The following is a 72,089-nucleotide window of genomic DNA, read 5'->3' as shown; positions in this document are numbered from 1 at the left end:
TTTCATCGCTATAAATTTCTTGAGATGTGCGACAGTCACCAGAGCCGGACATTGCAGATATCTTCTGTTGTTAGTAACATTACCGTTGTAATTACTGTCATTATCGCTAGTACTGTTCGTACTGTTTGAGTTGTTTGTATCCATGTCGTTGGTGCTCAATATAGTCAACGGATCTACTCCTGGCGATAAGTACTCCAAGCTCAAACTCACTACATCCTCTGGATTAAATATTAAACGTCCGCTTACATCCTCGCCACGTTGCTCCGGCGTTGTTGAGTTTGCTAATTGTTTGAAAATTAAGATTTTAATAAAATTTAATCTCTAAAATGTCGTTTATTAATATTAACGGATATTAGTAGTCTAAATACAATTTGAACTTGAAACAATTACCATGTTCAGGATGCTTCTTATAAAATTCTCTTCTCTTTGACATTTCCCTATGGTATAATCCGGGCACCAATTTATATACAATTTCTTGTAATGCCTTGTCAGCTCTGCAAAAAGATTGAGATTTCAAAAAATATCCAGAAATAATAATCTAATTGTCAATTATTACTACAAAATAAGTGACAATAAATTACATAAATCGTTGAATAAATTATCAAAAAAACTATCATCATACTTGATATTTGGCTTCGCCTTGTTGATCGCATGTTTGCACGATGGACAGTACGCTGCAGTGCTAAGATACTTCAAGATGCAGCTTCTACAAACTAAACGACAAAAATACAGTATATTAATTATCGATAAAGATTATTATTAATAAAGAAATCTAAGCTTAAATCTCGATTGTACTTACAAGAGTGTAAACACTCTACTACGGTTGTGGCGTCTATAAGATAGCCTCGGCATAGTGGACAGATTAGATGTGGATTGACATCACGTAAAAGTGTTCTTTTGCCGATACTAGCCATTTCTTCGTTGTGCAAATAAGTCACAAAATACGAAATCTGTAAAGAGAAACACAATCATTGTTAATTGCAGGCTTTAATATGGTGTTTAATTAGTTACAAATTATTTGGATGTTTTTGTACGTAACGATATGTTTTAATATTTAATTGTAAACTGTAACTCTTAATAATTTTTAACAAAACATCTTTGGACATGTTCACACAGCAGTTTTCTTCATTTAATTATCTTCTCTGATTTATTATTTATTTAATTTATCTTATCTATTATTTAATTTATAGAATTAGTAAAATTTTCGTTGTCACATTTCACGAACATATATATATTATATTCTATGTTGAAAAAAAATAATACATCGATAACGTCAATAAAAAATATAATTGCAGAATTCAAATTTTTTTACACTGAGAAAAAAAGGTGTTGGTGTAACTAAATGTGTTTTATTGACAATTTTTCTTTAATTCAATTATGTTTTTGAGTTAAACATACATTAACAACATTAATACATTTTAGCGAATTAACGAGTATTATTTGTTAAATTAACAAATAATTGTTTGATAACCCTAAACCCCATGTATAGTTAAATAAAAAAAAAATGTTTTTTAACTTTTTCTCTCAGTGTATATCTATAGCATAATTATACGTTAAGAAAAAAAACTCAAATATTAAATAAACACGAAACATACATAGGTCAATATTAAATTGAGAAATATCATCGATAAAGTGCAGCATTGTTATATCGCTTCTAACTGAAAACGATGAAAAACATAATCCCCCATTGCGATATATTTTCTCAGCGCTCTTCTTTCTCTCAAAATGCTCAAAATCTTTCCAACACAACTGTACTTGCAATTCAAATTTTGATACGGAAGTGCCAGCGATCCATCATTATGTCTAGCTAAATTTTCCAAAGGTGTTTCCCCTCAGGTAGCTACTATTCCCTGTATTACATGCCCGCTACCAATCTCTCCTCTTCTCCCTCTCGCAAACCCGCTCTAGCCGTCTGTATCGTGTATATGGGTTCCCTATTCTCGTCTCTGTTTAGAATCGTCCTTTCCATTTTTCCGCTCACCCGGCGGCGTGGTTAAACCGCCAAACGTCCCTTGCAACGTGGTGTACATGTGTGCACGCCCGTCGAATATACCTGACGGTATTGATCGAATATCGCGGTATTTTGCGACCCGACGATAAGCTCGACTCACCTAGTTATCGCATAACATTCGTTGGTTACGCGAAGAATTTCGAATTTTACAATTTTTCTTGCCCTTTCTTCTCTTTCAACGGTATATACAAGTTTGAAGTTGCATATTGCCGAATTGACTGTAACACACACAGGTCGTCGTAAACGCGAACACGTGTTTCGCCGAAGAGAATCAGATCGCATTTACAGTGAGACGCGTCTTTCTGTTGTAGTGTGGCGTCCATATGAGCTTCATCTTTTTCCCGTTTCCATTTTATGATGAAAAATAAAGTGCTGAACTAATCTAAAAGGAAATTTCTCGCAAAATCAAAATAAAAAGACGTGAGACTTTTTGTAAGATGCATTTGCATCGCGGATAATAGAGTACGATCGAAGCGTGCACATAATTTACGTATGGAACTAGAAGTAAAGGCTGCATGTGAATAGCATCCTGAGGAGAAGGCGTGAAAGAGATCTTCGGGACGTGGAATAAAACTCGCTCGACCATCGATTTATCTTTATACGACGTTTTATCCCTAAATCGTTAGTTACTCGAATTACTGCGCCCTCGAAGCGTATCTTACGTATATATTGCGCGCGCGGTGTCTAGTACTACGTCTATTTATATCGAATGGCTCCAAGAGAAGAGGAGCAAAATTCTCACCACGACAAATGAAACGCAAGAATGCGAAAATGCAGCACGGACTCCGAAACTGTGAGAAGATGCGTATATCTCAAATAATATCTCACAATCAGATATGAATAATATTTTATAATAGCTAATGCATTAGATAACGATGATAATAATAATAATAATATAGAGATCGTATTTTTACACGGAGAATTTTCTTTTAAAATTTACCCTGAAAATCATGTTAATCATGGGACAACATAGTATTTCAGCAAATTTTATGTAATTTTCTGTTTTTTTCACTGTGCACTACAATAAATTTGTTGTACATATTTAAAGTACATATGTAGTACATATGTAGTACATATTTAAAAAAAAACAGTAAAAATCACTCAAATTTGTTGAAATGCTATGTTGTCCTACAATTAACATGATTTTCAGGATAAATTTTAAAATAAAATTCTCTCCGTGTAGTTTTCATATTAATCTACAAGTGTTGTAAATATAATAAGAGATATGACATGCGATTATCTTTACAAATTAATTTTATAAATATTATAAAAACTGAAAAGCATATAGTTTAAGGATTGAAGAATGTTTCGCATCTTTTACTCATCATCTTATTCGTTGTAATCTTTTCGATATCAATATTATATTTCAAATTTTGTAATCAAAATTAAAAATGTACATGTGTACAATTATGACACTTTGCATCGATGCCTCGAAAGTAGAATTGTGCCATATCAAAATTTTCAAAATTAGAACTTACAAGCCAAAAACTCTGGACGCATTATATAAAAAAAAGCGTATTAGGCATATTTCTGAATAATTACGCGGCAGGAGTCAAAGTATTTAGAAGATTCCCTGAAAATTGTAAAATCCCGGACGCCATAAAAAAAAAGAGGTCCAGGGAAAAAAGGATGAAGGCAATCCTACAGTGCTCCGTGTCGTAATAAACCATGATAATTCTCGACAAAAGAATCACTTCAAAATTGCGCCGCGTCCACATAACGCGAAGAGAATCGCTGATACAAAAAGACACGTGTACTTTATTAAGAATTAGCACGTGCTACGAGCATCTTCGTGTCATCTCGGCGCGTGCGGCGCAGCGTGTCATATAAAAAATGAACGTAAAAGAGAAACGCTGAAGGCGGCCTTTGTGTTGGAATTCTCGGAGCATTGGCTAATGCTCAAAGTAACGATGTGCTTGTTTTTTTTTTCTATCTGTTCTATCGTGTGACATTACCCTAATCCGAGATGTGTGAATCTGTCGACGCGATAAGAATGAGTGAGTAAGAGTGAGAGAAAGAGAGAGAGAGAGAGAGAGAGAGAGAGAGATCCGCGGCTTCCTCTTTATTTCTTGCGATTTCTTATATCAAATTCTTATCATAATAAGCATTTCATGTTTTATTTTCAATGATATTTTATTATAATAAAATCTCATACGTAAGTATACTTACGTCTACGCAAGTATACTAACGTCAACGTAAGTTCGCTACATAACAATGCATTCTGAATTAATTTACAACAAAGGAAAACAATCAGATTCATGAGAAACGTTAATATTTATTACTTTGACACACTCTATAAAAAAATGTGTCAAACGCTTAACGCCTGCCGAACGTAACGAGCGATTCTCAGTTTTAATTCTTGTAATAAAAGAAACGATTGCAAATCGCTCGTCGGCAACATCGTCTCGGTTTTAGGCATTAACACTTGTGGAAAATACGAGGCATCCTCTTACAAAGCCCTACCAGGAGCCAGAAGCCCTGCCAAACTACCGTTCGCTAACGACACGCACGGAGAAAACACAAAGAGACCACGAAAAACGAAAGTCGGGAAAGCAATTTAGCTTTTTTCGTTATTAAGAGGGAAAAAGAAAAAGATTTTTCGTAACATTAATTCGTAGTCATGAACAGAAGATCAGTCAAATACATTCAAGCATCGTCTTCGGGACAAGAGTTGTAGATCCACCGAGCGAGTGCTCGATGTTTTGTACTGATTGTAAGACATGAGATACAGCAATTAAGTAACTGTAATTAAGCAAATTGCTTGTCGACATAGCGAAAGAATCGTATTCTCTTGTGCTGATACAAACATGTTTAAAGCTTTGTCTATATAAATTGCCTCCTAAGATTTTGAACAAAATTGAGGTTTCTACGATAAATTTAGGTCCAAATAATTTCACTTTTGTAAATTTAAATCAATGTGCTTAAACATTAATTAAATTTACAAAAATTAATGTTTAAACATTCAACAATTTCTCTGCGAGAATGTTTTTTTTTAAACTCTCTTAAACTCGACTAATTAACAAGCAATTTTAAAAGCTCCATGAAATCACTTTATTTTTTAAAAAATACAAATCTTTATATGGTCCTTTAAGAGCTAGGTACATTACTTTGTTGAATTATATAAGAAACAAATCATTGTGAAGTTAAATTTTCTACATTTTCGTAGAAAAATAATTCGTGTATTAATATTATGTTCTCAAAATAAAAAAAACAGCTTTTACATTACTTTCTGCAGTTATTCAAATACAGTATACAAATTTGCAATTCCATATAAAAACAGAATTTTAGACAAAGCTTCTAAAATCTGTTTACTAGATACAGAATCTTAATTAAATTCGTTACTTTACTTGCTTCACACAATAATAGAAAACCAGCGAGAAGTTTGTGTTGAATATATTCAATTTGGGAAAAACGTTCCTATCGCGACATTTCTCAATCAAATTAGAATTAGATTAGCAAACGATCGACAGTCGGCTGCTGACAAACGCATCGCACCGCGATGATGCTTAATTTCCAAGTTTGTCTACCGACGAGCGTGTCTTGTACAATTTCGCCGAAGAAGAAGTAATGCGGAATGAGAAGAAGCGCATAAATATACAAGTACGTACCGTGCGGTGGAGAGAAAAGGGTGGAAGAGAAATCGTACGTGTATGTGTGAAAAAAAGAGAGAAGGGAAGCGAGAGATACAGAGGGAGAGAATACGCGGGATAGGTAAAAGAGAAAAAACAGACGAAGAAAACACCATATCCATGCGTCCGTGCGTCCGTCCGCTCGTCCCGTCGCGTCGCTCCATCTCCCGGCACACAGACGTAAATGCTCTCTATATGTACCGTCAACCGGCGCGTCGTGCATGTGTGTGAGTACCGTAAGTGTGGTGTACGATTCTCTACCTTGCGTGTGCGCGCGTGTACGTATGTCGTGCATGTGTGAACTCTATTCTATATATCGATGTACATACTTACGTGCGAGCATGCGAGCTTGCTAGCGGGGAAGCAAGGAAGAAGAACGCTACGTGCTCCTAGCGCGCAATTCAGGAACACGCGAATGTATCTGTACGCGCGCGCAGATCAGCGGCACGACGCGTTCCTCACGCGACGCGATACAACAACGGCACAACACCACGACGTACGTACGATACGCGTAGGTACGTACGAAGAGCGCTACAGTCAACGGCCAGAGACGTCTCGGATCTTCCTACGTTCTCTTTCTCTCGTTCAGTCGCTCTCCCTCTCCCGCCCCCCCTCCCCCTCTCGCCTCCCTGCCCCCTTCGGCGGTCCCTCTTTGTGCAGGGTGGCCAGCCTAGGATGTCGCGTGGTACGGCGCGATCTTGCCATTCGCTATGCGCGTCATTCCCGAGCCGATCGACCGCGATCCGGACGATGTCCCATGCTCGCGTCGGTCTGCACCTCGCAGCGAGACAGCCGTTTCGGAAATGGGGATAAAAAACGACGCAAACGTGGACGTTGGCTTCTCGAGAACGACGAGGAAACCGCACGCGAGAACAGGGCGGTCACAAAGTTACGGGTGCCGATGGACAGCGCCGCGCGGCGCGCTCGCGAACCAACACGGCAACACGACTGCAGCGGCCAAGACTCTCTCTCAAACGCGGGACGACGACGGGACAAGCCAAGGTGGGAGCAGCCGCGCGCAACAATACGTTCCACCGGCGACGTCTCATACCCAACTAAATGGGAGAGTCAGGCAGAGGCAGGGAGAGTGGAGCGGGAGATGCCCTTTCCCCTCCCGCGGGCCGCGGGGATGCTCTCTCCCCTCCCGTCCTTACCGACCCTTCTGATCCACTCTCTCCCCCTACCCTTCCACTCATCCGTTCGCTCTCTCGTTACGGCCTGCCCCCCTCCCTCCCCTCGCTACCGCCGTCATCGTCCGTCTCTCTTTCCTGTCCTTCGCAGCGCAGTTTCGCATCCGAGGCGACTAGCTCTGCCCGCTCTGCCGGTTTCGTTTGGCTCGTCTCTCCTCATCGTCCCTCGCGTCATCGTCGTCTCGTCGTAGTCGTATGTATATGTGCTCACTAGTTCCCCCTTCATTTTTCTCCCACCACTTCTGACTGTACCTCCTTGCTTGCTTGCTTCCTTGCTTGCCCTCCCTTTTCCCTGTCTCTCTCTCTCTCTCTCTTTCTCTCTGGCCGGATAGTACCTCGCGGCTCGCACTAACACAGCGACATTGAATTGCCCCTCTCACGGCGGCATCGAGTCTCCTTTCCGCGCTGGTCGTTACCAGCTGGGGTTACACGACTACAACCAGCTCCCCTTCGTCCCCCCTCCCCTGTTCCCGTGCGCCTCGCCCGTCTCGCGTTATCCCTCTGTCGCACAGTCCCCTCCCTTTTGCCAGCTCTCTTTCCCTCTTCCCTGTAACGGGCCAAGAGCGGAGGGTAGCCCTTGTCTCTCTCTCTTCTTTATTTTCGCTTTTCTTCTCTCCCCCGCATGGCATTCTCCCTTCTTCTCTTCATAAAAGCTTCTCTCAACCTCTCCTTCCTGAACCCTCTCTCTCGATTATCCTTTATCTCACAACTCCGGCTGTCTCTCTCACTATTTCTCTCCCCATTTTGTTCGTCCCTTTACATCGGACGGTCTTTTCATATTTCTCTCTCTCTCTCTCGCTCCATGCGTCTCTTTCGTTCCGCTGTTCCCTTTTTTCCACGAAAAAGGTTTTCCCACTCTCAATCTTTCTTTTCTTTTTATGCTCATTCCCTGCCTATTCTGTAATAGCATCTTCCTTGCTCGTTTTCTTCTCTCTTTCGTTTCCCTTTCCACTATAATCTCTCCCTCCACTTCTTTTTGCCAGTCCCCCTCTTAACGGATACAGGGAGAGTCGAGGAAGCTTCGCGGTGTATATAATACGTACGATCATCGTCTGTAATCTTTACCAGTCTACCTGGCATCCACAAGTTAAAGACAAAGCTATGTTCGAATGCTGGTGTCCGAACGCAATGACATTTCGGATGAATCGTGTTATATTACATTCTAGAACGTAGAATCATTTACTCTGGGGTGTGTAACGTGTCGAGAGCTTAAATCGACGAATTGTAACATATACCAATCGTAATAAAAAGTCTCATATTTATATTTATTTAATGCAAGTAATGATAAATGCAGATAAACCATTATATTCGAGCAAGAAGTATTTAACGCAGTGTAAAAACTAGAATGTATATTATGGGCATGGCACAAAAAGTACATAAACTATATTCTATAATATATATGTAGAACTAAGGTTGCAAATTGTGGAACGCACTGCAGCGTACTTAGAAAGAAAAGATAGTTTTATTACAGAGAATTTGAAAATTTCTTTGTCGGTATATTATTCCAAATTATACCAAAGTCTTTTATTGCACCTAAAATATATATCTATTTAATACAAAATTATAAAACGATATGGGTTAAATATTAAAGTGATAATTTTACGGTAGCCTTTACTTTTTGCCATTTTACATGCTTCAATATATTTATTCAAAAACGTGCATACAAATGTCTCTCACGTTTCTCAGACATTTAAAAGTAATTTTAGTAAATGAGAATCACTGACTCGTACTTTCCATCGCAGGTAGAGGTCGAATTAAGAAAGATGGCGGCAGTTTAAATGGAGAGGCGGCGATGGTGAACAGTGACGCAACACTAAAATCGGACATTTATCTTAAGGTAAATCTAGCTTCAAAAGTCTAATTCGAAGTGAAATATAAATAGGAAAACCTTGACTTTCACTTTATTTGAACGCTTTCATATGATTGCATTAAACACTGCCATATTATTACATGTTCATTAATATATGAATATGTACATGTAGACAAGTGACGCAAAATTAAAATAAAAATTTCTTCCGTACTCTTTAATAAGTTACCAATATAAAAATGGGTAAGATCCTTAGGTGTTAAGTATTTTGAATTATAAAACAAAAAAAATGAAATATTTATTCAATGTATGTATATGATGAAAAATTGGGAATAAAACGCAATTTATTGATAAATTCAATAGCTATGTAACAGTTGATGAAAATATTCTACTTGCAATTTCATCGTATTATTACATTAAGAACATATAGTCTAAAGCCTTAGATCCGATGCTAGGAGTCGGTTCGTGATCTTGAACGGAGAGAGAATTGATCAATCGCATTGTCCGAAATTGGCCGAATTGTTGAAATGCGATTGGTCAATTCTCTCTTTATCCGAGATCTCGGACCGATTTCTAGTATTGTGAACACAAGGCTTAACATATGTTAAATATAGGCAAACGTAAATTTGGAAATAGGTACAGCGTGCCAATATTCGCGGCGCGTGTTAATTGAGGTATAAAGGAATTAATCAGGAGCATGAGAATACGAATGCGCGATAAACGAATATGTTTGTGGACTAATGGCATTGTAAGATCCGACGTCTAGGATCGCCAATGCGAGTCTTCGTGTGCAAGTGAACGGTAGAGATCTCTATGCACGTGAGACCGCCGCCGCCGCGCCGTTCTCGGCGCCGTTATTTGCGCGTACGCCGCGCCTGCGTCGTCCGAATATTCCCTCGCGTATATTTCGCCCAAACGGTTCCTCTTCTTCCTCTCGAGGAAGATCTCGTGAATCTTGTAGCACATGATACAATCAAGATTGCATCAATGATCAACAATCGGTTTGCGATCCTTTGCAGGTCGCAAGATAATTATATACTTACACTTCTTTGTCCGTGTCACGAAAATGATTTTAAAATATAATAACGCGTTTATTTAGCTGACACAGCTGTTTTAGGAACAAGATCAAATGAAACGCACACGCGAATTCAATATTTTCTTGTTGCTGATATCGTCGTTTTATTATTGATTCCAATTCTTTCTGGTTAAAGCCAAAAATTGTGCTCGAGCTTACAAGAAAAGGCTCCTAAGTGTCCCTCTCCGATTTCAATAAAATTTGATGGAATTTTAATAAAATTCTAGAGAGATTAAAAATATTTGATATATATATTTTTTTTTATTGACAACTAAACATATGTTTAAAGAGTGAAATCAATCAAAATCAAAAATTGACAAAATTTTCATTTTTCGGCTATAACTTTGAATGAAACATGATAATGTAATTTCGTATAAAATGTATAGAATTTCAAAGTCCGATATTGTAAGCCGGATCGCGCGATTTTTGCGTGAGCCGTTGCCGAGCGCAAATCTTTTCCGGTCCCTGGCATCTCGTCCGCCGAGCTCATGCTGCTCACAAGCGACTTCGAAATCTAGAGTGTTTAGAAACCTTAGAAGAAATATAGATCAAGTTAATGTTACAAATACTTTAAAGCAGGCGAATTTACGTTTGCTAATGCCCCATGATATAGCATGATCGGCGGCTTGTCATTTTGCTAGTCGCGTGCCAGTTAAATTTTCTGATCCTTCCCATATATACGGAACAAAACTGCATTATTACACATTTTCTTATATATAAATAAAACTTTTTCTTATAAATAAAATCTCGAATAAAAAAGATTTCAGTGTCTACTATAATAAAAAAAAAAATGGAAGAAGTTGAATTTCATAATTCATATTTTTAATGCAAAAAATTAATTTTTTTAACAACCGATAGCTTTTGAAATTCTGCAGTGTATATTTTGTACATTTACGAAATTATGCTTTGTTCGCAATAGCCGAAAAACGAAAGTTTGACCGATTTTTTATTTTGACTGATTTCTGCATCCCTTAAATATATATGTTTGATCGCCGATAAAAAATATACGTATCGAATATGTTTAACCCTTCTGCAAATCTACCAAAATTAAATCGGACAGGGACTCCTGATGGAAACCTTTTCTTGTTAGTGCAGAAACAAAAAAAAATAACAAGCATATATCTATTCTCTTAAGTATTGTTTTATGTTACTAATCGGTAACTATAACTCTGTTTTCAAATTTGCTGCTCCATCTGAATTCTGAAAAACTTTTGAAATCACTCAATCGAAACTCACATCAACGCAATATCATGAAAATGATACTTCGTCAAATATCTTCATAACTCTTTGATATCTTGTCGCTTTATATTTTATCCCAGCTTTTATTTCATTAAATTTAATTTTTAAAGTCTATTAAATTCAGTATTTGATATTGAAAGCGTATAATTTATTTAACATTATTGTTATTTTGCGAATAGTTGGTGCAGTAAATCTTTTGTTCGAGACACGATTTAATATTATCACAAATCTAAGAAAGTAGAGTATTGAGAGAGAGAGAGAGAGAGAGAGAGAGAGAGAGAGAGAGAGAGAGAGCAAATAAACGAGAGAAATAAAATAGTAATAGAATCGGAATAAATAACATAAATAGCAAAAATGAGAAAATCGATTTAGCAAATAGTAAGAGAACATATTTTAAATAGAATGGCAAGGCAAGCGGTTACGACCGGCATAATGGAGATACTGAACAGGAGCAAAATGCGTAAGCAAACTAATTCGTAAAATATAGTGAAATGAAATAGTTATTTCAATGTTTAACATTTGTTTTTCATCGCGCTGTAGCCAGAATCGATGTTAGAAGAGAGATATCCAAGATATCGATTTGGACAAATGCAAACATCGCAACACTTTCTTAAAATCCTACATATATTTGTACCTATATATTTTGATAATCTCAATCTTTGGTTGGAGATTTTTTGATCTCAACTTTTAAAAATCGTCTGAAAAAATTTGCTCATTCAATTTCGTTATATTTTCAATCATTTCAGCTGCAACTGCTATTCAAAAGTGACTCTCATTATTTTCTTTAGAATATATAGTAACATGAATAACGAGTCTTTATTGGTCGTTCTCACTTTCTTGAGATGCCATCACAGATGTACTGTATATTTATGGCAATAAAATACTATTGTCAACTCATCTATAGAAACTGTTGAGTATTATACTTGACAGTCTTCTTCTTATTCTTAAGAAAAGGAGAACGCCTTTTAATTCTTTGTCGAGGTATTATTTTATATTCATCACATAACGGGAGACTTTTATATATTTTAATTTTTTACAAAAGACATTAACATGATACACAATCACGAAAATCCCGCCCCACTACAAATCCCGAATCACATCTATAAGATCGATGTTTGAAGACCGGCTCATCCCTACCTCTTCCCCATTCCGATCGCAGAAAGTGGACGAAAATATTCGTGGTATGGTGCTCTGTCTCGTTCTTTTTTTCTCTCTCTCTCTTTCTCTATATATCTCTTTGTCGTTCCCTGGAGGCTAATCGTTTCCCGAGCTTTCGGGGCTCGGGAAGCTGCCTTCGAGCCGCTTCTTGTTCTCTCTCCCTACCACAGACCTACACGGACGGTCGGTCGTCGCCGAGGCCGAGGAGCGAGGAACGACGCAGCGAATGAGACGCTACCTAGACGGGGGCACATGATCTCTCTTCGTCTTGTGGCCCTTTCTCTAAGCACGGCCCGTTCCGCGAATCATCGTTCCCTTCATCGCGTGTGTAACCTGTATAGGTGATGATGCGTGGGCGGCTCCATCCGGCCGGCTATATCGGTGCCTTCCTGCACGTGTGTGTACGTCGTATCCGTGCGCGCGCGCGCTCGCACGTGTATATACATTAACATATGCGGGTGTATGCGTGCGCGGACGCCGGCATTCGCAGTGAGCCTGCGCCGCGCGATATCGGTCGATAGAGAAACGCTTTTGGGAAACGCTCCACGTGTTTCGCGCGGCGGCAAAGAAAGCGGGGAAGTCGACTCGACTCACGCTCGTGCGAGCCTTCTAACAGTCCCTTCTTCCGTATCGCGAAAATTTTACACGGTCTAGAAAACGATAAAAATTAAATGAACGGATTTTATTGTATTTCCGAATCGACAAATTATCACGATGATACGCCGCAAATGAGCGGTGCGATCTCGCCGAGCGATCACAGCGATCTGTGCCCGAGGGCGGTGGCATCGATGGCAAGGACGCGAGAGCGTATCGATTCATCGTCCTGCGTCTTGCCACCGATTTTAGAACAGTCGCACTGCGACTCCGCCTCACTCAACTCTCCTATCCCTCGGATCGAGAGACGATACTAGAGCGCGTGGTGGAGGGAAGATACGCTTGTGCGGGAGTCGTACTCCGAATTACGATACAAAGTACTTAGAAATATGTGTAATATGTATACACACATATATATATATATACACTTAGAAAAAATATAACGCTTTTTATTTTATCAATCTCTTTCTCGTACTCGAAATATTCAATATCTTTTTCTGTTGTTAGGTATGATGTTATTGATTGAATCAAATGACAATAAGTCGTATTAATTTATTCTCTTTTATATTAATTCATCTTTATTTATCTGATAAGACTCTCAACGCAAATGTTCAATTGGTCTGACAGAATCGATAATTATTTTCATTCAATTTCGAGCAAGAATTATCAGAACACGTAAATGTTGCTCTACATCGCAAATAAATTTCATCGATTTATCGATTTCGTGGTTTAATTTCTTGCGACTGCCTTGCATTTTCTGCACGATACGATTACGCGACGATCGGATTAGCTAGATCTAACGATCAAATTAATCGTCAGTGAGCCGTTCACGTCACGTGAGCGACGAGGAACGAGATCGAATATCGGGATCGTTTCATCGTCGTCCTTCGTCGGTCGTATCAAAGCCCAGTTCGCCTACGCGCAAACCGTTTGCAGTCGTCGCCCGCCGCGCGCCGCTTCGATAAGAGAGCTAAGAGCGTGGCAGTGGCCTGTGCGTCTTCCGAGAGGGGAAGAGAAAGCGAACGGGGCTCTCGCATTCCCCGGAGCCCCTCCTGTTGCGAGAGTACATTATTCATTCTCCACTACATCCGCAGGCAGTACGAGGGGTGCACCGTGTGCGTGCGCACATACACGCGTGTGCGTGCGTGCGTGCGTGCGTACGTGCGATCCAGTGGCGTGGACGGGATAGAGGGGAAGATCGAGATGGAAGAAGACCTCCACATCGTGGAGAGTGGTGGCGAAAAGGGTGGCGGCATTACGGCCGTGCCGTTCGTCCCCGTGGCGGGGGAGAGATAGAAAAAAACGAAATCCCGAGGATTGCCCGCCAATGGGATGAAACGAGACGGAACGCGAGCGAACGAGAAAGAGGAATAGTTTACGCGTGAATGTCCATTACACACGATGAGGATGTTTTCGTCGTTTGTAAATTTAGATTTGTCGTAAAGTTCGTTTGGCGAAAGATCTTGGACATTAGGAGAGCAGTAGTAGAACACTTTTATTCTGGAACAACTCTATTATTCTGTAAATTCCTCTCTGTAGCTACAAATTCGTTAAGTGATTTCCAAAATAGATCGATTCCAAAATATAGAATTAAGGGCCTATACTGTATTAAAATTCTTCAAAATATAAGACATAAAGTTAATGTCACAAAGCATCCGTTCGATCCGCAGGATTCTACTTTTTCGAAGTTAAAATTTTCAAAATATTCTGCGAAAAAAGAAGTTGAAATTATAAAATTAACAACCAAATCTTCATAGAAAGATTTTACTTGGATTTTTTTTATATCTTTCGAGAAAAAATTTCAGTTGCTTAGGTTTTGATTTCTTTTTCATCATACATCTATTATCGAATATCTAAGATAATAACCGCGATAAAAATTAAGAAGTGGCATATATAAATGACTTCAGATTAAGATTGAATTATTTACTAACGCGATATAAAAATATTCTTATAACTGCAGATAAATAAACATTTCGAGCATTACAGCACTGAGAAAAGTTTCACATGTATATATATATACATATATGTACCTAAATGTATAAAATCTCTTTAGATTTGGTTATGTCAGGTGATTGGATAGACGTCACTGACGTCACTCGCTGATCCGACGCTGATCTGACCGCGGCCGTAGTCTGCAGTCGAAGAGCCGGGGGTGCGAATCGCGTTGTGTAACCGTGTCTCGTTTGCGCCCCGAGTGCGCTCAGCCCTCTTCACTTCCGACGCACTTCCCCGGGGAGGCCACAGCCAATCAGCGGCCGCGGCTTGTGGCTGCAGGCTGACTCTCTCGCGTCTAATGTAGGTTGCCGAAGGTGAGCGTCGGTGTACCTTCCTTCTTGATAGCACAGGTCTTCCGTTCCAAGCGTACAATATCATCCTCCTATAGCTGTGCCGATCGCCCCGGCGAAGGGGCGAGAAGGGGAGTAGGATTAACTAGGTGTATCGTCTGAAGCTCCACGATTCCGATTCTTTAATAAACTCCATGATTTTTTATACAATTCTCAAATGTCTGCGATTGGTCGGCGATAATGACATATAGACTCATACAGTCATAACAATATTTGTTAATCAGTCAGGAGAACAATCACTTTTGTTATACATTAGTAATGGATTTAATAATATTTTCAAAGATCATAAAATGCCCATTATTAGAGCTTTACAATCACATCGTTCATGATTTATTGATCAGCCGAGAGATTACCAGCTATTTTACTTATCATATTTGTCATATAAATAAACATAGTTGTTTGTTAGGAAACATATAATATTAACGCGATTAATTTTATAAAGATATCTTTTTGCAAATAATAATAAATGGATAAAAAATCATTAAATGAATCAATAAATAAATTGTTACCGCTCTGATGGAGATAAGCCTAAAAAGAAAAGTAAATTGAGTTACACGAATGCCAAAACTTAAAACAATCCCGCGCGTATATTCTTATTAAGGAAACCATTAGAGACGACAAAAATCTACAGAATAATATTTTTATTAATTAACAATACGAGTACACGTATTTATTGATGAATTCTAACAAGCCATGGTTTTAAAATTTCTCAATTATGTAGTATATAAGTTGAAACTTGTAACAATTCCAAGCTTGGTCCGCCATTTTCACGCTCGGTCCTACACGCATACACACACATCAAATCAAGTTTCTACGAAGCGAATTTCTATTCTTACAGTACGAACTTTGCCAAAGATTTGAAGAAAAATTGAAGCTAAGAGATTTAATTTTCTGCAGAATATTCGATGCGTGATACAAATTCGATTATGCTATTGCTATGAAACGAAAGGCTATTAAAACACGAAGACGAGTGAAAGCTCGTTATTCCACAATTTCTGTTTTATTGTTTTACGCCGAAAAAAAATATCAACACAGTTTTACTAAGAAAATGATTTTCTATCTAAATGATAAGAGGTTTATTCTACTCGCGATATTCGACATCATATTCGGTGTCGCCGTCATAAAAATGTTCCATATTGCTGACGAATATAATAGAAATATGTAAAAATTAATTAATTATATGAAAATGTACGGAAATTATCGAAAACAATTTGATTTTTTTTTTAAATAAAAAATTATAATATAATATTCCTAACTTATATGATGACAGAGCACGGTCATCAGTTGACTTACCGTAAATTTGTATCTGCGAGAGAAATATATATTATGTATCATTAATAATAAAGTAAGGATGAGTAAATTGGTATCATATGTGCAAGATATTATATATTTTATTTCGTTTACCAGCAAATTCTACAACGTACAATACGATATGATTTCAGAACAGCTCTTCTGAAACAGATGGGTAAATGGGGTAGCTAATAAATACGCGCAACAATTACCGTCTTCATCCATTCGGTACCTAATTTTTCGCTTTCGTTAAATAAAATTCGACAATTTCTCTCTTGTTAACCTTGAAGATCGTATCGCACGGTATAATTCGTTTTGTCAAACACTCGAACGATCGCAACAATATTAAAGATGCATATTATACTATTCTATACGCATATACATTCACTCTCACATCATAAAAACAGATTTTCGTGCGACAATCATTTTTGTCACCAATTTTGATTTTAAGAGTTGTTAGTACCGTTTTCGGATTTTTTTTTTTTTTTTTTTGGGAATGCTTGGCCGTTTCAAGTATATAGGTGTAACAATTTAACTTGTGTGTCATACTATTACTACAATATTGTAGTATGCATATACACTGCACGTTTATGTTGCGCACATTGCTAATTAAAAACCTAATTTAATATCTCTTTTATATTTATATTAATTAATGTAAGAGTGGATAGATTTTCACACACAACACACACACACACATACTCTCACTCACTATCATATTATTTATATGAGCTCTCTCGCTACTTATACATACAAGGAAGAATAGCGACGTTGATTTATTAAACAGTGATGGATATTGATTTAAATATTGAATTATAAACATCAATTAATAGTTATTTCAATATGAATAAAAATAAAGTACTTATATTATCTAATTGTTATAAAATTTTGTTGTAATAATAATTCATAAACGTTGTCTGTATAGACAACATGCAAACAAAAAATTTTTCTCTATTTAAATAAATATTAAATAAATTTATTAAATAAGAATTAAACAACAATAAATTAACTGAAATCCAAATAAATGTTAAAAATGAACAATTGTACTAATAGAGATTTATTTGCAATATAATAATAATATAAATATATAAATTCTTTAATTTTAACACACCATAACTATCGTCTAAAGATTAATAGCTAAAACAATTTATGCAAACATAAACGAATACGCATTATCTCGCTGTGATATTTGGCATAGAATAATAATTGTTATCATTGCAGATTACATTATAATTAATACTAGACAATTCGAGCGGACAAATTCGTTCGAATACTGTATAGAATACTGTATAGAATACTGTATAATATGACGTATTTACGATAATATGATTGATAATGATAAAAATGAATTATGATGGTGAAGGTGTCTGAGATTTTTAGTTCTCGTAAACGAAGCCATTTTTCGAGCCAACACTTTCGCAATTGTGCGTCCCCGTATATATCATTTGAGATCGTCGCTATGTTAATGACGTAGATTTTCGCTTTCGATAAGACCTGTCGTATTGTTTCTTCAAGATACTTAATATGAAAAAAAGATAGAAGGTAGGATCTTATATTGATTGACGATGAATCATAACGATTTTCAAATACCTATATCTTACGTGACCGATATACACGTCCACGAGATCTCGAAAAGATGCAAAAATCTACGAATATTGACATTACTATTTACCCTGGTATAGTAATTATAATAGCTGAATGAATTGATCGTGCTACATTTTGACATCGAAAACGAGGAAACAAACGAATTTCTTACGTAGTAAAATATACCGTTTTTTTTTGTATATCGCACTACTTGCGTTTGACAGAATTTGTAAAGGTATGTTAAAAACTGCTTTATGATTATGTTGATTAAAAAAATTATTACACTTGACTATAATGTTGACATAGTTTCGGATACAGATCTAATTTTTTTCTTTCAATAGAATTTGATATCTTTCTGAAATTTGTTTCGATGTAACACCTCATATAAGATATATAATAAATGCATTCTGTTACTTAAAAACGCGATAGAAAAATAGTTTTGAGAAATCTGGGTCCCTCTTGTGTACCTATTTGTGCAGGCATGCGTGCGAGCGCGTGTATTTGAATTCGCTGTGAATGAAAGTGAGAATTAATCGTAGCTCTTTTCTTCCTGTTTGCAAAAAATGGCAGTTTTGATTTAATCCTTTCTTTCTTTTTACATTATCGAAAGCGCTCTATTGTGTCGATGACAACTAATTGACGCGATCTCATTACGGGGAATCAAAGACTGATCTAATTAACGATAACCTTGACTTTCTCTCTTTCTGACTTTTTTGCGTTTTTTAATTATCCGCTGTCGTTTCTTTTTATTTCTTACGTATTCTTATCATGTTAGTTTGCTCATTAGCATTCGTTCTGAGTTTTCTTTCGATTTTATACATCGATCCTATTTTTTCCTGATGACAAATCTAATTTTCGTTGGTGACAATGTGTGTGTCTTGTGCCTTCATTATTTCACTATCAATACTTCGCCGTTAATATTTTTCACGTCGGAAGCAGATATTCATTTGTCTACGTTATTATTGTGATAAATTTATTTAATATCAATTTTATTTGTGTTCATCACTTACATAATCTTTGTGTTTAATCTTTTATTGAATGACTTTTCCAAGAGTAAATTTGGTTTGCATTATTGATTTGACTTTTCATTGTTATTATCACTGATGTAATAAAGAGACATAAATACGTAAAAATATTATGTATTTTTAACAATAAAAAATTTGAGGAAATGTGGAAAAAATAGTTACAATTTTACTTTAAAATTTGTAGAAATAAATGACTATTTAAATTTATATTATTTGGCATTTAAATCTGTTGCTTATCATTTTCCGCTATAATTATATTAATATTTGCTAAGTCCCATTCTAATGTCGGTTTGAATATACTTGGTCACATTCATGTTTTAACACAGTTCTGTTCTGTGTATTAGAAACTACACTATTAATCGAAAGTCGCTTCATGCATTGATTTCATTCGAGTATATAGGAGCCGGTTTTCTACATATAAACGTCTCAAGTTTCCTTTACAAATGTAGTAAACCGTTACGATTTCACTGGATCAATGAACATGTCCAGGCAACAACTTAGATCTTTTTTCAATGAAAATTATATGTTTATTTGTTTACTATTCCTATCTGTTATTAATTGACTTGTGATGAATTACGCCAAAACCAAGAATATGCAATCTTTTGCAGTTTTACGGATGCTGAAACATTTCAGAGTTTGCAGCAATAAAATTCATAACTTATATGCATAATTTTTTTATAGTGAAAAATATATTTATAAAGTATCTATTTGTCGAGAAACTCTATAGCAATTCTCTAGTAGTCAAATTCAGTAAAATTAGACGATGGACGCGAAAGCATACACGTTAATTGATAAAAACTGTAAAATTTGCATTCAGCGTTTTGGCACATTGACAATAATGCAAATATGAGAAACATTGCAAAATTTCCTTCAAATGAATTGCAATATATGCTCATCTACGGTATATTATAAATTGTACTATTGGAACATTTGACAATAAATCTAGTGATTGGAAAAATTTTCTTTGTGACAAATGCCGATTTTATCTCAATCAATTCTTTAAAATATATCAAAATATATTATTATAACTGTTAAAAAACAACTTTTTAAAATATATCAAAATATGTTATTATAACTGTTAAAAAACTATCTTTCATTATCAAGCATTAGCTTCGCATAGAAGGGCTTAAAAATTACGATATAAACGATAAGGAAGAGCAACCGTTTAAGGAAATTTAAGACACTTTGAATAATTTCTTATCAAATACACATTTTTATTTTTCAAATTGTAATTATATAGTTCGTTTCGTGTGAACTTGCTATATATTTTTCAATGCACGTGTTATATTAGAGGGATCTACATCGGCTGTATTGTAAACGCGTGTGGAAGTAAAACCGGCTTTTACGAATGTTATTCCCGCATTTTATCGTTTGCTGCAGTTCGCACTTAGGAATATAGCTGTTATGCGTATAGAATATTTTTTATAATTTTCAATCAATCTCTCAATTAAGTCAAGATTAAATTTGAAAATGATGCTATATTTTGCGATTGGTCATTTCTTTCTCAAGTTTACGAGTTTTTTTATTCGAAATTATTCTGTAATTTATGATCCAGTGATTTCTTCTTCTACAATATATAACCATTTATTTAGGGTACTGGCATCTATTCTTTGTTACAATATCTCGTATTCTGTTAGATATCTATATGTGAGAGGAGTGTAGAAGCAAAACTCATATTTTTAATTTCTTCTAAATTTTTTTAATAAGACAAATATATAGATTTGGATGGTTTTGTTAATATAATCGTTTTATTTTTAATATTGATTAGAAACGCTAAACATTAGCTTCGCTACGTCATTTCTAATTCAATAGCAAAGAAAAATTAAAAATATCAACTTTGCTTCTATACATCAATATAAATGTATGCTGGGATTTATCTTAATACAGGAATTACAAAATGTACGTCGCGAATTCGTTGGAAGAATTAAATAACATTCGCTGAAAAAAGTTTTATTGTTTCCAAATGGCGTGTGGAATTTGCAATTTTTCCGCCACTTATTCCGTCAGTTTTATTTAAGGCCTACGCGCTTGTCAGTCAGAAGGCGCATTGCTTTTTTGGTCATCGCCGCACACTGGAGTGCGCGGTCATAATTCGTAACGATATTTCTACGATCTGATTTCGTAACAAATTTCTTTTTTTTTTTATAAATTTCACAAAAATGTGCTGTTATAAAAACATCTTGTCTCTCGGACAAGTCTATATATGCTACGGAGTCCCTTCAGGGAATCACAAATCACGCACACGCAATTCGTATGTGTCCGTACGAATACTGTCTACCTACCTTTTATATCTCGGCACCGCTAATTCGCCGAGCGATAAATCGATTATATATGTTTACGTTAAATGATAACTAAATTGCACTAATACATTGCACACGTTCTCGGGCGTTCTTTGGCATCTCTACAAATTATTACATATACATGTGTTTCGTTAATCGCTAAGTTCTGAGAAGGAAAAATCGCATCCGACGCGATAGGCCCGCATATATACTCGAGAAAAATGATTCATACGAGTTCGAGTCTCGAATAGATTTCCTGAGAGTAATGTGACATAAACAGTAATGTGATCGGTTTCTTCTTGAAACGGGGGATTGTTTATTATTTACATCTTTGAGAACATTCAAACAAATTGCATACTTCATAATTGTTTTTAAATATTTTAAATATTTTCAATATTTTCCCAACAAACGTTTCAAGAGTTTTCTACACACACACACACACACACACACACAATTAAATCAACAAATAAGCAGTTAAAATAATTCAACAGTAAACATACATTATAATAATACATTATAATAATACGTAAAACACAAGGAACTTTTTTGGTCAACTAAAATGCATTCCTCTTCAATGATAAGAATATTTGATAAATTGTAAACGTGATATAAGATTTTTAATAAAAATATATGTAACACAAATTCAAAAATATAGATACGCTCAGTTTGATGCTAACTTGAAGAGATCTACTCGATTATACTAAATAATAAACTTATTACAGAAATCTTTGAGCACTCGAACCCGTAGTTCACTTTCCGCGAACTCGGAGTTCTCGCACAGTTCTGAAGAAGAAACAACGGGCGATTATATTATATTTATGCTATCATTCGTTTTGCTGTTATCATTCTACTCATTTATCAACTAACATTCTCTCTCTCTCTCTCTCTCTCTCTCTCTCTCTCTCTCACACACACACGCGCGCGCGCGCGCGCTAACTATATCATCTCTATTGAATATTGGATACGGCTTCATCAAGCGTTATAGATTTTCTTGCGTGAGTCCGTTTGTCAAATCGATCCGCCAGTAAATACAGAGTATAGATTAACACAGGTAAAGTGTATAGTATTATAATAATTTGTAGTTTTGATATATGTATCTAGATAACAATAATCGACCTTTCCCTTCCTTCCCCTTCGGAAAATAAGATGTCGATGGCGGTAATTAGATCGAACGTAATACGTAATTTGTGCGCTTTACGTAGTAAAAGACATCGTTTAGTGACTGTATAGACAGCGACTGTTTATTTCAAGTAAGATAATTGAATATTATATTTGATTTTTGTCGATATAGTAGTAAAATCTTTTATCACGCACGCGTTTTAGGAAAATTTCAATTCAATTGGAGTAATAAAGTTTGCGAAATACTTAAGGTATATATATATATTTCGATCATAGAGATATAGAGATTCCATCTCTCGTGGCGCTCTAGCTCTCGATATTGAAGTTTAACGAGTGAAATGATTTATAGGGAAATAATAAATGAGAGAGGGAGAGAGAGAGAGAGAGAGAGAGAGAGAGAGAGAGAGAGAAGCAGGGAATAAGAAATTAATTATATTAATAATGATAAAAAACACGTTTATGGTTTTGGCTTCTGGACGACATTGAAGTAACTGCGTTGAAGTAACTTTTGATTACGATATTGAGAGACCACGACAGCTTGAGGGTTCGGGATGTGGCGAACGCCGAGATTGGGCTTGATTTTCATGCCGAAACCGGAGATGCGATTCTGCGGCTGTGGTATGCGGAGAGCGACCTTATTGGCGGTGGCGTTTACATTGACGGAGGCTGCCAATGCCGGCGATTCCACCACCGCTGGATTCTTTTCGACCAGGCAGTCGCTCAGGCGTGACACCGCGGCATCCGAGAGAGTTTTCAGATTCGATTCTTGCTGTCCCTTGCCGCGCTGCTGTTCCAACTCCTTGGATTTGTTGTTGCTGGCGGTGGATCGCACTGGCAACGACGGCAACAACGGCAAAGACATCGAGCATGACGATGGCGAGGAAGAAGCTGAGGAAGAGGAAGAGCAAGAGGGCGAAGATGACGAGGAGGAGGAGGAAGAAGAGGAGGAGGAGGAGGAGGTGGACGAGAAAGATGGAAGAATGGACTGACTGCCGGGAAACGTAGAAGACAGATCGAGGACGTTGTCATTGATAGTGGTGCCGGCGCTGCTGAGGTCTAACGGTTTTTCATACTTGGAAGTGATATTCGACACTATCACGCTGGTCGCGGCAAAACCAGAAGGTTTCGCGACACGTAGAGGCGTCAACGGCGGTGGTTCCTTCTTCTTCGGCGTGACAGGCGCTGCCACGACCTTGGGCGCGGCAGACGCGGATGGGACGACGGCGGCGGCGGCGGCGGCGGCGGCGGCGGGTGCGGAAACGGAAGTGAGAATGGACGTTGGCGTCTTAATGACGGACGACGCTAGTTCTTCTTTCGTGGAAATAATAGTTTTGAGCGCGTCGCGCATCTTCTTCTCCGCCAGTAAGCTACGCACGCGGTTCGCCTTGTTTTCACGTAACTGCTTCTCCAACTTATCACGACTCAGACAGTCCGCCTTGTCATTGCCACTCTGCGCGCGTTGCTTCGCCGTTTTGTCACCACCGGCCTCGTTAACGGCTACCAGGCCGAGTCGCCGCAGAATCTCTTCGTCTTTCTTCGGTCTTTCCGGTACGTCATTGCTCTTGGAAGTTTTCGAAGTCGATTCTACCATCTCCTTGTTGGTCTTCTGTTTCGCCGCGGCGCACTCCTTGGATTTAGACTCTTCGTTTTGATTGCTTATGTTCTGCGCGATACGCACAACCTCGTCGGGAATGCTGTCAATAATATCCTCGATCGTTTCCTCCGCCTCTGCCACAACGTACTCCTTGGACTTGGTCTCCTGTCGAGTTAGCGGACTCGCCGGCGATCGTTGATGGACGAGCGACTTGATCTTGTCGCGTCTAACTGCTCGCATCTGCAGCAGCTTCTCCTTCGTCGGACTATTTGCACCGCTTCCACCTCCGCTGCCACCTGTCGCCCCGGAAGTGATCCTCGGAGGACATGGCGTCAGGCGAACCTTGAACTTGAGGAGATCTTCGCGCGGCGTTGTGGTAATCTCCGCGATCACTCGCTTATTTCGCCGTTTGTGTCGCTTTCGATGCTCCAACCTTGCCATATCCTTGCTCCTCGCGCTCTCCGGTGTCGTCTGTTGACGACGATTGTTCGTTAATAATTCGGTGGTCGATGGGGGGTCCGGGGTACGCATGACAGGTGTCACCTCACATCGCGGCTTTTTCGTTTTTGTCTCTTTATCGTGGATATCGACGTTCGTCTCGAGAGCACGAGGTGGCTCCGCGCTGCGAGCTTCCGCTTCCTGCTCGCGATTGGGACTCGGCGGTGGAGTAGGTGGTCGCTGTATACTTTCCATTGCCGACGGAACATCCTCAGACGCGTCCTTGTCTTTGTATGAGGAATCTTTTGAAATCGAATCCGCCGCCTTCTCCTTTCGTATCACCCGGTAGAACAGTTTCATTGGTGTTTTCTGCAACAAACGGGCCATCGCGCCGCCTTTCATAACATATGCGCACCGCATCGGGTGGCCAAAGGCTCGGTCATAACAAACATGAGAATTTACAGTTGTTGCTATTTGACGAGTTTATTTATTTTATTTGCAAAAAATTTCGCGAGAGCATTTTCCTGCCCGAGTTAGTATTTTCGAGCGATTTATAAATCGACGATCGAACGATTGAGCGATGAGAATTGAAACGTTGCCGCTAAGATAACACAAATTGCGCGATGCTAATAGCAACGGCATGAAATTGCAATAGTCTTTAGAAGATAGAATGCTAGAAATGTTATAAAGCTAGTAAAAATGCAATGATTAAGATATCTTTAACGTTAATCCTTAAATACTAAAAGTAATGAGTTAGACGTATTAATAAAAATTTCTCTCACAAGAGAGAAGTTTTCAGACAAACTTGATATTAAATCCCAAAAATTCAAATATTGAACCAAAAAATTAAATTAAAAAATCGTATGTAATTATATCTCCTGCATCCCTTTTCTGTGAGAAAAAAAATACAGGAATAAGAGAAAAATCATTTGGATCAAATCAATCCGAATATTCGAAGGTTAATAATGTACAGACTCGATTTATACAATATCGTTTTAGTATAGAAAACGATTGATCGGCCGTTAAGTTGGTGTAAATAAACTCACCCTCTTCCAGTGAAATATGCAAGCGAGGTCTAGAAGCGTCCAAGAGGGATCGAGCGGGTACATCCTTTCTCCGTCGGAGTGTCGCGTATCTTTCTGGTACATAATTTCTATCCTATTATTGACACCGTTGATGTTCGCGTTAGCCTCCTCCCATCCTCTCTTTAGCATCAGCAGTCTCACTAGATGACGCACTGCCACGGCGGCCGGGCACTTGAGATACCTCGTGCTTCCGCCTCTACCATCACCTCCCGCCAGGACCTTGTTCCTCCTCGATGAATCGTGATTCTCCTTCGGCGTCCTGTCTTCCGTGTCGTCTAGCTCTTGCAAGCTCAGACTGATGAAATCCTCCAGGGTGAGTTCGAGAGCGCCCACGGGCGGTGTTAACGGCGGACATTGCGGATTCACCAGACGGAAGTGACGTCTACGTTCGAGCTCTGATCGGAAGAGACCGGGCACGGTGAGGTACACCAGCCGCTGGAGCTGCGTATCCGGCAGGAGCGGTGGCGACGTCGCGGCGCTACACACGGGACACGCGCGGGCGCCGCTACTCAGACGTCGAACGATGCAACCTCTGCAAACTAATGATCCGCGACCGCGATGTGAGGAAAGAATGATCACAGCGTCTCAAAATCGTGTTTCAAGATATATAATGTGAACCCGATTTGACATCACGATATTTGACAGTAATTAAAAGAATACGTTGATTTTCCGAGACTTAAAAAAAAACCGTTAAGGACCATGATTCGTGTATGTTTGTGGGACGAGCGTGATACAGAATATATAAAATTCATCTTGCAGATTAGTTGCAAGCTACAAAATATGTTCTCTCAATATAATTTGAAAAAAAAGCACATTGATCTCAAAAACTCTGAAAATAGTAATTTTGAAGAAAAATTCTTTCTGCATTATATTTGTTTTTTTATACAAGCATCAAATATAATAGAATCATGTTTTTAATAATTACTGTACTTTTTTTACAACGGCCTATAGTAATCGCCTATTAATTAACGTTAACGACAAGCAATTGAAGATTAAACTGGGCAAAATACTAACAGGAGTGCAGACATTCCACAAGAGTTGTAGCATCTATGAGGTATCCTCTGCAGAGGGGGCACACGATATGTTCGCTCAAGTCTTTGACCAATGGTTTTTCCCTCTCCTTTGCCTCCATGTTGTTAATCTGTGCTGAAACAGCTGTGCCAATCGATTGTTAATTTATCGCGAACAATACTTACAGTCGCCGATTCAGCTACGAGCTATAATTAATACATGTGTTCCATAATTACTTTTTAATCCTCAAGTTTGTTGTCCCTGATCTTATTGTTCAATATCATAATTATATTCAATCAATTTCTTATAAACAAAAATTACTTTACTTGCGATAAATAATGCAAACGGATATATATGACTGTCTTATATCTTTTCTCAACGTTCAAAGTTTTCGATATACTAATTTTACAATATATGATCTTTTGTTTTCTTTAATGAAATAGAATGGAAATTAAATATTATACATAAATTAGAAAATAGATTCTTTGAAGCGAAATTTGATAGATTTATTAGAATAGATTTATGAAACTTGAAATAGGATTTTCGATTTCGGGATAAGCTATATACGGGACATCATTGTCTATACGTGACAGCATTAAAAATCGCCACGACGACGTGACGATGACGGTGCGCATTGTTGGCGATAAGATTTGTAATAATTATAATCAGTACTGGCAGGCCGCTGCCGGTGGATTCGTGCAAATATGCGTAGGCCACGCATGCACCCGCATACGTTCGCGATGCATTCCCGTGCGTTATAGCGTCACGAGAACGCTGACGCGGCGCGGGCGTTTGCGATGTTTCGAGTTTGCTCGCGTGAACGATGAACGGCACGCGATTTTCATGCGCATCGGCGCGGACGTATGTATACGATGCTGACGTGCGTGGACGAATGTCCCTCGCGAGAGATCTCGGGGGAAATGTGCCGACGCGACGTATTGCCAACAAAACTTTAAGGTCTATCTCTTAAAGGGGATGGTTTCTCTACTCTCCTTCTCTCTCTCTCCCTCCCTCTTCTATCGCGCGCTGCGCGCATCCAAGAACCAGTGTGATACTTTCGAGCCGGTAAACACGCCGAGAGTCCGACGACCAACGACTCAGCGCGGCGGCGCGCGGCGTACAGGTGTAAGTGTGTGGTGTGTCGCTGTGTACGAGTTTCGTTCGTGCGATTCGTTTGTGCGGCCTGCTCGACATCGGTGACGAGAATAACTAAAGGCCCGTAGCTCGTAAAAGAATGCTAGAAGACACAATCGAACATTCTCTTCGGTGTAATCTATATATCATTCTTGAGAATGCTATACACTTGCGAACGATTGCGATCAACTCATGCTTTCTTTTCTTCTTTTTACTTGCTAAAGTAAAAGTTTGCCACTAGTTTCAAGATTCCTTAAATATAAAATTACCAAAATTAATTGAAAGAAAAAGAAGCAATGAAAAATAACGAAAACTTGCTCAAATCTATGTAAGAAATTATTTTCCACCAATTAATTAATTAACACAATTGATAAATTTAAAAAATATAGATAATGTTATTTTTCGTAATATTAAAAAAGTATATAAAAAGTATGTTCAAAATATTTATAATAAATGAAAATATCCAGAAATCGACATTGAACGACATACAGGGTATCCGGTAATAACCGTGAGTGGTAGAGGAAATTAAACTAAACAGAAAACTCTCTACCATTTTGCAAAATTCGCAATCATTAACAAAATATTAATTTTTAAAGATTGGCGAATAAACGCATATCCGTTCGGTCTACCGCTGAATGCAAGCGCGCGGCGAGTCGCTTACGCTGGTTTTATTCCTAATTATTTGATTTATTTCATTTAAGCCTGAATTTTGATGAATATTGAAAAATATAAAACGTCGATAAGCTTTGTGCGATTTGTTAATAATTGAAATTATTATTTTCGCGGAACAATTAATACGATGCTCGTCGTCGATTATTCAAAGTTGAGCAGATTAAACTGGTCGCTGGTTCACCACGCGTTTACATTCAGCGGTGGACCGGACAAATATGCGTTTATTTGTCACTCTTCAAAAATTAATATTTCGTTAATAAATATGCGAATTTTGTAAAATGGCAAAGGACCTTCTGTTCAGTTTAATCTGTCCCCGAGAGCTGGTGCGATTATCGGACTATTATAATCATATTCTTGTATGTATAGTGTGTAAAGATAAGATTATAAAATATAAGCATTTTATTTAAAATTATTCTCATATCATTACTAAAATTATATTATATTATGAAAGTTGAAACAATAATAAAAGTTGTGCAAACAACTATTAATTATAAGCAAAGAAAAGTGGCATAATTATATCTGATGCCTGCTTACGCGTATCAATTTCAAAGCGTATCTTTAGTTATCTGAATTAAATTGTGTATATCTATAATTATCTTTTCTATAGCTGTAATTGTTTTAAAAAGATATTAAAAATTAATGTTTATCGTTTCCTGATTTTTTTCTTGTATCTTAATATTTTAATTTATGAGACTCTGACTATACATTCTGTTTTTCATTTCGATGTAAGCATTGTCGCTATGTAACAATTCATGCACTCACGACCTTTTGTGCAAATTTAGAAATCACGATCGTTCGTGTCGATTGCTTGAAAAGTAGTTCGGTGGAATAGTAAGACGTTGTGCCAACTGGCCACTATGATGGCATAATGGTCCGCGATGGGTTAATGAACTTTCGAAAACGAAAGTCCGGTCACCACCATCACCACCACCATTACCTGTGCCCTGTTGGTACAATAACATTGGCACGTTGGACATACGAATCCGTGCGAAAGCGACTCCGGTCTGTGAATGATCCGCCAAGGCTGGATCTACGAGGGAAGGGATGAATATCTCTCCGCGCGCTCTTTCACCTCTCTACCCACGAAAGAGAGAAAGAGAGAGAGAGAGAGAGAGAGAGAATATGGGTGCCAAGTCCAGAAAACGTTCCTCGCATGCCGTGACTCGTCGGAAATCGAGTCACGTGTCATCGCTCGCGCCGGATAAACAAACGTGCGAGGTCAGACGAATTCGGATCGATCCTCGAGACTTTGGTGTTGCTTATCGCGAAAGAAACGCTCGAATAATATGCATTCTATTTTTTTTGCCACTCCAAAAAAAGCAAAAATGTTTAGTCGTGAAATTCTGGCTTCTTTGATATATCCTGATTCAACTCGAAAATATAAAAGCCTAATTGGAATCATTTCCCAACTGATTAATCAGTGCACGATACTTATACCATAATTTTCAAACAATGATAATAGATATAGATAATATTATATAAACTGAAATAATATTATATCGATCATCGAATATCGGCGATCAATATAAACGAATTTAAAAATTAACATTTTATTGCTAGATAAATTTGTCGCACTTGTCTTCGATGGCTGTCGCATTTGTACACGTATGGAAAAAGAAAAGCATACTGAGATAAGAAAAAAATGGTTGCAATTATCATATTTTAACTAAAATGTATAGTCATTTTGGGTACTATATATTTGTTTGGTAGAACTGTAAATATAATTATTATTGCTAAAATTATAGGAGTAATAATTTAAAAATGAGACTTCTAACTCATAATTATTTAACATGCAATTATATTTGCAAACACTTTTCTCTCAGTGTAAAAAATTGGTATAAAAAAAGAATAGGGCATAAAAATAATAAAAATACATATATTTACATATATGGTACGTGTTCATAATACTTATTTATATTTGCATATTCAAAATTTCTGTTTTAAATGTGCAAATATAATGTTAAATAAGAAAATTCCAGAAAATGACTCTTGCGATATCGAATAAGTTTTGTATAGAATACATTTGCGAGATATGTTGATTAAATGCACAATAAACGGAATACTTATGGGATTGATTAATTCTTTGTAAAAGATAATATTTTTAAGCAAGATCAGAAACGCCAATAACATTTTTCTCTTTGCGAAACTGCAATGTTAATATACAGATTTAACTTCGTAAAATAAAATTAATCTAATTGTAAGATAGAAATAAAAGGGATTTATGTGTGATATTATGATTATATTCTAAACATAGACACTTTTATTTATCTACGAAAAAGCTCGCAAAATGCATAACGATTTGCATTGCAATTTCTGAAAAGTTCGCCATTTCATCAAGCAATGCGAATATCGGGCAAAACAAATGTAAAAAGTATATCACCGGTATTGAATAGCTATTCACCTGCAGTAATTTTCACTTTCACGTGAAATTTCATTAAATTAAAATAGACTTTTACATTTGCGTGTGCCGATAATTGCGTTTTTCTGTTTTAATACAGCAAAGCGATATATCAAGTAAGCATATCAATTTTCTCCATTCCTATTGGTTTTATTACATCATGTCCTTGCAACGTGATAAATTAACGCGATAATTATCTACAAGAGATGTATTCACGTTACCTACACTATTTTTTTTACTCTGAAAGCTCCGATTGACTAACGCACGTAACAATGTGCACTCGATTATGACTCGTAAAGATCTAAAATTTAAGTGACGTCTAAGGTTCGAAGTCGCGAGTGTGTCCTGTCAGGTGGGACACTATGCTTTTTATTCGGGCATGAATTACCATGACCACCTACTACCGTTACTGAGCAGCGTGTTAGCTGAGCATCACCACACGACAAGTACACATCATAGCACTCCATGTCGTATATGTATACCGAATTGAAACCGCGCGGCATGTCACTCCGATTCATGTACGCATCGTTCTGTAGAGAAAGAGAGAGCGAGGGATAGATAGGGAAAGAGAGAGAGAGAGAGAGAGAGAGAAAGCGCGCGAAAGAGAGAAAAAAAAGAGTAACATGTAAAGCAGCAGCAGCAGCAGCAGCAGCAGTAGCGGCTTACCAGCAGCGTGGCAGAGGCGATCGTCGTCGTCGTCGTCGTCGTCGTCGTCGCCGTTCCAGGCGGTGGAACGTAGCGGCGGACGTGGCAACGACGGTGCGACGGCGGTGGCGGTGGCGGCGGCGGCGGTGGTGGCGGCGGTGGCAGCAACGGTGGCCGCGACCGCGGCCGCGGCGAGGAGGTGGCAACGCTGCTCCGTCTGTCGGTGTGCAACGGCGCCTCGGCCGCGGCCCCGGCCCCGGCCCCGGCCACGGCCCCGGCCCCGGCCCCGGCCACGGTACCGAGGCGTCCGATAGCGCTCGTCGCTCGTAATCGTCGCTCCCAGCCTCGGTTCTCCTTTTCGTACGAGATGACGTGCGCGAGCACGAGCGCGTCGAGTCGTCGAGTCTTTCGCGACTCCGGACAGATAAGCGACGCGTGGCGATAACGACCACGTAACATCACGTCCTCGCGCTAGCCGTCATGGCTAATGACGCAACAGTCGTGTGCATGCGTGTCGCGCACTAGTCGTAGTTGTCGCGTTGTTACGTCCCGTTGCCCGACTCGCCCGTCGTCGCGTCGACTGTCACCGATCGAGACGCGACGCGTCTGCTTCGCTTCGTTCCGATCACCGTCGCGACTCGCGCTCCGACCGCGCCGCGCGCGCGTTCCTTGTCGCTTGTCGCTACTCCGGTTCGCTGTCCTCCTCCTCCTCCTCCACCAGTCACCCACTGTTGATCGACCGGCACGAGCCGAACCGAAGGGCGCGCGCGCGCGCGCGCGCTACTCTCCATTTCCCCTCTCAGGTTTCCCACCCCGTCTGTTCTATCCACTTCCCCTTTCTCCGCGCGCGCGACTTTCGCGCGAGACCGACGCGCCGCGATGTAACGTTGCCGTGGCTACTCCGACTCGTCGCTCGTAATATGAACAATACGGCACAATTGATGACTATCGGGAGAGAGAACGAAGAAAGATCAATAAAAGAGAGAGAGAGAGAGAGCGAAAGAGAGTATAAACGTGTGTAGAGGCGATTGCGCTGATAGTGGATAATAGTCGTCATGGTGTTTCGATATCCATGCGATTAAGAGAATGACGACACCGTACGGGTAGAGAAGGCGCCTCGTATCGACCCCGCCTAAACCCCGCCTCGTTGCGGCGGAACCGCACGAGCGACGCCGAGCGTCGACGGGCGTCGGCGCCGTCGGCGGATACGCTGTTTCTTTCGGCGATTCTCGCTTCGTTTTGCTCTTATCTCATTCGCGCAGCTTTATCATGTTATCTCTCTCTCTCTCTCTCTCTTTCTCTCTCTCTTATCCATCTTCGTTTATTCCCCGCAGATCGCCGTTCTATGCATGCCTATGTTCTACGCACAGAAGCGCGTTATGTTTTCCGTGGCTTCACGATCGAGCTATCCATCTCCTTGAGAAAGGATCTCTTCAGCTCTTTCAGCTGTGAATGCTGCGATACGTCCATCGTGACGTTGTCAGAAATAATTTACAGTTTATTGTCTATACGTGATATATTATAGTATATCAAAGAAATATTGACACAAATATTGTATTGATTTAGTTTTTGTACGTTAATTATTAATATGTTTAATTAAAACAGAAAATGGAATATCAAAGATTTAACGTATGATACATCAGGCTAGCTAGGCAATCGCGTTATTAAAATGTTTGAAGAAAAATGCTCGAAATACCGATAATAAAGATCCAATGTAAGTAACAATGTAAAGCGATCAATTACATAATAACGAACATTATTAGTAACATATACAATAATTAGCAGAAACTCTGTCGCAGAGTTTGCAGTAGCATATTTTATTATATTAACGATATATATTTTAAAACTCTCGTTTCTTATGCTGCAATCTGCACATTGAATTATGACATCAGAAACGAGAAATAACGTGATTTTTTTTCTTAAATTTTTTTCATATCATTCGCGGTGCACTCATGATTATACATATTGGACGAAAATATAACTAATCTGTCTATGAGATGCATAAAATATATACACTTTGATATGTATAAATACTTAAATTCACGCGTTAAGATATTAATAACGTAAGTATTTTAATTCATGTGTGTACTCCGGCCTGCGACTATAATATATAAATGTAATAAATCATTTGTCGCGTATATGTTTTCTCGTAAGTGATACTATATTAGTTTGAAAAGAAAAATTGGTTGATCGATTTGTTTAGATTAATTTATGTTTTTCATATGTAACATTATTTTAATTGTACTAATAAATAATGAAGATGAGAAATAAATGTTCGAATAAGTGATTCATTGTCGCGAATCCTAAAAGCATATAAAAATGACGAAATTTCTTATACATGCATAAACGACACTTTTTTAAAATTTATAACAAAAACGCTTTTAAATGAGAGCTTATACAATTACGAAAATATCCTTCTATAAAGATTGTGTAAATTAATCATCCTTGTAAAATAAATGATATAAGCCTCTTGTAAATTATACACTTATATATACTTTTGTTGATTAGACCATATACATATAATTATACATTATGATTTTCGCTTCATTAAAGTGTAATAAATGTGCCTTAAATGTTTGTCTTTTTAAGCTGAATTACATAATGTATAATATACTATATCTTTTATAATAGATTTGAAAACGCACGTAAAATACCAAAATTAAAAAAAATATAAAGAATCTCTATAGCTATAGAAAGAACACAGCGTATTTTCTGACTACTCGTATCCCTCTTCTCTTTCTCTTCCCGTATTCTTTCAAACAATTAAGAATTCATCAAGAGAATGCGGCGTACATATCTATAATTGTTATACAAAAAGTTTCGCGGCATAGAAGTCAAATGGTCGTGTATAGGAACGCGTAGAAACAGAAACAGCGAGGGCTGCGTCGGATCGCGGCGATCGTGTGCGGCCGGGCGGCGTATAGATGAAAGACGGAACAGAGCACAGAGCGCGGAGAAGAAAAGAGGGGATAAAAGGGGGGACGTCGGAATAACCGCTGATCGATCGTTGCGATAGCGTCGTGGCCTCGTGGCCGGAGGTTGCCGGCCGAACGAGTCTCCGTGCACGCGCGCGCGTCGCATCGGTTGGGCGGGTCGATTCTGACCTATGGGCGTATAGACGGGAGCAACCAAGGACGTTAAAATGGCGCTTGACTCCGACGGCCGACCACGGAATCCGCCCGTCTGGCGACGCGCAGCTGCGACTCCGCCTAGCACGTGCGCGAGCAGCACGGAGCAGCGCGGCGCGGCGACGCGCAGCTTCCTCGCTTCTCGCCGCTCGCGTCTCATCTCATCTCGTCTGTTCTGTTGCCACACTTGCCACACGCATCTTCGAGGATTAGAAGAGCGACCTGTACTTACACGTTTTTTCGAAGGCGTCGAGTCCAATCAAATTACGTGATGATCGCTATCACAAATTCGAGATTGCGCGTTTGAGACTCGTGTATATGTATGTAGAAATTGGAATCGCGAATCGATATGAATACCATGTATATAAAGCCAGCTCATTCGTCGCTCAGTCATCCCTATTCCCACACAGTGCACAATTGCAATAATGATCTTTGTTTAGCGCGAAATCTGATATGCGACTTCCACATCGTGCTGAGAAAGCTATGTGTATAATATACAATCGATGCGATAATTCTAAAACTATGAATAGGCCTTTTCAATTTAATTTATTCGGGTCAGCGCAACGGTTTGCAACATTTGTGTTGATATTTACCGAGAATTAATGCAATTGGTTGATTTAATAGATGTATAATTCTAGCTCGTTATTTATGATAATAAAAAGATGCACAAGACAGATATACAGAAATCGTACTTATCTCTTGATTTATAGATGTAATTTAAGCGATTAGAAATAGGAAAAGTAACAACAGCTGATCGAAAAATAATGATCGGGAAATATCGAAGAAAGGAAACAAGGAAAAGAACGGAGAAATAGACATCCGCGGCGTTAACGATATAAACGCATCTATGTATAATACTATATACATATATATACACATCTATTATTATCAGGCATGTTTATGAATGGTTTCGTTACGTTAACTTAATAATTAGGGAGCTGAGGGAGCATAAGCTAAAGGGATACGAGACGTTTTAACTATATTATCTTATATACATATAGATACATATATATCTATGCATCCTATTTACGCTGTGTTGTACATACGTGAAGTGAGGTTAGATTAGGGCTGCGATCCGTTTCATACTGACAACGCTCTTGAATCATTATTCATCCTTGTTATTAATTGAATTGATGAATTAATGAAATTGATATTAAATAAAGACAAATAATGCTCACGAGCGCTGTGAGCGTAAATCGGATCGCACTGACCGCAGCCTAGGTTATATTTACATTTGAAAAATATGTATTACAATGAATTCATTCTTTAAAAATTAATAAAAATAATATTAGAGTTCAAAGTGATGATTTATAAATATAAAAGTTGACGATCTAAAGTATAATTAACAGAAAAAAATGATATACATATTTAAGTTTAAATGATTCTGTTGATGTTCAATATTTTCCTGTTTATAAAAGTAATTTTGTATTTTTTCTGCCTAAAAAATACGTTAGTATATTAAGTAATTCTGTATTTAAAAAAATAAATATTTAAAAAATAAAAGAATGTACTATACATATATAAATTTTTATTTCTTAAAGAATGAATTGTAACGGATATATTTTTTAAGCGTCTAACTCTTCTCTCTCTCGCGGTGGCAATAGAATGTAAATAAGATGTTACAGCACGTACCTATATATGTATATGTGTACGATAATAGTTGAACGAATGCAGCAAATTAAGAACAGTTCCTCCGGCCTCTCGCATTTGCCATTTTTATCTCTCTCTCTCTCTCTCTCTCTCTCTCTCTCTCTCTCTCTCGTTTAAATTGAGACTTTAGACTCTGTTCCCCACATTCTCCTAAATAAGTCTGTGGATTTCGTGATAAAATATTAACGATACCCCGAAAAAGCAAATGATAATATAATATATAAGAAATTATAATTTGAAATATCCAGTTTTGAAAATATTACAATAGTTAATCACTAAATTTAAAGATAGAGATTTCGGAAGTTATTTATGAATAATTTAAAGATATAAGTAGCGAGTAACTAAAAATAGTACTAAACTGTTTTGCAAGACAGATCTGCGATTACTGGTTCAATATACATATGTCATATATGTATATAATATTATTATGTTTCATATTTTATAATTTTTAAATAATTGAAATGATAATGCATATCGCAATGAAGCAATATTCGATATAACTATTTTATTACGAGTTAGAACGTTTACCTGCAAAATTGTATTCACCTGCAATGTAACTCCTGTAAGACGAGAATCGAACATTAACCTCAATAACCTCTAAAAGAGCGAATTCCTCTACAAGCTTCTATTGTATATATACTACTAGATGGCTAGCTTCCAACTGAAAAAAATGAGACAAATTTCATGCAGTGATAGTAATTTCCACTATGATTTTGTCACATAAATAAAGTAGTATACGTACGGAAGGCTGATTTCCTAGACCTTTACTCTTCGATAGGTGATGAAAATTTCTTAAGGTTATTCTTTGAATTCTCTGACAACGCAGTCATCATATGAAATTATATCAGTAATAACTTTTTGTCTCGTTAAAAGGATATCATGTTTTTGATGGAAGGAGATGCGGAATTAACATTTGAAATAGTGCGACAGGCATACATCTTTCCTTAGTAAAAAAATTTTAATGTTCGATAATGTATTTTACCCTTATAACGATTCTTTGTGTGTGGTATATTTTTATTAAATTAGAGAGGATAATTCAGCAATACATCCTGCCGAGCCAACTCGAGCAACATAGGATCGTCGAAGAACTTGTTGATGGATACATCCTCGGACAGTCCCTTGCGTCTTCGCGTTTTCAGCATAAATTCTCTAGCCAGGTGGGTGGCCGGCTGCGGTTCTAATGGTCTGATGGTGATGCTCTTGTCCAGAGGATCCCCGGGCACGATTTGCCAATGGTGAAAAACGGATAGGCAAAACGCTTGACCTTGGGTATGCGTACGTAGATCTGTCTCGAAGCCAAAGCTGTCGATCGCTGGTATGAAGGCCTTGATCGTGTACAACGGACTGCCCGGGACTGGGGCGTCCTGCGTCACGTGACCTCGTCGTTTCGCCAAAACGGTGTAAACGGCAGACACGCAGTCCGCGGGCGCTTGTACTTCGACGAATAGATACGGCTCCATCAGTCGCGGGGTCGCCATGAGGAAAGCAGAATATGCGACACGTCGAGCAGTGGGAATGATTTGGCCACCTGTAGGCGTGAAATCAAATATGTGTGTGCGTGCATATATATATATACATATATATGCGGATTATAATACTGCGATATATTTTATATGTTAGAAATTACCTCCTCTGTGCAATGGTTCTTGTGCAATGACTGCATCAAGAATTTTGAACTTGACATTCCGAATCGGCTCTTCGCACAACGGACCTTCGCGAGTTCCCCATTGGAAGCCTTGAATGATAGCATCGCGGGCGCTGTTCAATAATGTTTTATCCACTTCGGAAGGCAGAGTGTCGTCCACTAAAATGTTAGGTCCCGTAGAGTCAGGGCCGAATGCCCATATGCTTCGTGCTGCTAATAAATCCCAATCGTATTTTGTTTGGAAAAACTCTCCCAGTTTCTTTCTGAAAAAAAAAAAAAAAAAAAAAAAAAATTCCAATGTTGTATATATTAATTATATATTACTTTTTAGTATTTGAATATTTTCGCTAATAAAAGTATTGACACAAAATTATAAAAAAAAAAAAGTTTAGAATGTTACGGGTCTTTTTGCTAATTTTTGGGCATAATGTTAAATATAATAATGTAAAGTATATTCGAGCATATTCACTTTCTATGTGATTACTTACTTGTTCCATGTAATACGAACGTGTTCGGCTTCTATGTCTTCGGCGAGACCTCTTTCAAGCGGTTCCGCTATCATCGTCAATTTATTTCGTTTATTCGGTGTTTCGGCGAAGCATTTGAGGGAACTGGTCTCCACGACGGTTTCTGCGAAAGCGACCACCGGATCGGCCACTTTTATATCGATTTCGGAATACATGCGACGCAGATCGTGCATCGCACAATCGAGATAAAGCTCGCCGGTTCCCAGTACGACATGCTCGCCGCTTTCCTCCACTCGCGTGCCCAGTAGCGGATAGCTCTTATTTACCTTTCGCAAACCGTCCAACATCTTCGGCAATTCGGATGGATTGACCGGTTCGACAGCAATTTTGATAACACTCTGAGTATTGAACTTAAGTGGCCGAAAGATGTGCAGTTCCTCCGAGTTGTTGAGATCCGTGATGGTGCTAGTCTTTACGATCGGCCGATCAATACCCTCTATGAGGACCCAATTGCCCGCGGGCACGCGACTCAATTCGATCGAGTAACGCGCCTCGCTAATCCACAATCTGCCCACCGTGAGAACGCGCGAATCCTCTTCGTCTGTACGTGAATATGCTTCACCTAATACGCGAACGCGTTGTCCTGCTTCCAATGTACCGGACATTACTCTGCCAAGAACTACAAATAGGGTGCAATCTTCGGTTGGATACATCTTTGTACTGTGGATCATCAATCTTCCCTACAAGAAAAAAAAAACATAAATATATTTATAATACATAATACATAATATTAAAATAAATGAAGTTTGTAATATCAAAAAGAATTTCTAAGCCTTGATGTGGTGATTTAGCATAAAACTAATTAATAGAAAAAGTTTAAGTTTTCTTCAATCGTTCTCATTAATGAAACATCCTCATTACAATTGATACTATTGATATAATTATATTAATTAAATTAATTAGTAATGATTATGATGCTGAAATTAAAATACTAACATCGGGATCGCAATTGATCATATCCTGTGCGAGAGGTGAATCCATCGGACCCGTATAGACGTGCTGTACTTTAACGGAAGCATGCGCTTGCGGGCTAGGTACATGAGCGACACACATATCCACTAATCCGCACATATCTCCTAAGAATCGCGTGCAGACAAGTCTAAGCAACGGTCTTATATTCATCTTCATCTCCTCGGATGTTAATCGTATACCAAGTTCGTCCAGAACTGCACACAAAACATTACACGTATATAATATCTGTCGTAATAATTTTAAGTTACAGAAAAAAGAAACAAATGAGATTTACCATCAGGTAACGTTGTGTCTACATCACCAACGACTTGCGCGAATATCTTGTACAGAGGTTCCAGAATGAATTCAATGAAACTTCGCTGCGCGGTATTATGAGGCGGTTTCTTAGTGAACTTCCGTGTTTTAGGGTTGAAATAAATATCGCCCCAGAGACGCTTGGCAAATTCGTTGGCATTGAGTCCAGGATAGTTTCTGGCATAGAGGGCGGCGAATGATTTCAAGGTGAAGCACACATTGTACTCGGAACTAGCGAAACAAACATTTCCCACGGCGGGCGAAACGAAGCCGGGATTCTCAGTGTCCGACGAATACAATGCTATTAGCCCGTTGATCTCTTCAATAATATGCCGCAGTTTGTAGTAGGCATCCAAGGGTGGTAGTTTTAATTCCAATACCAAACGATCTATCTTGTTTATGCAAACCGTTAAAGCGAGCTTTTCTTGAATCGCGTGCTTCAGCAGACGCTCGGTGTTCAGCATCACACCCTCCGCCGCGTCAACGATTAATATCGCGCCATCGGACAGTCGGATCGCAGCTGTCGCTTCGTCAGAGAAATTTACATGGCCCGGTGTGTCAAATATATTTAAAAGATATGATTTAGATTTAACATCCTGTAGCAAGAGAGTAACAGGAGTAGCTTTTGTGGAGACGCCTCTTTGTTGCTCGGTAAATAATGTATCCGTATATCTGGCAACATATAAATAAAAATTACATTTTTCTAAACGATCAGTTTAATAAATAAAAATTATGTTGCTGATAGCGATACCTCAACGGTTTCTCATCGGTTATACTGTGTAAATAAGGATGTGTCTGTTGCACCAAACAATCGACCAAGGTAGTTTTGCCATGATGAAGATGTCCCAGCAAAACCACATTTCTAATAAGATGTGGCGCATCCATCATATCTGCTAAAAATTCAATGCTATATGTAGTTTCAGGTAGCTGTTGCTGTTTTATTTGGAACTTTGCTTTTCTAGTAGGTGCTATCAGTGGTTTATCTAACGGTTGAGCATCTTCTTCTTGCACAAGCGTTTCGACCTAAAAACATTTATATGACAAATATAAATATATCTAGCGAATCATAAAATATAACTATCTACGTTGTAACTATATATTGAGAGTTATATCAAAACATTTATTAATTTAATGGAATTGTAACAATTAATTAGTAGCGTCGGTTATACCTCAGGTCCATACACCTCCAACGCGCTGGGATAATATCGTTTGTCTTCGTGCAACACAACTGCCATAGAAGATCCTTGTTCCACTTGTTCTCGTGACTCATCCTTGTCTTCTTCCATTTCTTCATCGGATCGTTCTCTGTCCTCGGTGTCATCGCCAACATTGCCATACTCATTTTCATCTTCGCTCTCCGATGCCAGATCAGGACCAATATAATTTCCAAACTCATCGTACAGATCCGCATCCATTTTGATATTTGTTTAAATTTACAATTATTGCAGTAGTTAAGGAAGAATAATTTCCGCAATATCTGATTCAAATTTGTTTCTTCGTTTTGATTTTTACAAAAAAATTCTATTAATTATATTTTATTATTTTCACTAATAGAATGACATAACCTAATTTGAAATCATGTACTTCGGTACAAACGCACATTTGGTATACACACTTACATGTGTATCACTTATTATATTTTATATTAGTATTATTGACATACGCATTTGTAAAGTAATTCGAACATTAATATATTCAATTATACACGTTTTATTTCACCCGGCATAACAGATACACGCTCGTATACATTCAATCATGCAAAATACTAAAATTGGACTCGCGTATTGCCAACTGAAAGATTTTAATCTTGGAGAAATTACTAAAAGTAACTGAAACAACAAATTCAATATTTTTTTTATGTTTAATGTATCAGAAATATATTTAATATTACGATGTAGTTGCACGATGAAATATATATCTAAGCAATGATATTTTGAGTGATTTAAACATAAAGCTGAGAATATGTCCAAGTCACTGGACAAATGTCGGTAAAGCTGGTATTACCTACTGTCGCATACTCAAAGAGTACTGCAGCGCGCCGCTTCGCGTTGATGACGCTCGCGCTCGAGCCACCCGAGCGGTGCGCTGTGACGCGTGAATACGAGAGTGTGTGCACGTATATGTGGATTTTGCCTGGCTACATACAGCGCGTATACACGCGCGTGCATGCATACAAGCGCGCCCGCCCGCGCGCGCGCGCGTGTGGCTATATTTGCGCACGACACTTGCGGACTGACAGCTGACAGCTGCCAGCACGAGTAGTAGGAGCAAGCGGGAGCGGCGGATCATGTAAGGTGAGTTTCATTACGAGCATTCAATGCTGCGTGGCATAATCGTATCTCTTTATCGTTCGCGTACGTATCTTAAAACTTGTGCGCGTCTCTCGATGAAGATACCAGGCTCACGACTTTGGCGCATCCGTGTTTTACCGCAATTTCTCGGCTCCCGACTTTTACGCGTGAATAACGACGCGCGAGCGCATTTCTTGCGATATCGGATAATAATCCGTGTATTTTTATCGTTGGACATTCCCGCGCGGATTCTCTAACGAGTTTTACGGCCACTCGTTACAGGCTTTTCCGAGTCGAAAACGAAGCAACTCGTCGTTCTACGAGTGGTTGCACTGCCAAACGGATACGTTAGAAGAGCTTGGCAGGATAGGCAAACGCAGGAGCGGGCGAAAAAGGAGTAGACGATCCAAAGGCGGAATGACACGTCCTCCAAACAATGACAACCTTATGACCTTTAAACTGGTCGTTGTTGGAGATGGAGGCGTTGGCAAGAGCGCTCTTACGATACAGTTCTTTCAGAAGCTGTTCGTTGCAGACTATGATCCAACTATCGAGGATAGTTATATTCAGCATACGGAGGTGGACAAACAATGGTGTATCTTGGATGGTAAGTGCTTTTATATTTTGTAAGAATTTATTTTTTTCTCCACCAATGTTGAATTATTTTCATATATCTTAAAATTTTACACCTCTCTAATAACAAAGATTTATTAAGAAATTTATATAGTAATGAAATATAGAATATTGAGAAAGCTTTTCTAATGAGTACTTGTATATGTTTATTGTTGCAGTGTTAGATACAGCTGGTCAGGAAGAATTTAGTGCTATGCGTGAACAATACATGCGGAAAGGTGATGGATTTCTTTTAGTATTTTCTGTGACCGACAAACAATCGTATCAAAACATTGTCAATTTTCATACTCAAATTCTACGAGTAAAAGATAGAGATGCTTATCCTATGTTACTGGTGGCGAATAAAATCGATTTGATACATATGAGAAAAGTCTCAGAGGAGCAGGGAAAAGAATTGGCTGTTCGCTTGGGCATACCTTATATTGAAACTTCTGCTAAAGATCCACCGCTAAATGTAGACGAGGCATTTCATGAGGTAGAAATAATAAAATATATGATTATTAATTTCCGTTTATATTATTTAAGCAGTGTAAAGATTTGCAATATTTGTTTAAGGTTGTTCGTCTCATCAGAGAGCAACCTCCGTCCGAATTGGAGAAAAATAGAAAAAAGCGACGACTTTCGAAAAAGTGCAACATTTTATAAGTTCTGAAGACAAGCTAAAACACATGCAAGAACCAAGGACCATGATGCTGCATCACAATCGTGCAATACATGCTTCCAAGAGAGTATGTCCTTGGGGTTTAGGAAATCCATCGGAAAGGGTAACTCTTTTGTTCTCCAGTATAGGTATCTATGACTATTTTTCCATTTTTTTTGTTCTTTATTATACCATAGCGTTGACGAGCGCTATGGAGTATCTTTTTCTTCCTACCCTGTGTATATAATATTTATGAAAAGTAGATATCATAGAAGGCGTGCCAATGAAAAACAAAAAGGCTTCGATGCCAATGCGAAAATAAAATTAGATTCTTTAAATCTAATTTAGGGTTAATTTATTATGATATTTGTAGCAAAAAGTATAATAAGCGTTGGAGACATTGACTGTCTATTCTCTGCATGATAAATTGAGACCACATCTCTATCCATGTGTGCGTGTACACAGCAAATTTTCTACCATCGAAAATAATATATATATATGAAATTGAGCGTTTTTTATTGCACAATGCATAATATTACAAATTTTTTACTTCTTCGCGTATAAGAGAAGTCCTTGTCATAAAATGACTACAATCGTTTCGTCGATATCGAGCTCATCTTTGAAATAGCTGTTATAGCTTTTAAGTGATTTTTTTCATTACAATGTTGTTTTCCTTTTCTTTTATAGTTGAGATATTCTCCTCACGATAAACTTTATCAAACCTTTTCTAAAATTGAGCACATTAAATGTGTATCTTTTCATGACTTGAATCTTCCCGTTTTTCTATGATAGGAATCTAATTATGACAATTGATTATTAATTATTTGCGTAATTAATAAAAATGAAGCAGTATTGTATTGTACATTATTTCATTTTTAACGTGTTACAAAATTAAAAATTAAATACTATAATAGAGAATTTGATACCAAAATGGTCAATAGATAGGAAAATCTTTAAATACGTTAGAAAACAGTTTAAATCGTCTATAAATTATCTTTTATAGACGTTTTTAATTAACGAGATTATATTATTAATTTATTTATTGTTAATTATTTCATGATGTTATATTGTAAATATCACCTGGAGTTTTCATTTTTATATTAACAAAGATTTTTGTTTTTATTGATATAAAGATTAATTAGTTGTTGATATTTAATATAAATAAATTATTGTGAATCTAAATATAAGAGATAAAGTATTTAATGTAAGGCAATCTTGCCATTGCTAATAACTACTTACTTTCGTATATACATGGAGGTCTGATGTACAAACTCATGATATTATGTTGATAAGACTGTCTTCAGTTTATACAATAAAATTGTAATGAAAAAGTGAAGGCACAAATGTAGCACAAATAATTTCAATTATTATATCTCAGCAAATATTATTTTCTGTTAACTCTATCAATTTTATATTAAATTGCCTGAAGGAAACATTTAATTATAATAAAATTTTAAACTATAAGAATTATTTTTTTTTGCTTTATTTATATATATGAATATTGTTGTATCTGTTATATATTTGATATCTTTTGTATATATCGTTTTTGTAATATAAAAGAAATTGATTTGTATTTAGCAATATTAAGACTGATGCATTTTTATTTGTTAAAATTGATAGAGATATTTAATTTGGAAGATGGCATTATTATATTAATCACTTTTTCGTTATGTTATTTATTACTAGAAAAAAAATATATATGTATATATACATATATTTATAATTGTTTGTTATCATTAATTGTTATCATTGATAGAATAGCTTGGATGCCAAATAATAAATTGTGGTGTTCACTTAATGAATTTAAAAATTCTTGTTGTGCTTATGTACCAAGAATGTTTAAATATCATCTTTAATTACCTCATTTTCAATTGCTCATACATGGATTAGATGCGTAGATGGTGTTGAATTCTATTTATGACTGTTTGAATAATTTATTATTTATTTTTAATAAATCTATTTTACGCTTTTTAAATTTCCACTAATGCGTATATCAGATCTTTCTATATACCAAAAGAATAATACCATGGCCTACATTAGTGTTTAAATGTAAAAGAAAATCTGTATTAGTTTATATATTTAAGAAAGCACGTCTACGTGTGTGTGTGCGTTTATATAAGCTAAAGATTGATGTTATATGTTGAAATGACTCTCAATATAAATTATTTCTCATGCTTGTGAAAAATTTCGACGTTACGGTCTTTTACACTTGTCTCGCGTCTTATCGCGCAGATCGCGCATATATAATCTTAATCTAATCTAATTTCTTATTGCGAAGAGATTAAGAGACTTTGTGTCACATTTTTTTTTACATACCTTGCAATTACATTAATATAAATTATTTTCGTTAGTGTTGCGATACAATTGAACTCATATAACTCTGTTCTGATATAAAATTATAAATTTTCGACTCATTTTATCTACATATAACACTATAGGTCTCTTTTCTCTTATGGATGGATATGCGATATTCGCAGTATTATCATTATTATGATTAAATAATACGCACAAGATCATAACACGTAAGAAGTCTGTTAGTATGCAAAATCTCATTATTATTCAAACGTATAATTTGATCGATATATTATCTACATATTTTTTTGAGTATTACACACTTTATAAATCTCTGTCATTGCTTAAGTATCGCGATCTACGAGAGTGCCATAAAAGAATGATATTAGGTATAATTAATATTGATTTTACGCGTAACACTGTTTTCCATCGTAATCATTTTATTTAGAAAGCATAAAAATGTTTGAAACTGCAGTTTAATTAAAGAATTATTTTGATAATTATTTCACACATACAAATATCTGACATTTTTTTTAAATTTAGGTAATAAATATGTACGTTCTTAATTTTATTTAATAATGTACAAAAAATTATTCAAAAAATGATCTTTTAATTATTTAAATCACTGCAGTATTTACGATTGATTATAAATATATGTGGTTTATTATTTACTGATAAACGCTTTGTCTAAAACTGTTTGGACGCAAAACTGTTTGAACTGAACGTAAAAATATATAGAGGATAGCCCAATTTTAAATAACATATTTTAATTTAATCGAAATTATGAATCCTAGAAAAAAATTTTACATAAAATTTGTAATAACTTATTTGCTTTCAAAAGTTTATAAATCTTTATTTGATTTTTCATTAAATGTATAATGTCAGTGAAATATAATAATGCGTTATTTAAAAATCGAGCCGATTTTATATTTATAAATATGTATTTATTTATATTTAATATATTGTAATATGTGTAATATGTATTCTTGAGATTAAAAACAGGGAATGTTATTGCGAATGTATATGTATCTCTTATATGTATAATATCATTTTAAGTAAAGTAAAAAAAGAACTTGTAATCCTCGGAAACTTTTACAGCCCTGTTGTGCAAAACATTGTATATTTTATGATTCTTGAATCACGAATGCACAAAAAACTCATCTTCATTCTCACGACCGTGAGAATATTTCAGTCGTTATTCTTGCAACGGAAAACGGTTGTTAAAGTAAAGGCGTTTAATCAGTATATCGAAAAAAGTTTTAGATACCTACTCAGGTTTTAGTTTCTCGAATACTCACGTGTCATACGATGTATAATAAGAGTACGTCGTTTTATATCGCCGTCCATGGAAAAATGTATAAAGACAAAGAACGTGCTGAGTTTTATCCAGACGTGGGCGGATGTGGCCACGCGTATGAGCGAGGTCACAAAAGTAGACATTTGAAAGCTCGATACATATTTATAACAATAGAAACGCGATTCAGGTATACTTGAGCATACACGTGAACATGTATATACTTATACATATGATAAATGAAAAAAACACAAGGGATTATGTAAACTGTAATTAAGGCTGTTTTTTTATCGATAATCGAGCATCTATAAAATGTAAAATTATTTTGGCAATTATATGTAATATTTATTTTATATGGAAATGTTTTACTTTACGATATACATACTCCAAAATGTTATCTGAACATATTTATTTGACGAACTTGTAATTTAACTGTCCGTTAAGTAGAATATATTAATTGATAATCGATTGAATAAAGTTATTAGCAAAAAAATTCTTGTAAGAAAATAGTATGTATCGACGAAAATATTTCTGTATATCTCGCAGTTCATATTTGTCACACTTTATAAACGATTCTGTTTATTTCACATATGTAATGTCATTGTTTATTAGAAATTTTTTATTTAAAGTGAAAAGAAACGGAAGGAATTTACAATTAGACATGATCACTTAATAAAAACGAATGCTATGAGATTGAAGTTAGAAAAATGATTGCGAAGTATACACGCATATTCAACCATGAGTATTCGCGTCACGAAATAACAAAGGAAAAAAAAAAACAGTCACATTCAGGGTGAAAAACTGATAATACATATATTCACAACACGCTTCTAGAAGTTAAAGAAAATTATATCTATAAAATAGTCAATATATTGAATCATTGTGATATTGAAAATATGAAAAAAGATTCTAGTGAATGTGTACAGAAGGTTGTGAGAGTCATCATCGAAAGGCCAGTCGTAAGAACGCCGGCTGATTTCTCATTTCAATAATATATCCATAAACATTATTTCTTAAGAATTCATCTTTGTCGATCGCCAAATTTACTACTATTATTATCATTCGTCGTGTCTGCATGCACGATCATTATTGTGTAAATTCTTGCAAAAAGAAATGATGGAATAATATACACGAGAATGATGATACATGTAGTAAAAAGAGAGAGAGAGAGAGAGAGAGAGGGCAGGGGGAAGGAAAGGAGAGCTATGAGAATTATATATTTTGACAAAAAAGAACAAAACGAGAATTTCCTCTCCATTTCGCTTTGCGAATATATATACTTACATGTTATACGTCAATATACTTGTATACCGAGAAAAATACGTGGAAATATACATCCTGTTATTACATTATATATTGCATATGTATGACTTTTCGTATAAAATATAATATATGTATATATGTATAAGCGCAACATATGCGTGTGCAGGTATATACGCATATGTACGCACGTGAGTGCGTGTAACTATTTTTCGTTCATGTGTGTGTACGGGTGTTTGTTGCATTATTCGATGCGTAAACGAGTCATTAACCGTGCCAGTCTGTACGTATGTATGACATTGATAATAAATTATAATTTGTGTTTACAGCAGGGTCTCCCCAGCTTGTATTCCGTTCCATTTTAAACTTGTACATCAAGTAGAAAGCGCGATCGAATCAGTTTTAATGAGCTTGAACGGCATCGCAAGTACGAACAAGTCGAAATGTACATTGAGTCGAAATGACGAATAGGGTTCCAACTCTTTCCAATATCAAATATATATATATATATATATCAAAAGAAAAGAATTGCTTTCGTTGCTCGTTCATGTTTGTGGTAAATAGTTTATTTCTTTTTGTTCGTGGAATTTGTACGGTACTCCTGATATTAGCCACATACGACACAAACTTTATATTATTATTTTATATAGCGTCGAAACTCAATCGCAAAAATTATGTGAAAAAAATATGACGTGCTTCATGATTTGTTTATGAATCTGCGAATAAGTATATCACAAATTAACACGACAAACAAAGTCTCAAACAATGAAACATTTTTAACAAATTGGAAACGATTTATGACGATTATAATTACGGGTTTAAATCGTTTAATATGAAAGAAAAGAAAATTATTTAGAACGATCTTTCACATCGATAACCGTGTGATAAACACTTGTGTTTAGAAAGAGTATCAGAAAATGTACGATAGACTCATAGATTCGATCATTAATGTAAATCGAGCCATTATTTTGCAGCATTCGAATCGTTACAGCTGCATACGATAGTACATCGATATATTATGCAAAGCTCAATGCATTTCGATTAGATAAAGAATATCTCTCTCTAAAGAGGGAAATTTAAAGCAAACTAGCTGTGTCTTAAAATCGCTTTTCGATCGATATCCTCAATATTCGATTGCCTTGTACGATATTCTGTATTTTGTAAAGTAATCCACGCAATTATACAAGTGTGTTTTTACTTATTTATTGCTGTATATATAACGATTAATTATATATGTTATTTAGAGTCGCGATGCCTATATACCATTGCCGCGCCGCGCCGTGTGAAAATTCAAGCACGATCAGCACATCCTTAAAGTGTTGATTACTTGATAAATACCAGATACCACTCGACCGCGACACGAGCAGCAAGCGTTACGGTGCATGTGGTGCATGCGTACCTATGCAATTGGCTAATAAACGTCGCGCCGCCCCGCCGTTAGAGAAAAGCACCCCGCTAAGAGCAAAGTACCCGAGCACACGACCGTTTTTCGAGGGCCACGTGCGAGGATAACTATACGAACATCATTGCCATCGCAGTAAAGTTTCATCGATACGCTAAAGTGCGTAATGTTTTCCATTCAGGAACGCAAGTCGACGCACACAAACAAAAGTCGACTCTTACAATTAGTCCCTAATTTCTTTCTCCTTGTCTCATCTGTCTTATTATATTTGCATTTCATCTAATTCATGTCCGTGTGTTCTCCAGTCGATTCAAGTTGATTCTTTTTCTACAATTTTTTCTGATTTTTTTTTACATTGCTATAAATTCTAAGCTCTTTATGATGCATTAAATTCCTAGCTGGTATCATACGGTCCAGCAAACTGCTTGTGCCAGTTCAAATATGTCTAGTCCCTTATCTGCATTCGTTCTCGAGTGGATGTGTATCTTCCTGCTTAGCTTTGCTGAATGTGATGTGATAATGTGATGAGAAATGGAGATTAAATAGCAGCGGTCTGTGCAACCACTAGTAGCCAGATTTCTACAGGGAAAAGAGGAGTTAAACATATGACACTAATTAAGGAATAGTCTCGTTATGTTTAATTAATCTCTTCTGTAGGAGAATAAGATAAATTTGGAATGCCGAGATATAAAAAAAAAATAATAGAAATTTAAAAATATCAAGATTCATAAATGAGAAATATGTATAGTGAGACGTTTTCTTTTCGTTTTATGATTCAATGCTTCAATGTATTCTTGCAAAATAGATTTATGAAAGTACAAGTTTGTAGAAATTATAATTTATATAAAGATAAATATGAAAATAAAAATCATAAAAAAGATACAAAGATTGATATCACTGTCATAAAGAATCAGTTTTTTAATTTAAATTTCTTTTTTTACATACGGAAATTAAATGTCGCGCTGAATGACACCGGACGATTACGATTTTTCAAATGTGAAAGCAGATTCGTGTCAGAAGAAACACTTTTAGAAATACGGAATCCTCAAAATATTGATCGTGTGAAAGCGTTCTGGACGTTCATTGTAGCATTGGTTATAATTCGCATGCGCATGTTTAAAATACATATCGAGAAAACATTAACAATGATTCAATCGCGTGATGCTATAAATAAGAACTGTTTCGTATTATTAGAGCAATGTTGTATTGCATCCGATTCTCTCTTTTCATCTTGTATCATATTTTTTTTCTAACCGATATATTGTGTCGAGCCGAAATATCAAGATAGAATATTGGAAAAATGTATTCAGCTTGACGTATTACGTTTCCGACGATTATTATTCCGTTTCTATTTCCGCGTGTCTCAGGCAATTGTGCACATTTGCATAAAAAAAGCGTAAAACCAGGTCACTATCACAGTATGAGGGGGAGAGAGAGAGAGAGAGAGAGAGAGAGAGAGAGAGAGAGAGAGAGAGAGAGAGAGAGAGAGAGGCTTGCAACCGCATTGTCCGTGAAGAAATGTCTTAACAAAAAGTCTAATACTCTCTCTTTTTTCCTTGTAAATGCGCGCGTCTCGTATCGCGTCACCGTTCATAGAATCCTTTCTTAACAATGGCTGAGATTGTCGGCATGCGGCGTTGGAGATGCCTTATCGCGATATCAAGCGCGATAAAAGTTTTCATCTCTCGGGCAACCGAAAGAATGCGGCGGATTTAAACGCGTTCACCGTCTTGACTTTATTCCGACATTAATTGTGCTTATAGTAGAAACGTTATCTGTATAGGTGCGCCATATTTCACAACTTTACATCAACGAGCGAGTTTTATGCGTTTTCATTAATAATCAAGAATACCGAAGCAGATTATACATTCTTCATAATCTTGGTATCTATTAATTTTGTGAAACAACGCTCAAAGGAATAAAACATGAACTGTAGTTCAAGTACAATTTCGTTTTACACTGACAGGCAAATCTTCCTGCCGTTTTTGAATATATACGTTTTATTATTAATTATTATTTGTATACCGTATTATTTATATATTTTATATTAGAATTATATAATTATATAATATATTTTTCTTCAATTATGTATTATTAATTATATATTAATTCTTTTTTTAGGTATACACACACGTACATGTTATTTGATTATAACATAGAGAATTTAAGTAAACGCATGCGAATAGATGGAATTAATAAAAATTGGTTCTTGCAGATTTGCGATTGACAGCAAAAAAGGGATAAAAAAACAAATTCTTGTGGATTGATCTATCATATTTATCAAAGTATCGGGAGCTTCGACATTTAGATAATTTAACGTTTTTTTGTTTTCGTTTTCAGTATCTTAAAATAGTTTAACAAGTCAAATATTATAAAGTATCAAGATTCTTTATAAACCTGTTTATATATCAAGCGTAGAAAGAAAGAGAGTGTATCGGTATTTCTATTAATATTTATGTCGATATGGGGTGCGATGTAACGGCGTGACCGATGCGAGCTGTCACCGACGAAACGTGGTTTAACGACACGCTCGCAGCTCGCAGCTTGTCCGGCTCGTCGCGTCACCGCGATCCGTTTTCGATTTTAATTCGCATGGATCGCGCGCGCACGTATGCATGTGTAGACACATTCATGCCATAAAACATTCTCAACGTCGCGCATCGCATCGCATCGCATCACATTGCGTCGCGTCGCGTTGCGTCGCGCCGTGCCGGCCGGCTAGCTAGGACGCCAGGACGGGGCGCCGCGTCGCGCCGGGCGGTTGGAGCGGAGCGGAGCGGAGCCGCCGCGCCGCCGCCGCTGCCGCCGCCGCGCCGGAGAAGTACGAAATTGGACGTGCGCACGCAGCGCAGCCCGTAAGGCCAGTTACAAGGCAGTCGCACTGTCGGAGCGGAGCATGCTCGCTTGTGTGCCCGCTCCGCTCTCCTCTCCGTCGATTCTCTTCTCCACGTTCTCGCTTCGGTCATCCCCTCTCTCACGGTCTCTCGCGCCGCGCCGTGTCGAAGCAGGAGCAGAGTCGGTCAATACTCCGGGCAACGCGGCGGTGAGAGCACGACGGTCCGCGTACGCACACCGCTGCGCTCCACGTCGTCGAGGGACGTCGTTTCCTTCGCCTCACATTTTCTCTATCCTTTTCTCTCTCTCTCTCTCTCTTTCTCTCCCTCTTTCTATCATACACGCTATACTCTTTCTCTCGATCTCTTTCTGTTTTTTTTTGGTCTCCGTCCCTCACTCTTTCGTCTGGCGCGCGTAATCTCGCCGTACTCCGATTCGCCAAGACGGTCGCGAAGTACGCGCCGTTCGTCGTCTCTGTCGTTGTAGCGTTTGTCTGTCCCGCTCCGGCGCGCGTCGCGCATCGTGACTCGTGAGCGCCCGGTAGTGTAAACGTCTCTGATTGTCTCTCGATAGTCCCGACGTTCTCGCACGCGTTGACGTATCCAGCGGACGACGCGACGCATTCGATCACACACATTCGACGTCGTGACGCGTACGTATACATACACGCGGCCGAACGAGTAGTGCGTAACGTAACTGGTGTATCCACGCACGCGTAAGACGCGCACGTCGTGGGAGCGCGCGAGGAGGCGGTGCGCGCAACCGCCGAGAGCGTCGTCGTCGTCACTCGTCATATCGTCGCTCCTGTCATCCGTCACCTCGTTCATTCGTTCGCGCGAGAACGCTGTAACGTGCGCGAGTATACAATGTGAAAGAAGGACACTGGGAACGCGCGGCAGGAGCAGAGATTCCCGTCGAGACTCCTCGAGTAAAGTTGGGCGAGAGACGACTCGCGCGCGCGCGCGCGTCCGCGCGCTCATCGTTCCGAGGATTTTTCAGTGATTCGCGCGTTACGGCGCGGGTCGGTTGGTGTTTACGCGTCTTCGCCGCGGAATCGGAAGAAGGAGAAGTGTTGTAATCTCGAGTGTCAAGATCAGCAATGCATCGCGGCGCGTGATGGACAGGCGAACCTTCCCAGCTAGCAGCAGCAGCGGCGGCGGCGGCGGCGGCGGCGGCGGCGGCTTCTTCTCGACCGGCAGACTCATGGATACGTGGATATTCTTCCTGTTCGTCGCCATTGCCGGTAAGTCTTGCACACTAATTTCTCGCCATTCCGTTTCATATATGCGTACGCCGTTTCTCTCCTGCGTGTCTCTTTTTTTCTGCCCACGACTGCAAGGCAGAATTCCGTATGTGTGAGGTAGATCTTTTTTCTTTTCTTCCTTCTTTCTCTCACTTTCTCTCTTTCCTCTCTCTCTCTCTCTCTCTCTCTCTTTCTCTCTTTCTTTCTTTCTTTCTACCTTTTATGTACAAGACTGCCGAAAAACTCCTCGTTTCATTTAAACGTTATTTTAGGATCTCCTGACTGATTATACTGGTATATTTACTTTTTGAAAAGTAAACAATAATACGATGCAGATTTTTAATCCGTGAAATTCTATAAACAGCTACGATTCAGATCCGATTTTCGTACGTTAGACACACGTGTCTGTATTACACATACGTTAAAGTGCAATTTACATGACCTAATTCAAATACGTTGTTTACGTTTATACGTAATAAAACATGTCATTGATGACGTTCGCAGATTATAATTATTTTAGAGAACATCTTTTGTAATATCTTAATTCTGCTTGGCTGTTGACAATTTACAATCAACTTACTCCGATTATTCTGATGAGATTAAAACTCACCTAACAATACAAGTAATATGTTTGTCAAAATTTAAATTTTATATATTTTTACGTATAAAAAGTAAAATTTTCATCGTAGCCACGTTTCAACCATTTGATTCTTGCATTTTGCAATCTTGTTTTAAATTATTCTGATTATTTCAATCAGAATATAATTATTTGATATTCTTATGATATTAGATCTTTTAAATGTAGCTTTGTTATAGCGTATATATAGATAATCTATAGCGTAGAAACAACGTACTAGAATTGGCGCTTGTAAGGGTGACAATTATAACAAAACTTGCGCGATTCTGTACTGATTACTTGAAGCACATGAAACTATGTCGATTTTTAATTATCGTAATTTTAAGCGAGATTTTTTCGTAATGGAAGACAGAGCGTATCATTAACGTGAAAAATACCTTAGTGGAGGAGTCTCTTTTTTTTTTGTGAGCGTTGTCACCGGCATTGCTCGTTTATGCGTAGGCAAGCTATAGAGTACAGTACATATATTATCATTTTAACCCGCAGAGATAACTGATCCGCGCAGTTATTTGAATTTTGTGAATCCGGATCGGAGCTCGACCTGTTGTTGATACTCATATATTTACACATTATTTATATCCTGCATATATATTTTTATGAATAGTATTGCAATAAATATTTAAGAAAAAGTTAAAGTAAGATTCAAGCTTAATTTAATAATAAGGAAAATAAGAACTAGATATATCCATATATATTGGCTTGATATACAGCTGCAGCAGAATAGTGTATGTTAAAATTTGTTATTTATATTTCTTAAATGAAAAAAAATATTGTTTCACTTGTACAGTTTAGATAAATAACGTAATTCGAGCAAAGAATTATAGCAATAATGACGCAGATTTAGGATAATATTACCTGAACTACAATAGGTGGACAATAACAGACAACTGTTGTTATCTATTATCATTTGGTAGATAGAGATATTTGTAGGAATAATAGATAGGAATCGGGTTGTGACAGGAGGTACAAATTATTAACTATATAACAATAAATGCAATGTATCCGCTGTTAAGTCTTAACTTTCCATTTGCTGCATATTTAAGGGGTATGAAAAATTATAGCTTTTTAAAATCTCTTTGAATTATTGCGAGGGGAGAGCAGTGAGGAGACCCCACGAGGAAATATCTCGTGACCTAATTTACTTCGCTATTATTATCCTTGCTTATTTCCAATCTGTTCGTCAGGCATGTAACATAAAATAGAATTGATACTCGCACAATTTTTTTTTGTAGAATCAATAATTCAGATACTTTCTAAAGCATATATGCATATACAGAGCTTAGCACTCCAGCGTGATTCGAAGATATACACTTGCATTTCGCTTTGTTCGCTGCATCGATGCGTATTATGTATGCAGCACGTGCGACACGACGAGCGTGTGAGTGCGTGATGTGGCGTCGCGTCGCGTCGCATCGCGCGTCGTGTTGCGTCGTATCGTATCGCTAACGTTGTCCTGAACGCGTTTCATTCAAGAGAGTGGCAGAAAACGATAACAGGCGAAAGAAAGATCTTACTTCCGTTACTGATCTTCACCTCGCGACCTCCCGGAGGAGGGGAGGGGGGAGGGAGGGAGGCAGGTTTTAAGTCTGATATCGTAGTCGATTAATTAATCGTGACAATAACCATTTGATAACCATTTCTACCCGCGGTAACGTTTTACGTCCTCGGTAATGTAATACTATTTGTTGTATGTTTCGTACTTCCATTTAATAATATTTACAATTTTTATTTTTACTTAATTATATATATGTACTATATTAAGATATTTACTATATTAAGTAAAAATAGAAATAAAAATTATTAAGTAAAGATATAAAACATGCAACAAGAAAATTATATTACTGAGGAAGTGGAGTAGCTATAACCGGATAATTACTGCATGGAGATTGTAATCTTTTTTTAGTGATTATGCAGAAAAGTTTTCTTTACTCATAGTATTTTTTTCCTTGTTAATGATATGATATTGTAATGTGGATATTAACAAGTATTCTCGCTTGCGTAACCCATTTTTAATCAAACACATCATAAAATTAGACTCTAATTGTTGTAATACAATTAATCTTAAAATATTAAGTTTCGGTTATATGTGTATAAAAAATAATAAAAATATATATAGTTTGTAATATCGATGCTATCGGCGGCTTTTACCCTGGATATACATATATGCAAAAAAATTTTTCGCTTTTTGCCGTAAGCTCAGCTTATGCATAACTTATACAGTCGTTATCGTGAAAAGTGAGTGGGTAAATATATATTTCCGACACTATTTAAAATCAGATAGTACAAGAAATTTGAACAAAACTTCTAAAGACGTTTTATTCTACATATTTATATATTTACGGATAAATTCAAGTTAATATATTTAGAGTTTTTTATTTTTTTTTTAAATTTGTATAGATACTGTTTCCCCAATTATGATAAAATAAAAATAAATACAAGTTATACAATTTTATACTATTTACACAAAGTTTAGTATTATGCGATTCATAAACCGCATAATACTAAAATACAAAAATGATGTTCAAAATACATGTTCGAGAGATATGTTTTTTATTTGTATCATATATATATATAATAAAACTAAAAACTTTTTGTTATTAAATTCGGAACGGTTGTTTTAATCACGTATATAAAAATTTATAAAATCCTGAATATCAATTGTATTAAGTAACTGTATTACATATATGTACCTACATATATTGACCTAATACAGTTACCTAATACAATTGATATTCAGGATTTTATAAATTTTTATATACGTGATTGAAACAACCGTTCCGAATTTAATAACAAAAAGTTTATATTTTATTGTAGAAGTTTATAAATCTAGAATCGTTTTCCAGACGAAAAATTTTAGATTTATCGTCTCGAGCATTGATATTTTTCGTATCGAGAAGGCGAAACAATGTCTTACAAGAAAATTGCATAGGCAGAATGCATATAATATACTAACAATAAGAGTGCTTTTCCAGATATTAAAGACGATTGATGTATAACAGTATGTGATACTTTTTTCTCGTCTGTGCGAAGAAAAATTTTCTAAGCGATTTAACATTTAAAAGATATTGAAATTATTGTATTTATATTTTTTTTCGAAACAAATACTTGAGCATTATCATGTATAATATTTTTGTATCAACGATAATGCTGAGACACAATAATCGTCAAAAGATGTAATGAAAAGATTAACAAAGGAAAACTGCTTTTGATTACGTGGAAGTAGCGAACGATTCTCTCGTTAAAATCCTTGACTTATATCTTACTGTCCTTTACGAGCACTATTTACTATCACATTGATCGATCATTCCATCCTTCGCTTATAACAGTGTTTCTCAATTGCCTTACACAATACTTTTTACGATTATTATATCGATAACATCGTAATTAATATGTGTACTGTGAATTTTGACATCGGCAATATAATATTTTTTTAATAATTTAAAAAAGAAAGAGACAAAATCTTTGTCGATGTATTATTATAAATGTACTTTTAATAACAAATTTTTAAAAACTTTTACAAATTGATGATTTATGTAGGTTCGCATAAAAAAAAACTGTCGTGGTTCCTTAAAATTTTTTTTATATTTTAAAATGATCGTGAATACACTTTCAAATACAAGCAAAAGTATATTATTAATATCCACATATAGAGTAATTAAACAATAATAAAAAATATCTTAGACTGAGAAAATGAGACAATTATTCTAACTCTTAACGGGTTGGTAAATCCTAACACAATAACAATATGAAAATATAAAAAAAAATGTTAAAAGACATGTAAAATCTATTGTTCTATATAGTAGGTAAAGTATTGTGTATGGACGTTGTACTTGACCGCAGCACTTCATTGACGGTAACATTCACGATTTAATACGCCAATGATGCGTGTACGGGAAAAATGATGGTGCAGCAAAGAGCCACTCCATAGAATAGAGTTTCGAATGGCAGGCGCCATTCCACTGTGCGCAGTCCGGCAGGCATTCATAGTCGTCGCAGGGAATCACGGCATGATGCCAGATGGCTGGCATTCTCGGTGACGTGCAGGAGAGGGATCAGGGAAGTTTTTCTTTGTTCCTTTTCCGTCCCTCGCCCCTTATTCCTGTTCTGTTCTTCGGACAATCTCAGGTTTTCTCTTTCTATTTCTCTCTCTCTCTCTCCCCCCCCCTCTCTCTGGAGGGAGGTTGGTTCCCGGCAAGTGTTACACCTTTTTGTCTATTCTTTCTCTTTCTCTATCTATCTATCTTGTTTGGCACATATATAATATAAGTCTTCGTTTCTCGTCTCTTCTGTTCGTGTATGGTATCTTCAATTCAAGCAGTTCAGCGCTACTGCATTTTCTCTTATATCTCAGACAGAAAAAGAGAGAAAGAGTCCAAATAGAAAAATAATTTATTTTCTGCATTTTTCTGCAAGAAAATAAGACCCATCATGTTGATATTTCGATTCCATATCATTGGAAATATTAGTAATGTAATTTGTAGAATAACGCAATATAACAGGACAATGTTTTTTATTGCAATTTAATTTCGAGGTTTGAAATTTCTCAAAAAAAAGAAAAATGTTAGATAAGAATAGGTGGTGCTTTTCTGTTTTTATATAGCGTTAAAAAAATAGATATAATACAAACGTTGATTGTATAATAACTAACTGACTAAAGCAATGTCCCGCGAAATCTGTTTCCATCCTCCAGAATATTTTGCATGCACAAACCATATCGTTTGGGGGACAATTAAAGAGTTAAAGCTCTTAATGTGTGTACTTCTGATGTTTAATTTTTGACAATTTACAATTAAATTCCTTTGTTCTTCGCGTGTAGTATCTGCATGGTTTTCAAAATCAATGTTTTGTTTCATTGTAGATTTTTTATAAAAACTTTCTTTTTTGAGTTTTATTAATTTTGTTGTTATCGAATGTTTCCGAGATGTATCGGATTATGTTAATTGTATAAAATAATTTTTTGTAATGAAAAAGTCGCAGCATTTTATCGAATTTATAGTTCCGAACGATCTTTGACGAACAATCGAGGCCGCTGGGATTTTAAACTCACGGTTGTTGCAGTGTTAAATTAATTCCACCCCATCCCTCGTGTAATATCTCCGACTTTCATTGTCAGCTATCTCTCGTATTCACACGCGGCAACCCCGGGGGAAATATGAAGAGTTATTGAAAACCTCGCTTCATCGAGTTTCAACAGTGTTTTGTAAGCCAAATAAAACTATTGCGTCTAATGTTACTGTGATATTACGCGAAATATTAGTAACTCTGCTTGCAAAGGAATTAGGCTTTTTAACGTTTGTGTATAAATTTTATGTATAAATTTTATTAATTTAATATAATTTAATATGTTGATTTAATGATATGTGGTTTATTTTTACGTCTGTGTATAGATGTATAATGCTTCTTATTCCAATTGTTTTTGTGTATTATTAGAGATACACTTAACATTAATGACACGTTAATATAAAATTATATCTCTGTAAGGGAAATGAATTTGGTTATTTTTACTGTGACACTATAGTATTTATATTAATATATCCACAATTATAATAAAATAATAATAGAAATGCGAAAAAGATTTTAAATATAACATGAATTATATCGAAATAGATATATCTTTTCAAATCATATTCTATATCATATTTTATAATTATTAGAAGATATACTGAAATTATACTCACAATTAGACACTATTTATGTAACTAATATAAGGAGAATGTAATCGGTTTTTTTACCCAGGTCTTCAGATAAACGCTTCCAAACGTTTTTTCCTTCGTGTTTTCCTAAATGTGCCATATAAATGTTATCATTTTCTACGTGTACTACCGTGGCGTGACGTGGGTAAACGCTGCTCTAGAGTTAAGGAAGTTAAAGTTAACAGAAACTTTGCACTTGTAGGTACTTATACGGAACGTTCTCTCCTTTCGTAAATTGAGGAACGATCTGACATAATAACTCGCGAGCGTTTATGTATAGGGGAAGACTAGATGACGGTGACAGTATCAGTAGATAGATCGCCGTTTCCGTCACATCGGTGGTCTCGATGAGATATAGCTTTCGACGATAGGTTTCGTCGAGCACGTACATCCATTCCACGACACGACGTTGCAGTTTTTTTTGTAGTTCTGATTGATTGAAACACATCACGCATGCACGTTCAGTTCAGGCCGGAGAAGTGCGATCGCGTCCATCGCGCGCGAGCCTCTCCATCGCTTTCTCTCGTGGAATCCTTGTGAACGACGCCGGGTAATGCCCGTTACGTGTTCATGTCTCACGGCCGCTTCGTATCCCGTCGCGGTGGGAAGTGATTTAATCCTTTGGGGAGGTACTACCGGTCTAACGCTGCGTCATTGCGTTGGCCAGTTTAATTTTTCGCGAACAATCGGTTAATACATACAATAATTATCTTTTATTCGAAAAAAATATCCAAGAGTGCAATATATGTAAGAGTTGATATATTTATGTATAAAATTGTTTTCTTTTTGTATTTTTATCGACAATAATAAAAATTTAATTAGAAAGACGTGCATGGAGAGATATAAAAATATCAGGAAAAAAGGACAAGTTATCAAAAAAATTGTAATACCAATTGTCATTTTGTCACGTAAGTTTTGCTCAGAAAATGGTATTAGATAAGGTAGAAGATAAATAAAAGTGAAAAAAAACGAAATAAATAGTATATGTACATTGTATAATATACAGGTTAGAAATTGATAATTGCGTTATGCGTTTTTAAAGTTCTTCTTTAAGATTTTATACTTTTCACTCATGTCATTTTTTAAATGAGAGAATACATTTATATATTACCATAAAAAAAATATATAAAACTTTTACAGCTTTTCCAAAGGGCGGCCCAAGTTTTAACTTAGCGCGCGATTTATGGAGCGCAACGCCGAATGCAAACCGACGGGAACGCACCCATCTGCATCCAAACGCGAGAAAATACAATCAGACATTATTTTTCCGATACATTTTATCGGTTGTCGTAACAAAGAAAAACATTACGCTCGGTCGATCGACGATACCTTCCGCATACAATAATCCCGCGGAATTTACGAGGAAATCGAGCGTATCGCGGGTCCGGAATGCTTCGCAAGTCGGATTTCGCAAAGAAGTGCAACGCGATATCCCACGCTTCTTTCGCCTCTCTCGCTTGAGAATCATTCAAGTTCATTCTCATCACTCGAGGGCGGATAAGCGGAGGCTGCGTACGTCGTCGTCGTCGTCGTTCGTAGTTGTGTCTTACATTGCTGCACGATAAGCTGAGACTTGTTGTGTGAGATGAGAGACGGCGCGCGCGGCGGCGCCGCGTCGCATCTCAACGTCGACAAGAAATATCGCATTTCTGAGAAATCGCTTTATTTCGTCCTATAATCGTCTCGTTGTAATCTTTATTTTCTTGTGTTAAATTCAGTCAGATTAATTCTCTCATTCATGCCAACTCGATATATAGCGAATCAATCATACTGCATATATCATCGTATCTCGTTGCCACGGTATCTCCATTCTTCGTGCTTGCGCGTACGCAGTACATTATTAAGTTTAGTTTCTTGTCTCCATTTTCATCACGTCACGTTTCGTATATCGTAGATATTACGAATCGACACGAGTTGTTATTGAAATATATAATTTCTTTTTCATATAATGTCTAATTGGAAAGTTTTAGTTTTAAAGTAGATAAATATAATATTGCAACGTTTTCAGTGATAAATTTAGTAATCATTGTAAAATCGTTAAATATTATAGAAGAAACAGTAATTACATAAATTATATATATCATTGGAAAGTGTATTAGGATGATATAAACAAATCTATGTATCGTAATTAATTCCACGCTTCTATTGAACAAATTTGTATAGGTATTTAAAAAAATCTTTTGAAAGAAAATTGTCTACAGATTTAATATTCATAAACTCTTCTAGCATTTCACTTACGTAATAGTCGATAATATTTCGCAAACAAATTGAGTAAGAACTTTGTGTATATATGATATTCCACATTAAACTCAAACAGCGAAATAATCGAGGAATCGTACACTCAAAAGGGACATCATATATGCGCGCACGCTAACAACGCTATTATTTGATGCATCTCTCGGTCAGTTTATACGAGTACTTTACCAACTATATCGGGGAATGACGTCTCTATTCTGCCAACACTCTTTTCATTATTCTGTCGATACGAATGATGCAGTCAGTTCATGTACGTAAATAACATTGTTTGATAATGTTATGTGAATTAGTTAATACGCCCATATGACATAACGTATAGTGTATTTCTAAAGCTGTCGTATATACTCGTACATCTATTTTTTTGCCATCTAACAGGGCGTGTTATATTGTGAAATATTATTGCAAAAACTGCATTATATTAATTGGATGTTACAATTTCAAAGTAATGTACGGTTGTGTCTTCTTGTTATTTTACACGGTTCACTACGTGACGCGTGAAATGAAAATGGAATTTTTAATTTAAGACGAAAAACATGGTTATACCTTTGAACATCTTTGAATATAATTAAGAAAATTGTTTAGAAAGGAATTGTGCATAAATCTCCCATAATCTTGTAATATTGTCTCGTATTAAACAAAAAAATTAACATTCGATTTAAACGGTTTTTTGAATGAAAATTTTATTTTATTGCAACATAAACACCTTTTATAACGAGATTAATCTGTGATATTAATGAGATTGTAATTAGGAATATTGCACCCTGGATGTCATTTAAATTTACTACGCTACAGATGGTTAATCTTATATCCGGCGATTATCCGGCATTGTCCTGCATATTTTCGAGAATGTCGCATTGTCGCGTTAACGTATACACGTCACTAATACAGCGCGTCGGTTATTTCATTATTCTTACCGAGGATATTTCATACTTGACTTCCGTGCGCGCGCGATCCCGGAATTCTCATTACCCTTCCGTGGCACGGGCACATTCATCAAGTGTCAAATAAAATTCACCAGGCTCTCCGTTACTTAAAGTTTAACAAAGATCTACTCTCGAAGCAGGTACACGACACTCTTATTTCACTCGTGCACCGCTGCACTGTCTTCCTCCCCTCATTTTCTCATGACTGTCAAGAGGTAAGGTACATACTACAGCCCAAAGGCATGTGGCGTTGCGCCGTTAGCTTTGTTGCGCTTATCTCCCTGATAAGACGCGTTAACTTTCACCTGTACGAGGCGAAGTTTACGATCGGATCGTCACTGCGCCGGTATTTCGTGATAATCGCACATGAAACCTTCGTGTACTGGAGAATTATCGGGATTTCATCTATTTCAGCTTTGAAGCCAATTGCGTGCATGTTTCTGTCTGTTAGTTGGGTTAAAGTAGAGAACGCAAGTCTTTAGAACTCAAAAGCTGGCGCGAGCGAACCGTGAAGCGTGAAAATAATTTCGAAATAGTTTCAAGTTGGCCTTCTCTATGTACGCGAATTCTCGAATAAACTTCCACCGACAATTTCTGCAAGCCCATCAACGATATTCCATGACAGGTGACAATAATTAAAATTTGTCCGACGTCTATCAACATGTCAATTGAATTACGGGCACCATTATTGAAGTTTCTTTGAAAAGCTACGAAAGCATATTTAAATAATCTCGACAGTTATAACAGTTGAATGAAGATGTTTTAAATATTTTTAAAAACATTTTTACGTCAAGCTTTTATAGATCATCTAATAATTACACACAATTGTTCGATTGATCTTTAGAATACTCTTCAAATTACTTTCGCAAAGTTGTTTAAGTTTTTTGAAAATTTATTTACTGTTGTACACAGAGGCAATGTGAGTATATACAGAATAATTAAGGTGTGTAAAAGAAAATATTTTTGTTACTTTTAAAGAAATATTGTTAAGAATAAAGTCTTCTGATTTTTGTACATTTTCTATTATTAACTTTTAACTTTTAAAGCAAGATGTGATTTCATTTTTTATTTTTATATATCTTTAAAAGCAACAAAGGTACTCTTAAGTATGTCTTTTAATTTAGAGATGTCTCTTTTAAAATATTCTACATTTTCATGCTTCTAATTTCGCTATCGTGGAACATAGCAACTAGGACGTTGCTTCTCTTAATTCGTTGTATCTTAGCACACTGTAAGATCTAAGCATATTTTTAATTTCTGTAAACATATTTACCTCGAGCTCATGTTCCTTTAATACCTATAAAATTTGCGCATATACAGAATGCATTGTGTATTTTCCCAAAATGGAAATTCTTAGCTAACTTCAATTGCATATTTTCTCAGCAAAAATTTCATTTTATTTTATTATTATAACTTTTTGGTATTTAATAGAATACCTAGATAATTGTATCTTCAGTTAAAAATCTATTAGAAAGTTTTTATGTGAAAAATCAAATAAGAAACGACAAAATTTTTTATCTATTTGTCATCAACTCAAATTGAATTTGTCAGAAGTCAGATAAAAGTTGACTGATGTGAGTAAGATGAGCATAGAATAATTTGATAACGAAAATTTAATGCATTTGTACATATCTATAATAATAATAAATATAATGATATAACAAACTTTTTAAATTTATGGACATGAATCAAAAAGTTTTGATTTTTGTTATTTATAACGCAAAATTAAAGCTACGAGGGTACAAATGAATTAGAACGACATTATAATATTGTTCAAAATATATTTTGGTAACAAATATTTTAATTTTTAATATATTTATTAATGTATAAATAAATATACGTTATATGCGATTAGAAATAACATTTTTACAGAAAATACATTAGCATAAGGGAAAAAGAGAGGAATGTTATATAAATATGTATATAAGGTATATATGTATAAGGTATTCGTGAAATCATTGTCCGTGTTAATCGAATATATGTTTTGTCCAACACTGGACGGGGATAACGTGCTATGCCTGGGCATCCCCTGCATATATAGAAAAATATTGGAGTAGCTCGATCGACCGGCCGTTTACCCGACAACGCGTTCATGGTCCAGGTTCAGCGGTAGCAATTCTTAAGATTTCGAGGTGCGTGAGATGGGTCGTCCTGGCAACCTAGTGGTGGAGAGGGTCTCTCCTCTCCTCTTTTCTCTCTCTTTCTCTCTCTCGTAGAGGCTACATCGACCGTCGTAACGAGGTGTGCGCGTGAAGGGGAATGGGTGAGAACGCGGGTTAAAAGGGGGAGCCGTTCCTCTCGGATCGGAAACGCGAATCTTTTTCTCCCCCTCCCTCCCCCCCCATCTCCATACATGCCGCAGAGAGCAGGTGTTCCGTCGCGGGGTATGCGCTTTGTCGTTTCTCTTTTTATTGCTACCTGCACAGAGCGCGCGGCTGCCACAGCTTTATGCGAATTCCACCCACTCTTTCGCCCACTCGTGTTCTTGATGGCTCCTCCGCTCCGCACCGACATTCCGTCCGTGCGGTTGATATTACCCCATCACGTGCCGAGAATATGACTTCGTTTAGATTTTCCCATCACAGTTAACGCACCCTGATATGTTCGTTATACGATCAACTGCATCGTCAACTTACATTTATGTACCGTATGGCGATTTATATCCAATCAAACTGAAATTTATTCCAACGGTCTATATAATACAGTCTAGACTGCTCGTTTCTTTTAAAAGAAACGATTTTTTTTTAACAGAATCAAAAGTTGCTCTTTGCTAGAATTAGGAAGCTGCGGATGAGAATCAATATTATGCTTCTTACACAATTATTCTTAACGATATTTCAAATATTTTTTTATCTCTTGTATCTCTTGTCATTAAAGAAGTGTATTAAATTTATTAGTATTAAGATATATATTAAATTTATATTTTATTTTCTTTTATAGTGAATCAAAAGTTTTATTTCAAATTATTTTATCAAAATTTGAGAAATCTTATTTGTACTTTTTTTCTTTTTATCTTTATAGTCGGTCTCGTAAAACACTTCGCCTCTTCGTTATCTTCCAACGCGACAAGTCCTTTCCGTTATGTCCAATTTCGTTCGTCTAAGAGTCTGATAAGAGCGAGCGGTCTGAAGAAAACTCTTTGAACTTGCGATGAAACCTTCGGTTATGTGAACGTGGCGATACCTAACCGAATGTGTGGAAATAGAAAGTCGAATATAACAACGATACAGTTTTCTTTTCTATCTTTATTTGAAATCGATCTCTTCCATAGTTGGACCGATTCCCATAGCCGATTCGACGAATGGCGACACGGTGTATTGGATTGTTGGCCACTTTTTATGCCATTTATTGAATAAATATTGCTATGATTTATGAGAATCTATATATTATAGCCTTATGTTTTTAAGAAATCATCTAACATTTGTACGAATACAATAAATTCAAGTTAAATTTTCGATAAAGAAATCGTTTCTCAGTATTGAAACATATATATGTCCAGAAGAATCAATTCCTCAACGAACGCAATATGTTTACATGTTCTACTATAGTAGAGAATTTTAGAATAAATGTAAAATGTATATATATATATGATTTATTATATATTTATATATATATATATTTTGTGTCCTGAAATTTGCAAATTAAAATATCATAGCAAGAAAGTCTTCGAAAAATTAAGTAAAAAAATTATTTGTAAATTTTTATTAAACAGTAGTTTTTGGGATATAAAGGTTTAAATTTAGGCAATTATATAAATTACGATTAAACGGAAATATGTCCGTGAGCACGTCGATATTGTTAGTCGATACTGTTGGTCGCGTATTTCACGCGCGTACTAATCTATAATTGACTAAATTTAAACTCTTATATCTCAAAAATTATTTAAAATTACTGCTTAAAATAAAAATTTACAAATAACTTTTTTACTTAATTTTTCGAAGACTTTCTTGCTATAATATATTGATTTGCGAATTTCGGAACACCCTGTGTATAATAAATCATATATACGTATACATTTTACATTTTTATATATAAATTGTTATTCTCGATAAAATTGCAATTTACTCGATAAAATAGAATGAAGATATCGATGAAATATTTTAGCATACTGTTATTAGAAGAAGTGATTTATACAATATTTTACCTAATTCTTTTAACAAATGTTTCTATAGAGTGTTAGTTATAGTAGTTGATATAGGTTTGTACATATTGTGAGACCAATCTCACCACGGCTTGGCCAGATGTATCAAAACCGCGCGCTTAATCGACTTGTAAAATGCCGATTTGTGGCATGCATGCGGGCTAATGCGTGCCGCGTACGTGAGTATTCGATTTATCACATGCAAGGATGATGCATCTAAAACAATAAATTTATTATTTGTTACGTGCTCACGTCGACATTTTGAGGCTGTGGGAAAATATAGTTCTTGCCCGTATATATGTAGACGTGATATAGTTTTTATTATTTTGTTCATGGATAGACAAAAGAAAAACATTGAGAAAAGCATAAAAAAACGCGCGGCAAATAAGCCGATAGTAAAAATTTTGTTCAGTTTTCAATATTGCCGTTTCAAAACGATGCGAAGATGGGACAGGAAAAAAAACTCTAGTTGTGTAAAACTCAAAAATTAAACAACTTTGATTGAAACGTTACTGCTACAAAGTTAAAACTGTGGTTAAATTTGAAAAAATTTTATTACAAAATAATATGTCAAAAATATATTTTTGACATATAGTATACTTGCAAAATTATAAATTCAAAGATTTTGTGAAAAAGTTGTTTAGAAAATTTTAACGAAAAGATCCTTTAATATCGCTTGAATATTATTTAATGTAGAAATTTATTACAAGTTTTAGTATAGATATTGCTTTGGTGTTGAGTAAGTATTAACAATGTATATTGGCGCATTAATATCATTGATACAATATTGGAATGATAACAGTCCAAGGCTTGGTATATAGTAGGTATAATATCAAATTAGCGTTGATTCGCGGTACTATCGCAATACTAAAATCTTGCAATATTGGCGGAAACATTCACTGCACTAATATTGATATTGTATCAATACCGAAACGATAACAACGGCTTAGTGGAAATGCTCGGTGATTCTAGGACTCCCAGGTCACTTCTCATACACTCTGTTTTAATACAAAACAATGCGCGAATAGTAGAATTTCGGAGGAGATCGAAAAAAACATCGATAGTTAACTAGTTGGAAAAAAAATAGAAGCGTAAATGGCGACGAAAAAGACAGGGAGAATGCGATAGGACGAATTCCAATTTTAGTTTCCAATTTCGGCGTTCCGTGCGCTTTTCAAGCCGCCGCGCCGCGACGCAGAGAGCACAGCGCGATGCTGCACCACGAAAGAATGCATCTCGTGTTCGCGTCTGCGATGCGACGGCTGTGAAATTGCACGTTGCTACTCTCGTCGTCGGAAACGTGCAGAAGGACGCCACGTACTTCCTTCTGTCGCAAATCCTTGCGCAGGACATTACGGCGCAGAGTGCCACCCCCGTCTTCGCACCTCCCTAAAAGAAGGTGATTCGCACCCGTGGGCCGTGATGCAACGAATCTCTCGATTGCTCGCTCGCGTTTGCTGGATTTGGTTTAATTTCGCGGAACGATTGGCCCGAGCGATCAACGACCGAAAGATCGCACTATTTCGTATTGATAGGCGAAAACGTATGGTCGATGTAAGAACCTTCTCCAGAATCTCTAAAACTGACTCGATAGCGATACGTGTATCTAGCATTCTGTTTAAACTTAAAGTTGTATATTTTTTAGTGTGCGTCTGCATATTAGATTTATCGTTTGTATATTATTGCATATAATTTTGTGTGATATATAAAGATTATAAAGATACTTGATATTTTTTTTATCATGCTGGACAGAAATGGAGTAAAAAGTTCTGAATAAGACATAAATGTCAGTCTGGGTCCAATATTGCAAGTAATCTCGAAACGATAAAACGAAAAAATGGACACTGTTTATTCTTTTATCGCTTTATTCTATAGAAATTTTTTTTATCATGACGTGTCATTCATTTTTTACTATTTTAATATATTTAATTTTCTCTGCTACAAGTAAATAACGTGCATATATGGAGAATAATAATTTTTATGAATTAACAATAAATATAATTAATAGAGTCATATACCTATAAGCATACATTATTTAAGAAAATACTTATTTTTCAATAGAAGATCAATATAAAGAGATCAATATTTTTTTTTTTGAAATTGTTAGAATGAGTATTTTAGAGATTTTTATTTGAAATAGTAATAAAGCCACACGAAAAAAAGGTAATTTCTTTTGCTGATCTATTTTTACGCGATGTAAATCTCATCTCCGCTCTTACAATTAGACAAAGAATTCGTCATGAAAGTCGCAGTCATTCATCGATTGCATTAAAATAGTATAGACCCTATATTTAACATGGCGTTTCGTTCCTTTACGGAGTGGAATCCTGGAGAATATATACGTCTGGGAATAAAATTCTTGTCGGCCGGCGACTTATCTCCGGTTCTTATCGAGCCGTCTAGAGAGATCTATATATCCCACCGTGCACTTCTCGACAACGTTGTGCTTCTTGGCAAAGTATTGGCAGGAAGGTACAGACTCCTGCACTTCGGAAAATGTCGCTTCCATAAGAAAGAGTGAGGACGGATGATCATTTTACTATTTTAAGCGAAACTTTCTCTATTTTTAACTGACGCGCGCGGGGCACCCTCTAAGAATGGATAAAAATTATTAAATGAATTGTCGATACTAATCTCAAATATATGGAGTATTAGCATACGTAAATCATGCATAGGAAAATTATTTTTCCTTAAGATTAAAAAAAATTAAACAAACATTAAATTTAATTTAATTTATGAAATCAATTATTGTATTTGTATCGTTTATATTGTTACAGCTTATTTTTGGTCAAAATCTTATCAGTTTTCAACCATTTATTATTTAAAGTTTTATTATCATTGCCTCGACACTAGAAAAAGCGGCATTCTCTCTAATTTCACCGAAAATCGCTAGAATTTGTAGTCGTGAGGAAGTATGCGATGCTCGGTACGCTCCGTGCATTGAATGATTGTCAAAACTTTGATTGACAATAAATATTGATCGTCTGATAGAATTCTGCACGGTGCATGCGGTTGCCGCATATCATGGCCGTCTGGTTGCAAACGAATCTGGGTCGTTGCGACGAGAACGAAGGATCGACTAGTGGCTATTATCGTGAGCCGCCCGAACAGCATAAGTTTCGCCCCGTTTTAAACGAGACTTCGAAATCTCGAATGACGACAGTTGTCGCTGGATCCACTGGCAAAGCCATGTGGGAGTTCGAACCGCACTGTCGTTTCAATCCAAGTACGATCTAAAATGGGCGGGCTGAATAGGAATACCTCGAGTACTCAGTGCAAGTACCCAATGAAATTCAGGAAAATATTTCGTTCGACCTGCAGTAGCGGCTGCAATAAACATGAAGCGGATCTGTAATTTCTGAAGTCATTTAAATGTGAAATACTTTATTTTATATGACTATGTTGCATGTTTGTCATGCACATTTTTCAGTTTTGTCGTACATGATTTAAAAGATTGAATTAAGAAACATTAGAAAAAGCTAATTTTTATGTAGATACATTAAAATATTATATATTAAATATACCTAAAATACTAAAAAATGTCACGTATGATGTGTACGTTCTATATACATATGTATATATGTACTTATTTGAGTATTATATGTATAAAAGCGTTATACTTTCAACATTCAAAATAAGTAATTATTCGGCATTTTCGGTATTAAATTTTTCTAATATCAAGAATAAATTAAATGATATGTACGTTGAATATCGTTATTTTAATAATTTTGCAATCTAGGTTACAGCAAAGTAATTTTGTAATATATTTCGTATGGATGATATTTTAAATGAAATAATATTCTCGTTTGTGTAACTCGACGAAAAGAAATATTTACGTAACATACGATCCGAGCATAGGAACATAAGTAACATATTCGCCGTCGTGCGACATGAAAACAACACGCGTCCACAAACCGAAATAATATCCCACCGAAACAGGTTCGCGAGCACGAGCGCGCGACAAGGAAACTCATGCTCAGTTTTTTTTGGGGGAAAAAAAGCTGAAATCGCGGTTGCGTGTACTCGTAATATCACGATGCAGTGCCGTTGTGCCGCAGCTGTAACTTGGCCCGGACTTGGCCCTTCGGCGATAGCAGCGTAGTTGGCGGTTTCGGACGTGGGTTCCAAACGGTCGGTTCCCACGAGTACAAGTGTGTTGTACGCCCTGCGCTCGCGCTCGGTGCCCAATAAATATCTGTCGATCGCGTATAAACTTCGACGTTCCCAGTGCAACGGAGCACACAACGTTAGGTAGGAATTGGAGCTTCCAGATCTGCGGTCGCGGTAACGCTCCAAGGAATGGACGTTTCCAACCGAGAGAGAGAGAGAGAGAGAGAGAGAGAGAGAGAGAGAGAGAGAAAGCGAAATCTCTCGCAAAAATTCCCGCGTAAACGCCCGTGCCGTATGCTGTTGATCGATATATTGCGTTCGTGTATGTACGGTGCGCGCCGCGCCGGCAGGTTTCCGGAGAGGTGAATCAACGCGCGCAAGAGATTTTATCCGAAACAGACGTCCGTTTGTTAAAAACCGGGCTATAGTAACGCGAGAATCCGCTAGACCCCTCGCGCGCGCATACCCTCGGTATCATTTGTTGCATTTTGCTGCATGTTCAGCGTACGATGGCCCGCGTGAACAAAGCGAAGCAAATGCTCGCCAGGTAGAAGCAAAAACATTTTAAGTAAAAATATGAAACGAAAAAATATCATTCGTTGTTCGAATATGAATAATATCTTACTTGTTTTCACTGCGAGGCATTTGCAGTATTTCGAAATACTTAATTGCAAGCTTTGTCACTGTTCTTCAAAACTATTTCATTAACGTTTCGTGCGATTCGACGCAGTATTTTTTTTTGCAATAATCTTTTATATTAATTTTCTCTCAATAATATCACAATAAGTCGATTGTTATGTCGGTCTGAGCTGGAATTAAAATAAGGACGGGACACTTTACTCCTATGACTTATTTATAGAAATTGGTTTACCGCTGCAGAGGGTTAAAGAATTCGTGTGTGAAA

General features: G+C 36.7%; 6 protein-coding genes across 9 annotated transcripts in view; 3 read left to right on the top strand and 3 right to left on the bottom strand.

Annotated features, from left to right (window-relative positions):
- The window catches only part of LOC105459502 (protein suppressor 2 of zeste-like), a 12,249-nt gene extending 6,019 nt beyond the window's left edge, over nucleotides 1–6,230 (bottom strand). The window contains exons 1-5 of one of the 4 annotated variants that reach the window (XM_011705603.1): nucleotides 5,970–6,230; nucleotides 800–950; nucleotides 623–713; nucleotides 391–494; nucleotides 1–281 (exon numbers count right to left, since the gene is read on the bottom strand). The exon at nucleotides 1–281 is cut by the window's left edge and continues 108 nt beyond it. In XM_011705603.1, coding sequence (XP_011703905.1) covers nucleotides 1–281; nucleotides 391–494; nucleotides 623–713; nucleotides 800–914 — 591 coding nt within the window. In that variant the 5' untranslated portion in view covers nucleotides 915–950; nucleotides 5,970–6,230. Of the gene's footprint in view, nucleotides 282–390; nucleotides 495–622; nucleotides 714–799; nucleotides 951–2,111; nucleotides 2,364–5,619; nucleotides 5,754–5,969 lie in introns of those variants that run through there. The other 3 variants (XM_011705601.1, XM_011705602.1, XM_011705604.1) reach the window with 3 other exon arrangements.
- Nucleotides 6,231–6,386: 156 nt separating this feature from the next.
- Nucleotides 6,387–8,947, top strand: LOC105459501. Its single transcript, XM_011705600.1, has 2 exons — nucleotides 6,387–6,642; nucleotides 8,573–8,947. Exons 1-2 carry the CDS (start codon nucleotides 6,444–6,446, stop codon nucleotides 8,689–8,691), a joined length of 318 nt encoding a protein of 105 aa, XP_011703902.1. The 5' UTR covers nucleotides 6,387–6,443; the 3' UTR covers nucleotides 8,692–8,947.
- A 7,474-nt stretch (nucleotides 8,948–16,421) lies between these two features.
- Nucleotides 16,422–36,976, bottom strand: LOC105459500 (polycomb group protein Psc-like). The gene is made up of 4 exons (XM_011705599.1): nucleotides 36,626–36,976; nucleotides 26,474–26,614; nucleotides 25,421–25,998; nucleotides 16,422–24,743 (listed from the first exon to the last, which is right to left on the bottom strand). Exons 2-4 carry the CDS (start codon nucleotides 26,589–26,591, stop codon nucleotides 22,800–22,802), a joined length of 2,640 nt encoding a protein of 879 aa, XP_011703901.1. The 5' UTR covers nucleotides 26,592–26,614; nucleotides 36,626–36,976; the 3' UTR covers nucleotides 16,422–22,799.
- Nucleotides 36,977–37,034: 58 nt separating this feature from the next.
- Nucleotides 37,035–41,318, bottom strand: LOC105459499 (116 kDa U5 small nuclear ribonucleoprotein component). The gene is made up of 7 exons (XM_011705597.1): nucleotides 40,705–41,318; nucleotides 40,287–40,558; nucleotides 39,516–40,207; nucleotides 39,206–39,435; nucleotides 38,231–38,949; nucleotides 37,725–38,005; nucleotides 37,035–37,625 (listed from the first exon to the last, which is right to left on the bottom strand). Exons 1-7 carry the CDS (start codon nucleotides 40,948–40,950, stop codon nucleotides 37,120–37,122), a joined length of 2,946 nt encoding a protein of 981 aa, XP_011703899.1. The 5' UTR covers nucleotides 40,951–41,318; the 3' UTR covers nucleotides 37,035–37,119.
- Nucleotides 41,319–41,730: 412 nt separating this feature from the next.
- Nucleotides 41,731–43,255, top strand: LOC105459498 (ras-related protein M-Ras-like). The gene is made up of 4 exons (XM_011705596.1): nucleotides 41,731–41,829; nucleotides 42,109–42,433; nucleotides 42,618–42,934; nucleotides 43,015–43,255. The coding sequence occupies exons 2-4, from the start codon at nucleotides 42,244–42,246 to the stop codon at nucleotides 43,102–43,104; spliced, it is 597 nt and encodes a 198-aa protein (XP_011703898.1). The 5' UTR covers nucleotides 41,731–41,829; nucleotides 42,109–42,243; the 3' UTR covers nucleotides 43,105–43,255.
- Nucleotides 43,256–53,350: 10,095 nt separating this feature from the next.
- LOC105459497 (transmembrane protein 132C) overlaps nucleotides 53,351–72,089 on the top strand; it is a 91,853-nt gene continuing 73,114 nt past the window's right edge. The window contains exon 1 of the mRNA XM_011705595.1: nucleotides 53,351–53,425. Within this exon, the coding sequence (XP_011703897.1) occupies nucleotides 53,386–53,425 (40 nt within the window). The 5' untranslated portion in view covers nucleotides 53,351–53,385. The remainder of the gene's footprint in view (nucleotides 53,426–72,089) is intronic.

This window comes from Wasmannia auropunctata, unplaced genomic scaffold, assembly GCF_000956235.1.
Source record: "Wasmannia auropunctata unplaced genomic scaffold, wasmannia.A_1.0 LD334186.1, whole genome shotgun sequence".
Taxonomy (NCBI): Eukaryota; Metazoa; Arthropoda; class Insecta; order Hymenoptera; family Formicidae; genus Wasmannia; species Wasmannia auropunctata.
The sequence above is the reverse complement of the archived record's forward strand: the minus strand, read 5'-3'. Positions and strand labels throughout refer to the sequence as shown.

Bases quoted from the DNA above. Each gene is read 5' to 3' on its own strand.
- LOC105459501 (XM_011705600.1), top strand. From the start codon at position 6,444: ATGGGGATAAAAAACGACGCAAACGTGGACGTTGGCTTCTCGAGAACG. The intron at 6,643-8,572 runs GTGGGAGCAGCC...TTTCCATCGCAG, and splicing joins CGACGACGGGACAAGCCAAG to GTAGAGGTCGAATTAAGAAA.
- LOC105459500 (XM_011705599.1), bottom strand. From the start codon at position 26,591: ATGGAGGCAAAGGAGAGGGAAAAACCATTGGTCAAAGACTTGAGCGAA. The intron at 25,999-26,473 runs GTTAGTATTTTG...GCGGATCATTAG, and splicing joins TGTGGAATGTCTGCACTCCT to TTTGCAGAGGTTGCATCGTT. The intron at 24,744-25,420 runs GTGAGTTTATTT...CGTTTGTTGCAG, and splicing joins GCATATTTCACTGGAAGAGG to AAAACACCAATGAAACTGTT.
- LOC105459499 (XM_011705597.1), bottom strand. From the start codon at position 40,950: ATGGATGCGGATCTGTACGATGAGTTTGGAAATTATATTGGTCCTGAT. The intron at 40,559-40,704 runs GTATAACCGACG...AAATGTTTTTAG, and splicing joins TGGAGGTGTATGGACCTGAG to GTCGAAACGCTTGTGCAAGA. The intron at 39,436-39,515 runs GTAAATCTCATT...TTTTGTGTGCAG, and splicing joins AGACACAACGTTACCTGATG to TTCTGGACGAACTTGGTATA.
- LOC105459498 (XM_011705596.1), top strand. From the start codon at position 42,244: ATGACACGTCCTCCAAACAATGACAACCTTATGACCTTTAAACTGGTC. The intron at 42,434-42,617 runs GTAAGTGCTTTT...TTATTGTTGCAG, and splicing joins ACAATGGTGTATCTTGGATG to TGTTAGATACAGCTGGTCAG. The intron at 42,935-43,014 runs GTAGAAATAATA...TATTTGTTTAAG, and splicing joins TAGACGAGGCATTTCATGAG to GTTGTTCGTCTCATCAGAGA.